Below are 72,089 nucleotides of genomic sequence, written 5' to 3' on the forward strand. Positions count from 1 at the left end.
GATGTCTGAGCGATGTTGCCTCTGAAAATTGCTTTATATGAACGTTGGCAAAGCTTCGGCGAATAAAGTGTTGACATAGCTTCAATGGCAATGTGGAGTGTTGACATGACTTTATGAATATTGGCATGACTTCTATGCAAGTGAAGTTTCAACGTGGCTTTATGAATGTTATCACGGCTTCGGTGAATGAAGTGTTGACGTAACTTCAATGGCAAAGATGCAATGTTGGCATGGCCTTGGTATAAATGAAGTGTTGACATGGTTTCATGGCAAAGATGAATATTATCACGGTTTCGACATGGATGAAGTGTAGATGTGGCCTCAATGCAAATAAAATGTCGAGGTAGCTTTATGACAAAGATGAATGTTGGCACGAATGAAGTGTTGACATTGCTTCATGACAAAGTTGAATGTTGGCATGGCTTCAATACAAGGACAGATGCTGGCACGAATGAAGTGTTGACATTGCTTCATGACAAAGTTGAATGTTGGCACGACTTCAATACAAGGACAGATGCTGGCACGGCTTCGTGGTAAATACTCTTGATGCGGCTACGTTGCAAATACTCTTGAAATTGCTGCGTTGAAAAGACAAGTGTTGGTGCAGCTTAATTGCCAAGGAAAGCATGCTACATAACAAAAACAAGCAACAACAAAAAGCTTATCAGAAGAAAATCTCATGGCACGTCTAAAAAGAAAAAAAAAATCAGTACCAATAAAGCAGGTCATAAAAAAAAATATATGTAAATATATATTAAAAAAAAAGAAAAAAAGAAAGAAAGAAAGAAGGCATAATTTCTCTACACTTAGAATATTATGCTACCCATAAGAGATGCTGCTTGTACAACTTAATGCATACCCCGGTGGCTTTATATAGAAAACTTCTATGAGACAAGACAAAAAAAGGAAAAAGAAAAGTACGCAAGTCATCAAATGCTGCCACTGAACAATTGGAGCTCAAAGTCGGATTTTACAAGCTCAAATGCACTCAAAGTCTAGGAAATCTGCACCAAATTTTGAAAATAAAAGATGGCATTTAATGCAAAGAAAAAAAAATGGAGGCTCACTATCGACCTTTTGACCCTCAAGTCTAAACGCAGTCACCCTCCTGACAGAGCAGCCAGCGTAGAGTGGACTAAAAAGTCTGAAATGATAACAAGTCCAACAATGCGGTTTCCCATTCCGGATTTCTAAAATTTCTGACAAGATTTCACAAAAAAATCAACCCACAGAAATCTTCTAAGGACTTTGATGCATAAAACTCAGAAAGATCTGCAGCAACGGAGCCACCACGCACTGCCACGCACGGCCACAAACTCGCGATGACCCACGGTTTAATCCTTCAAATCTGTGCAAATCGGGACACCAATTCAGAAAACAGAAACCACCACTAGATCCATCGGCTCACGATCTACAAAACCCAAAAAATTCAAGCCTAGAAACGGCCGCATCCGCCTCCATGTGTCGCCACAGACTCACGACGACCTGCGGCCTAATCCTTCAAATCTGTGAAAATCTGCCTGTGATTTTAGAAAACTGATTGCACCATGGTCTTGTACCGCCTTAGATCAACAAAACCCAAAAATTTTTGGCCCAAAAGCCCAAGCACGCGCTGCCACGCGCCGCCAAAAGATTTGGCGGCGCGGTCTTTAGTCCCACGCGCCAATTAGGACCGCCAGAGCTCGCACGTGCCACACGAGTCCTATGACGTCATGGATGACGTCATCCTCCACACGTTCCAGCACTATGACGTCATGGATGACATCATCCACTGCTGACCCGTTTGTCTAGGTTCAACCCGGACCGACCCGGAAATCTGACCCGGTCCGAACCGCCTAAAAAAAAAAAAAAAAAAAGAGAGAGAGAAAATGCTTGGACCAAGCAGACTTTTGACCTTGACCAGAAAATCAAAATTTTCAAAACGGACTTGTCCCACTCGATTTTTCGAGTACATTCCGATTTTGGGACCCGTTTCTTCATTCAAGGCTCGAAAATTGTGCAAAGGTCCAATTTCCAAAAAAGTTGACTTTTGTGCAAATGTTGACCAGAAAGTCAAAGTTTTCAAAACGGACCTGTCCCACTCAATTTTTCGAGTACATTCCGATTTTGGGACCTGTTTCTTCATTTGAAACTCAGAAATTGTGCAAACGTCCAATTTCCAAAAAAGTTGACTTTTGTGCAAATGTTGACCAAATGTCAAAATTTTTGAGATAGACCTATCTTGCTCAATTTTTCGAGTACATTCTGATTTTGAAGCCCGTTCCGTCATTTGAGACTTGAAAATTGTAAAAATGACTCAATTCCAAGCGTTCAAAACTTAGGACCTCAAGAACAAAATTTGAGATTCATCCATTTAATTGGGATCCCCGCAGGGTTATTCTCCAGATTTCATCAAGACTTGCCTTTCAAAGTACAAATGAACTCTCACAAGTGTGTCTTAAAATTACACTAGGTCATTAGTTCAATTTGCTGTTCCCGTTCGGTGCCTACCAGTCTCCAACTTACCATTCCCGTTCGGTGCCTACCATTCCACCTACCGTTCCCACCTACCATTCCCACCTACCATTCTCACCAAAAATTCTCAACTACCATTCTTAACCACCTACCTACCATTCTTCATCTCTCTACTATAAATAGGAAGGCCGGGTTCATTAAAAACTCATCCGAAAAAAAAAAAAAAAAAATACACTGAATCATGAAATGAAGAGTTGCTTCTTTCAGATTTTCAAGTCCTCCTTTTGACAGCCATTTCTCACTATGACCGCATCATTCTCAACACCTAGCAACCGATTTTGCTTCATAATCGGTTTGAGATCAACCCTCCCATAGTTCGATCGAAACCCTATTTACAACATTGCAGTTTTGAGATCCAAACAAACTTTGTTTCTCCACTTAACAACCACCTTTGTCCATAAAATTACTCGTAACAAGGTCTGCATTGCGGTTCCATGTTTCCTTGGACTTGGTTGGCCAGGAAATCCAAGTCCAGCGGAAACACCTGTTCCTAACCTCAGGGCTCCTGTAGTCTCTTTCCAATTGCTTGGTCTTCCAACAGAAGCAGTTGTTCGGAACAAACAGCAACTTGTCTGGTTTCCAAACCAGGTCCACAAGTTAACTCCATCTTTCATTTTTTCTGTGCTTTTCCAACAAGTGGCAGTAGATGAAGATGGTAAAAAGTGTTGGGGTATCCTACAAATTGTTTTCCATCCAACACTTAAAACAACCTCCAAGGCGCCAGCTCATCGGAATTCAGCCTTTGGTGCCGGTAAATGGTCATCAAAGCTTTATTCCATGTCCCTACTACTATGAGACCCAAAGGTCATCGTTGCTGGTACTTCAAAACTCATTTTCTGAAATTACTCCAACTTAAAATCAGCTTGAAGAATTTCAGAAGGCACTCTTCTGAAATTACTTCAACTTAACGTCCGTCGGCATGGTCCCATTACACAGGCACATTCAATAACTTGCCGTCGGATCTCATTCAGCATGCAGTCAGTCACATATCCAAAGTTGTACTTTCCATAAACATCTACACCAGAAGGGTCCCAGCATACAAGGCCAACACCATGGTGGTGTATGCTTTGCTCATTTGTTTTGCTCCATCTCCATCTTCTTCGTTGCCACTACCAGCATACCCAGAATACATAAGCTTCTGAAATTACTTCAATTTAACTTGAATGATACAATTACGCAGGCGCATTCAACCACTTTCCCACCTATCCTCGTTGTAATCCAAAGCGTGATCTTCTGAAATAACTTCACCAGAAGTTCTTAAGAACACGAGGCTAGCTCCATGACCCTGCATGCTGTATCCAGCTACCATTCTCTCATCTTCCCCATCTTCAACATCTTGTGATCGCCGCCAACGATCCAAAATACTCTTTTGAAAGTACTTCAACTTAATCTCTGCTAAGAAGGCTTCATCACGCAAGTACGTTCAAATACTTGCAGACCCTTTTCCGGTCTCATCAAAGCCTTTCATATGGGTGGGTCTACTCTTCGGAAATTATCTCATCCTTCTGAAAGCTCCACCACCTTCAATAGCTCCACCACCTTCAACAGCTCCACTACCTTCAACTACTTCACTTAAAGAGTCAAGTACCAAAAATCCATTTTTTTGAAACTCATTCCCACACCACACTCCGAGACTATGTGCGTGAACGAGTCTCGAGGGGGCATTTGTAGAAAGGGAAAATTCCCAACCTATCACAAGCTGACACGTCACATTATCAAGTCCACAAAATACAGCCAATTACAGAGCACCATGTATTGCTGCTAGGTTTTGCTATCACTATTCAGAAGCCAACAGAAATTTGTCAAGTGTCATGCAAGAACCAATCACGCATTAGTGCACGTGTAAGCGATGACTCAAGCAGCCTCGCACGTGTAAGCGATGACTCAAGCAGTCCAGCACGTGTAAGCAATGACACAAGCGAACCAATCAGGCTGTGACATGTGTCACCAATCAAGTTCCGCCACGTATCGCTCACCCACCCCAAAACTCCTATAAATAGAAGCCTTCCTAAGACATTTAAGGGGACCAGAATTCAGAAGTGAAAAAGCTCTGCGAAGATCAAGCCTCAAAGTCTTCAAGAACTTCAAGAACTTCAACCCCAAAATCGAAGAACATTCGAAGCAGAATCATCCAGATCATCTGCCTAGATCCTAAAGTTCACGGGAATCAAGCCTAAAGTGTTCGAAAACATCAACAAATCACAAATCATCGAAGCTCAACGGATTCAAGCCTCTAAAGCTCCGAAGAACTTCTACCACAAACCTTCGAAGACGAAGAACGCACGAAGAACACGAAGAACGCGAAGAACAAAGGATTTCTAAACAAGCTCATAGCCAGAGATTCATTGTAATTCCGTTTTAGTAATCTTCGATCCATCCCTCAACCAAATTGAAGGATATTTTGTGTTCAAGTCAAATCCACATTACCATAAATCTAATCAATAAGTTTTGCAAGGAGATCGAATCAGAGGATCACTCTTTTGTAATTCCAGAGAATTGTACCACACAATCATCAATACAAATTCGTATTTGTGAAACTATTTTACTTGTTTGATTTATTTCAAACTAGAAATTTAGTCGCTTACACCCCAATTTCAATTTCAATGTTTTTCTCATTGCATCCGCATCCGCTATCTTTTCTTTTCCTAGCTTCTTTATTATTACAGTAAAGGCTTAATTGCTTTCTACGAAGTACGAACTATGCAATTCCCATTTTGTTGGACCGTCAACATTACATGACAAAGGAACATTGGACAATGGACGGCACGGTAACATGGTTCATTTCTGCTACATAGAAGAATTTTTGAATGAAGCAGTACATCCACGTTTGCTTGTTTACGCGGTAGATACCTTTGAATATCAATGATAAACGTGGTTGTCGTGTCACACTCTCATTTCTAAGTTTCCTCTAAGGTCTATGTATATATATATATATATATGTGCCTAATTATTTCACATTCAAATGACTCATAGAGTAGCTAGCAAGCACATTACAGGTTAATAATGTGGAACATGAACAAAAAACTTGTGAATCTTTCTATTTTCCTTGATTTCATAAGCATCCAAATTATAATTACTAGCATGGAAAGTTTGTACTTCTAGCCTTAATTTTGAATGGTTTCACTTGAGATAGAACAAATTGATTTCATACACCTAATATTGTAAAGTTTACCCCTTTATTTTATTTCTTTGTTACTATTATTCTCTACTTTACATGGGCAACTTTAGTTTATTGCATCACACAACACCTACCTCTAATACTATCCACATATCATGGACTTGATCTCCCTGTCTGTCAATTCTTTAATATGTAGGTCATCCCTTATGTGCATTACAACTAAGGGATGGCCTTATTAAGTCATTGTTCTCTAATTATAAGTCATTGTTATTTATTTTATTTTTTGACTCTAAGTCATTCTTTAAAGCTACAGCAATTAAGTGTGAAACTTTCAACGCTAATTAACTCAATTTTTTTCCTCCAAAAAAAAAAAAACACTCAGATTTATACTCCCATATTTGACAATAACCTTAAAGTTCGAATAAAAGCATATTTTTTTAAACGAAGTCCTTCTTATAACTCATAGGCTAAAGAGAAGTATCCAACTTTACAAGATTGGGTTGGGTAAAAAGTGTTCAAAAGTTCTAAGAGTAAGATTACGAAGGGATAATATAATCAATATATCTACATATATACTAAATGTGAGGTTGTACTCACACTTCCTTCAAAATTATTAGGAAATTTTTTTTACTTCTCTATCTACACTCTACACTAAATTACATGATTTTCTTTACTTGAAGCCCAAGCTTTAGCACCTTCATAGCTTCTTCCGATGATTTTTTCTTCTTTTTCATTTTTTAGCTAGGCTGTGGGAAAAGTTTAGTATGGAGTGGTTGTACCAACGTTTACATGAAATGTTATTCTTATTCACCAAATAATTTTTATTTTAAAAAAATCCTAGCCAAAGCCCAAAGGGTCTAACGGACGCTTTAATATTAAATACATATATAATGGAAATCTACAAATTTTTGACCATCCAGAATCGGGCAACTAATCTTAAGAAAACATCTAAACTGAGATCAATGGGCTTGACCACAGATTGAAGGTGTTATCAACGACATTAATACAGTTATGTTGTAGGGTCACCCTTAGTTTAACTTGCAAAGTTTGGTCGGTGAATAAAGGACCTAAGTTCTAATTTCTTATACACCAAAAATTAATTGATGCCTTGACTTAATAATAATAAAGAAATTATCATATAGCAGATGCTATAGGTTTCAATCATATCGTATCTATTAAATAAATTCGAGGAGATATAATAAAGATATTGTAGATGCGAAAGCTTAAAAGAGAGTAACACAAGAACACATGAGAGATATGAGGTTCAATCTAACAACCTATGTCTATAGAGAATGATGATGTGAAAATCGTCAATAGTCATCCAGATGGAGTTGAATCCTCGTCACTATACCTGCAAATGTAGTGTAAGGCTTTGTAATACTCAGAAAAAAAAAAAAAAAAAAGATTTAAAAGGAGGGCGGGGCCAAATTTTTATAATTTATAATTATTAGGGAGTTTTTAGAAAACAAGGTTGAAACCTTAGCTATATATAAGCTTATTAAGTTTTGAGAGAGAAGACTATCCAAATTACTCAAGTAGAGAAAATTTAACAGCATAATGAGGTAAGAGCCTAAGAATCTCTTCTTGTCAAATCTAAGTTTTATTTAGAATTAAAGTATTTTTTACATGAATATTTTGGCCACTAGTGAGACTATTTAAAAAATCCAATGAATATGATGATGTAAACGAAGAAGGAATTAAATCTATTTTCCCTGTGCCGGTGTTGCGTTAACTGTAAGTGCTGCACAGGTTTACCGAATTGGGTTTTGGTGAATGGCAAAAAGTTATGGTTTAGGCCGGTAGTGTGATAAATTATAGAGGTAAAATGTATATGTCAAATAGTATTTTCCCGTAAAAGCATGTCAAGAGCTTGATTCTGGTTTGATATGGTCCTTTTCTTAGTTTTGCCCTCATGCCAAAAGAGAACTTGGGTCGGCGGCAGTGGCAGGGAAAATATATATATATATATATATATATATATATATATATATATGATAACTGGAATTATCACTTTGACAAAGCATTGCCAGCACCTTTCCTTTATTGTTATTAGTATTATTATTTGTTTATTTGGTTGGTTGAGGCGTATAAGGGAAGTTAGTAGGTTTGACATTAGAGCATTAGCATTGAAGAAGAAAGTCAAATTATTTTGTGATAAAACACAGATGAAAAATAAAACTTGGCCAATTTTCTATGCAGGTGGGATTTGTGATAAATTATAAATGAATCACAGTTGGTTCATTAACATGTGCTAGCCGGCACCTGTTAACAAAGTCCTTATCTATAAAATAACAATAGAGGGACAAGCATTTATCAAATGTTAAACCAATTTAAATTATCTAACAACAACACAGCATAATAGCGTGACTCCCAAATTTTTTTATGGTTGGCTATTTCCATTTATAACAAAATGACCTACCGCAATATAAGCTTAGTTTTTTTTTTTTAATGTATTTTATATAACATAAAACTGAGAATACTTCACCTTTTAACAAATCTAAACCTCAATTTCTTAATTGTCAAGGGCTTTGTAGTTGAATTGACACATTCTTATGCAAAAAGTGTTTGGAGAGCTAGAGTAAAGGTTCAAAGTGCGAAGTTAGCAACATATTGTAATTATGTCTAAAAAAAAACCTCATTTTCTTAATGAAAAGTTTTACTTGTAGAAAGATTTAGCGTGTGTTTGGATTGAAATTAAAATTATAGATTATTTCACTATTCAGCTTATTTTTACTACAATTCATGGGTCCTGTACGGCACCGAGATCCCAAAACCCATATAGGCCCTTCGGCCCAGGCCCAACAGGAACAGTCCCATTGCCCTAAGCCCTTCTTGGATCTGCCTTAGCGCAAAAACCAATTTTGGGCCTTGAATTCTGATGTGTGCCTGGCATAAGCTTTCCCGGACAAGCGTATTAACCGTCCCTAGGTAAATTATGATATGCTCGGTAAACTGCATTACCGAGCACTATCAACTAAGCTGGAACCAAGTTCCAAGGCCATAATTGTTGCACCGCACTCTCACCTAAAAATCCACTTAAATCAGATAATACTGGACTTTCAATAGCACTAACAGAAGCTGAAATCGTAATCTCACCACTAACCTTGGCTATAAATAGCAGAAGTTTGGAAGGAAGAGGGGGTTCAGAAAAACAGAGAGAAAACAGTCAAGTGAGAAAGTGTGAACTGAGTGTTGTTTTGAGTATCTCTGCCGAGAACGACCTAGAGGAGGAAATCCTCAAGCCCACTACAAATAAATTATGAGCCCAAGTGATTTAAGGCCCAGCAGCCTTATACTTGGTTCCTACAATTGGCGCCCACCGTGGGGCTCTCTTACGAAACTGTGGTTCGACTGAGACTCAAACGAGGGAAATGTCTGAGTAGCGTCCAAGAGGGCGTGCACCGAGTAGTTTCATAGGATCTTCTCGGGGATTGACATGGAAAGAGAGAAGGCAGAAACAGATGGAGGATAAGGAGCACCCAAGAGGAGAGGAAGGGTCCGGATTGGGAGAAAGGTCGGCCCAGACACACCGAACGGTTTCAGGCATCTCGGCGCATCGACAGTATGATGATAGAGACCGAGAGCTGGAGCGGTTGCGTAGATTGGTAATGGATTTGGAGCTGGAAGTAAGGGGTCGGAGCCAAGAAAGGAATCGCAACCCTCAACAAAGGAGAAATCGGGGCGAAGAGGGCTCCAGTCGATCTGGTACACAACGATTCCGAGACCGATCACGCTCTCAAGAGTCACACCGGCACTCCTGGGAACCACGTCATCAACGGGACCGTTCACGGTCGCATGGATATGATGACCGAAGATCAGAATCGCCTGAGGAACGGCAGCACCACAATGCTGCCATGGACGCCATAAGCCGAGCCTTGCGGATGGCAGCTCAGTCTCCATTCTTCGATGAGATTGAACGGGCCCCTATGCCGAGCAAATTCACGCGACCGCCATTCAATTCCTATGAGGGGAGGACAGACCCCGTGGAGCATGTCAGTCACTACATCCACATGATGTCTTTGCATGCACACAATGATGCATTGATGTGTAAAGTATTCCCCTCTAGTCTCGGCTCAACGGCCCTGGGATGGTTCAATGAGTTACGGAAAGGCTCCATCCATAGCTTTGCCGAGCTGATTCAAGAGTTCGGCAGTAGATTCGTGACATGCAGCCGAGTGCAACAGCCGGTTGACGTGCTACTTTCCATGAAAATGAGGGTCGGGGAAACCCTTCGGAGTTATGCCAGCCGATACTGGGAACTCTACAACGAGATTGGTGGAGGGAACGAGAAAATTGCGGCAAGCACCTTCAGGATGGGGCTCCCGAAGACTCTGAATTACAGGAGTCGTTGACGAAAAGACCCCCTGAGGATATGAGGCAACTGATGAAACGCATAGAGGAGTACAAACGCCTGGAGGACGACCGACTGCAAAGCAGGGGGAAAGCTCCATTAATTGGGAGATCTTGGCAAGGCTTTTTTCCGACAAAACCAAAAAAAGACTTCAGAATGCAGGAACCAGAGGTGCAAATCGAAGGGGTCAATGTGGCGTTTAAAGAGCCCGTGGACAAAATCTTGGAGCGGATCAAGAACGAGTCATTCTTCAGGTGGCCAAACAAAATGGGGGGCGACCCGTCCCGGAGGAACCAAAACCTATACTGCACCTATCACAGAGACAAAGGACACACCACCGAGCAGTGTCGGGTATTAAAAGATCATCTCGGGCAACTAGTAAAGGCAGGGTACCTGAAAGAGTTTGTAGTAGACTCCACTGACCGAGAAGCTGGACAGGGCGTCAAACAGAAAAGGAATCCCCTCCCGCCTCCACTAGGGGTAATCGAAGTCATCCATGCTGCACCAAGAGGAATAGCAGCAACAAAAAGGGTATTGACAGTGGCTTGTACGGGAGGAGAATTAGCCGAGAAGAAAAAGAAAGTTGGACGGCTAACCATCTCGTTCGGAGAAGACGACTTGGAAGGAACGGTCTAACCTCACGACGATGCTTTGGTGGTGACGGCCCGGATAGGCGGGTTCCTGGTGAAGAGGGTAATGATTGATCAAGGGAGCGAGGCTGACGTCATGTACCCGGACCTCTTCGAAGGTCTCAAATTAAAGACCCATGATTTGGCGAAGTATGACATGCCGCTGGTCTCATTTGACGGGAGAGTCGTAATTCCCGAGGGACAAATCTCTCTCCCGATGGACATGGAAGGCAAATGAGTTATAGTTACCTTCATAGTAGTCTGATCATTCTCACCGTACACCGCAATCCTGGGGAGGCCGTGGATTCACGGCATGAAGGCTGTTCCGTCCACCCTCCACGTGAAAGTAAAATTTTCCACTGAATATGGAGTTGCCGAGGTAAGGGGGAACCAACAAGTGGCAAGGCAGTGCCTTGTCGCCGCGGTCAGATGGAAAAATGAACAGCTTGGACAAGCTGAGCAGGCCGAGAAAGAAACTTCATAGCAATTACAGAGACCCCGAGGGGAAACAGGGGCAGACGTGGCCGAGGAGGTATTGAAGGTTAGAATTCTTCCAGATACTAATAGGTATTTCCAGATAGGCACAAGCATGAATGACCGGGAAAGGGTAGAGATGTTGTTGTTCCTTTTGCAGAACATAGATGTTTTCGCGTGGAACCCATATGAAGTGCCCGGAGTAGATCCCGAGTTCATTGTCCACAAACTCAACGTAGACCCATCATTTCCCCTGAAGAAGCAGAAACCGAGAAGAGCATCAAAAGAACACGTCGATGCAGTGAACCTGGAGGTCCAACGGCTGAAGGTGGCCGGAGTCATAAAAGAAATATTCTTCCCGAGATGGCTAGCAAACACTGTTGTAGTGAAGAAGAAGAACGGCAAATGGAGATTTTGTGTGGACTTCACAGACTTGAACAGGGCGTGTCCCAAGGACCCATTCCCAATGCCCAAGATTGATCAACTAGTAGATGCCACGTATGGGCACCCAAGGATGAGCTTCCTAAATGCCTTCCAAGGCTACCACCAGATTGCCTTGGCGCCCGAGGACCGAGAAAAGACAGCATTTATATCCCCGAATGCAAACTATCACTACGAGGTTATGCCGTTTGGATTAAAGAACGCCGGAGCCACGTACCAGCGAATGATGACGAGAATGTTCCGAGAAAAAATTGGATGCACGATTGAAGTTTATATTGACGACATGGTGGTAAAAAGCAGAAAAGAGTCACAGCATACGGAAGACCTCCGGGGAGTATTCGAGATACTGTGGCGTCACAAATTGCGCCTGAATGCCGAGAAGTGCACTTTCGGAGTAGGGGCTGGCAAGTTCCTGGGTTATCTGATCTCTACTCGAGGAATAGAGGCTAACCCCGACCAAATAGAAGCCGTGAACCGCCTCAAACCGCCAAGCAATCCTAAGGAGGTGCAAGTGCTCACTGGAATGTTAGCCGCCCTGAACTGATTCATCTCCAAGTTTGCCGATCGCTGCCGGCTGTTTTATCAACTTCTGAAGAAGTGGAAGGGGTTTCGTTGGGACGAGGGATGTGATGAGGTTTTTCGAGAACTCAAGGAATACTTGGCAAAGGCGTCGAGGTTGACGGCCCCGGAGCCCGAGGAGGATTTGTTTATGTACCTCTCAGTCACCAAGCATGCCGTAGGTGCTGTGTTACTAAGGGACCAAGGAGTACAAATGCCAGTGTATTACGTAAGCAAAACCTTGGTAGATGCCGAGACAAGGTACCTGCCCCTGGAGAAGTTAGTTTTAGCCCTGGTGTATGCCACAAGGAAGTTGCCACATTACTTCCAGGCTCATACGGTGTTCGTCCTCACCGAGTTTCCATTACAGTCACTGTTAAAGAGATCAGACTTCACAGGCCGAATTGCCAAATGGGGGACTCGGTTGGGATCGTTTGACATAAGATACCGACCTAGAAGCTCAGTGAAGGGACAGGTTCTCGCAGATTTCATCGCAGAATTCACACCCAAGAACGACGGCAAGGTAATCTGTAGTGCAGAAATTCGCCCATGGAGGGTATTTGTGGATGGCGCTTCAAATGCTATGGGGGCCGGGGCTGGTGTTGTCATAATCACCCCTGAGGGTATACGATTAGAACATTCCTTTAGATTGGGATTCAAAGCCTCAAACAATGAAGCCGAGTATGAGGCCTTATTGGCCGGTTTGAGGGCCGTATTGCATCTGGGCGCGAAAGATGTAGAGATTTACTCGGATTCTCGGCTGGTTGTTTATCAGATCACAGGAGACTTCAAGGCTCGGGACTCTCGAATGAAAGCTTATCTGAGTGCGGCCAAGCAGATTATCAGTCAATTCGGAACGGTAAAGGTATCCCAAGTAGCTCGGTCACAAAACAAGCACGCCGACTCCCTTGCCACGTTAGCCTCATCGGCTACCGAGGACACGCCACGGCTAGTCACAATAGAACTTATAAGGGAGCCAAGTATCAGTGTGAAGAGTATTCCCAACCAAGCCAGAGTAGAGGTTGCACAGGTAGCAGTGGCTAATCCGTGTTGGATGAACCCGATCATAGATTTCCTTGCCGAGGATAAAGTTCCGGAGGATGAAGACGAGGCCAACAAGATTCGTCGGGTGGCTCCCCGGTACTGGTTGTCTTCAGACCGCAAATTGTACCGAAGGTCCTTCACAGGCCCTTACCTTTTGTGCTTACATCCCGAGAAAGTCAGAGAGCTTCTGACCGAGCTGCATGAGGGAGTGTATGGCGAACATGTTGGGGGACGGTCTTTAGCACACAAAGCGATGACCCAGGGGTTTTGGTGGCCACAGATGCAGAAGGATGCTGCTGAATATGTTCGGAGCTGGGAACAGTGTCAAAAGCACGCCCCTTTGATCCATCAGCCTGCAGGACGTCTAAATCCTGTCAGCAGCCCGTGGCCATTCGCGCAATGGGGGCTTAACATCCTCAGACCATTCCCCCGAGCAATAGGGAACCGCCATTTTGTATTGGTGGCTGTAGATTACTTCACAAAATGGGCAGAAGCTGAGGCCTTGGCCAATATCCAGGATACTGACGTAAAAAAGTTTGTATGGAAAAACATTGTCAGAAGGTTTGGGGTGCTAAATTCGCTAGTAACTGACAATGGGCTACAGTTCGACAGTAAAGCTTTTCGGACCTTCTGCAGCGAACTCGGCATCAGGAACAAGTATTCAACCCCGGCTTACCCACAAAGCAACGGCCAAGCTGCGGCTGTGAACAAGGCTATTTTGAACGGGCTCAAGAGAAGGTTGGACAGGGCAAAAGGAAGATGGGTAGAAGAGCTACCTAGTGTATTGTGGGCTTACCGCACGACCCCCAGAAGATCCACGGGGGAGACCCCGTTTTCTTTGACGTACGGAGCGGAGGCAGTGATACCAACCGAGGTGAGCTTATGCAGCGCACAGGTCGTCAGGTTTGACCCCGTCCAGAACGCCGACTTGATGATGGAGCGTTTGAATTGGTTAGAAGAATGCAGGGAGGCCGCGACCATACGGCTAGCCAAATATCAGCAGAAACTAACCCAAAGATACAACCGAAATGTAAAGGGGAGGGAATTCAGTGCTGGAGAACTAGTGCTAAGACAGGTTGTGGGAAACATGCGAGACATAGCTACAGGGAAGCTTGCTCAAACTTGGAGGGACCATACAGAGTTACAGCCATCGCGGGTGCAGGGGCCTACTACTTGGAAGACCTCGACGAGAGGCCGCTTCCCCGGCCATGGAATGCCAACAACTTAAAGAAATTCTACGCATGATCATCCGTGTAAGCCTGAACTTGTATTTCGCTAAAATCAAGATTAAGATGAACTTATTTGTATATGCTGTTTCTGGTTCCGTGACTGCACACCAAAAGAATTGCAAATAATGTTTCAAAGGACAGAAACCTGGCCCTCGGCTCGATTAAAATCGCCGAGCAGGTAGAAACCTTACGACTAAAATCTCTAAGGACAGAAACCTGGTCATCGGCTCGATTAAAATTGCCGAGCAGGTGGAAACCTTACAACTAGAATCTTTAAGGACAGAAACCTGGCCCTCGGCTCGATTAAAATCGCCGAGCAGGTAGAAACTTTACGACTAAAATCTCTAAGGACAGAAACCTGGCCCTCGGCTCGATTAAAATCGCCGAGCAGGTAGAAACCTTACAACTAAAATCTCTATGGATAGAAACCTGGCCCTCGGCTCGATTAAAATCGCCGAGCAGGTAGAAACCTTATGACTAAAATCTCTAAGGACAGAAACCTGGCCCTCGGCTCGATTAAAATCGCCGAGCAGGTGGAAACCTTGCAACTAAAATCTCTAAGGACAGAAACCTGGCTCTCGGCTCGATTAAAATCGCCGAGCAGGTAGAAACCTTATGACTAAAATCTCTAAGGATAGAAACCTGGCCCTCGGCTCGATTAAAATCGCCGAACAGATGGAAACCTTGCAACTAAAATCTCTAAGGACAGAGACCTGACACTCGGCTCGATTAAAATCGCCGAGCAGGTTGAGACCTTATGACTAAAAACACAAAGGACAGAAACCTGGCTCTCAGTTAAGCTAAATGGCCAAAACATTGGCATAATCCACATGAAACATACAAATAGACAGAAATTCATTCAACGGATTAAAATGAAAGTCAAACGGAACGCATTTTACCAATTAAATAAATAAGGGTAATTGTTCATGCACCACATCCCAATGCCTTAGGCAAATAAACCATTAAAATTAGAAATATGATAAAAATAAGTAAAAGCATAAAAGGACTGTAAGAAAATTAGCTGGAGGGTCGGGCTGGGTCCGTTGCTTCTGGCTGGTCGGTCAAGGGAAAATGCGGGTCTTCACCGAGGAGCTCCTGCACAGTCGGGATGCTGGTGGCTTCCATGTCCTCTGGCTCAGCATGAGCGTCAATTTGTTCAACCAGCTCCCTCATGCTAGCCGTTTCCTCCTCGTCAATAGCAGCCGGGGTGTCCTAGACGGCAGCGACAGGGCTCAGAAAGGGAATTTGGCCGGGGTCTCTCAGGTGCGAATCCTCGGGAACACCCAGTGCTTGGAGAGTGGCGAACCACCCGGCCTCAAAACCCAAGTTCCGAGCTCGAGCCACTACCGGCTCTGCAGAATTCTCGGCATCAGCGAAGCCTTCGTTATACCATTTTTGCTCCGCGGCCGCTAGGGCTGCCCTAAGGTCGGCTAACTCCTCGGCGTTGGCAGTATTAAGGCTGATGGCTTCAGTTAACTTGACCTACGTCTCATTCTACTTGGCCAAAAGCTCCGCACACCTCTTTTCGGCCAATGCCCTGTTCTTCTCCGCGGCAGCAGCCTTCTTCTCGGCGGACTCAGCTACCTTAAGCTTTTCCTTCGCCGTTTTAGCCACTGACTCCCGCGCTCCCTTTTCACGCTCGACTTCCTCGGCAAGATCCCGTGTCCGGCTGGCTACTATGTGAGCCAGTTGGGTAGCCTAGCAAGCACAAAAGTTAATAAAGAAGCAGAAGTGAATGTATGGAAAGAAAACGAATAAACTAAGTAACTACCGCAATGGCATGCCACTCTAACCGGCGCCCCACAGACTCCTCAGATCCCTCCTCGAAGGCATGCATGTCCTCGGGAAGAAGAAGACCTTCGACCAAAGTTTAGGCAATACGGCCGCCTTCGCCCTTCTCCCACATCCAAACACAGGCGGTTGAAGGCAACGGCTTGCCGTCCAAAAGGAACTTGGGCTTCCACACTGGAGCCACCTGAGAGGAGGACGCAACCCCCGTACCAGCCTGGGTTGGCAGCTCACGGATAACGATTCCCCCTGTTGGTGGGGGAGGAGTCTGGACGGCGGCATCCCCCGGGCCCGTGGAAGGTTGATCGGTTACCTTCTGTTTCTTAAGGGCCCGTCCACCCTGTGAAGAGGGTGGAGGCTGAGGCCCCTGGCCCCGGCCCTGAGAAGGTGGGGGCTGGTTGGGTTGCCGTGCACCAGGCACGAAACGGTCAATGGTCATGACCTTCCTTGACACCATCCTTCCGCCCAGATGGATAGCTTCAACCGACAGGGCAGCTGCTTCAACCGCTGGTTGCTGAGGCTCGGTCGGGGGATCCTCGGGCTGAGGCTACTCTTGAACAAGGCCCTCTTGTTGGACAGGTTCGTGGGCTAACTCCCTAAGGCGCCGAGACACCTGTTCCGCAGACTCGTCTCGCAATGGGGCTAGCTCGTCCGAGCAGGTGAAGCGCCGTCCAAAATCTCTCGCCTCCCCGGTTGTAAGCGTTGGCGGCAGGAAATTCGCGTACCGGACGTCTATGTAGGACAGCAGGGGATTGTCAACCAAACGTGCCTGCTTAAAATTCTACCACGTGGAGTAAACTAGCTCTATCCCGGGATCAGGTGCGAAGCTCGGAGTTGTCCGTCCCAGTGCACGTATATCTCGGAACGAAGGATGAAGTTTAAATCCTTGGCGTGGACGGTTCTAATGTCCGGAACAAACACTTTGCCGTCTGCAAAAGAACAAGTGCCATATCAGTATCTGATTATAAAGATTTATTCCATTAAAAGAAAAGGAAAAGCGAAGGAAAACAGTTAGATCAAGGGATTGGTACAAACCCACTTCACACCGTGAAAGGGGGTAAGGGACGTCCCCGGAAAACCAATTGCCGCGCACCCGAACGAATTCCCCGGCGGAGTTCCTGTTCGAATCAGGCAGGCATGATATCAGCCGTACCCGATTATCTCGTGCCTTTAGGTAATAGTTTGTAGCTTTGTTCCCACAGAGTCTATACATATGGTTAATATCATGGTAATTTAACTGTAAATCGAAAGTGTGGTTCAACCTACTGACGCAGCTAACTACCCGGTAAAAGTTGGGGGGCAGCTGGTCGGGACACAGCCCGTAGTACCTAAGTGTATCGGTCAAAAGGGGATCCACAGGAAACCTAACCCCGCCTTCTAAGATTGCCATCAGAGGAAAAAAGGCTGTACCGAATCCTCGGTGGAGAGCAATATCACTCTCGTGGCAGTAAGCCACATCCACGTCATCGGGAATACTAAATTTGCTCCTAAAGGTGGCTAAGGCCTCCAGAGACTCTAGAAGATAAGAGTAACCCATCTATAACGCCTAATGCTATGAAAGGGAACTTGAAAAAATAAGCTGAAGGAATAGAAAAAGGAAGAAAAACTTACTTTGGGTTCTAAGGAGGAAGAAAACACTGGGCAGGAGAGTAAGCACACAGAGAGTTGGTTGGCAGAGAGTAGGCGCGAAATATCAGAGGTGGAGGAAAAATGAGAGAATGTTCTATGGGGAACTATTTATAGAGTCAGAAAGGGGGGGGGGGCAAAGAAGCGTTTAATCAAGTAGTAAATGGGCGCGATTTACGAACGACCCTGCGGATGCCAAACGTAACTAGTACGCGCACCGCTTCGGTTCACGAAGCGTCAAGCAATAATGACAATTGTACCTGGCGCCACGAAACGGCGCGTCTTTTGAGATGAGCATTAATTAGGAACGATTACCACGATTCCCAAGCCATGAAAGTCTCCGAGGTCAAAAGGCTCGGCCAGCTCCTTGATTCTTCCCAGCAACCGGGTATGAATCAAGGGGGGGCTAATGTACGGCACCGAGATCGCAAGACCCATATAGGCCCTTGGGCCCAGGCCCAACAGGAACAGTCCCATTTCCCTAAGCCCTTCTTGGATCTGCCTTAGCGCAAAAACCAATTTTGGGCCTTGAACTCTGATGTGTGCCCGGCATAAGCTTTCCCAGACAAGCGTATTAACCGTGCCCGGGTAAATCATGATATGCTCGGTAAACTGCATTACCGAGCACTATCAACTAAGCTGGAACCAAGTTCCAAGGTCATAATTGTTGCACTCCACTCTCACTTAAAAATCCACTTAAATCAGATAATACTGGACCTTCAATAGCACTAACAGAGGCTGAAATCGTAATCTCACCACTAACCTTGGCTATAAATAGCAAAAGTTTGGAAGGAAGAGGGGGTTCAGAAAAACGGAGAGAAAATAGTCAAGTGAGAAAGTGTGAACTGAGTGTTGCTTTGAGTCTCTCTACCGAGAACGACCCAGAGTAGGAAATCCTCAAGCCCACTACAAATAAATTGTGAGCCCAAGTGATTTAAGGCCCAGCAGCCTCATACTTGGTTCCTACAGGTCCCATCGCACTTTTTGATACTATTCATGAGCTCCACTGTACTATTTCAACTAACTTTTGCCTTTATTTACAGTACTTTCAGTAATAAGTTTTCAGTTTCAGCAAAATAAGCGGTATCCAAACAGACCCTTAATATCTTATAATTTTTACTATATCTTCAAAATTAATACATTTTTTTTTAGGATAAAATTAATACACTTAAATAAACTTCAAGTTAAAAAGTTGGATCACCCCCTCCCCCCTTCTTTATTTTATTCATTATATCTTAAAATTTTGACCTTGGTTGAGTTTATCGTATAACGTTTCTAAGTGTCCATTTGTTTCAACGTTTGAAGCCCAAAAGTTGCGTTTTCAAAAAAGTCAGCTCAAAAATAGTGTTTGGTAAGTATGAAACGCAACTTTTTGGAAAAAGTTGTGTTTTATATTTGAGAAGAAAACGTGCGTTTGAGTTATGGAGCTCTAGAGGTCCATAAACAAAAAGTTCATGCGCGTTTTGAAGCTATCCGTTGGGCTCTTCCGAAAATTACCAAATTACCCTTGATTAAATCTATAACAAATTTTTTCACAATAAATTTTAAGGCGTAGGTTATTATTAGCTAATATTGGTGAGAAAAAAAAAATTTAGAAAGAGAAAAAAAATAATTTTAATAGTATGTTAAAATTAAAATCAGTATTAATTTTTATCACAATATTTTCACAATACTTTCACAATAAATCTTAAGTGATAGGTTATTATTAGTTAATATTAGTGAGAAAAAAATAATTTTTTTAGAAAGAGAAAAATTGATTTAAGTATGATGAAGTAGTTTTTTTTTTTTTGGCTAAACAAGTATTATGAAATAGTTGATTTAAGTATGAAACAAACTCACATAAAAAAATAAAAATAAAAAGTATGAAATAAACTCCCTTATATATATTGTCCTTTTTGGTAATTTATCCCTCAAACTGCCACTTTTATAAATGCTAACCAAACACTCAGTTTTTTCAAAAAACACTTTTTAACAGTTTTTACCAAACACTCAGCTTTTTGAAAATGCACTTTTTCATTATACACTTTTTGAAAATTCAACTTTTTCATTATGGACTTTTACAAAAAGTTGAACCAAACTCACCCTAAAAAGTAAAGATTGAAAGAATACTTTCATGATTTAATACCGTACTCAAATAAATTTTTCAGGCCTTTTTTTTTGGTTAAATAATAATTTTTATACAACTAAAAAGCCTCTTTATCAAGTTATTTAATTATGTAGTATTTTTTTGAAATTTGATTTTGCTAAAATTAAGTTCAAAGTAAAACTTGATTTTGTCAAAGTCGAGTTCTACGCAAGTAACCACTGATGTGGCATGGTCGATGTGGAACTAAGAACTACTAAACTCGAGTTCCATTTGCCACATCAATGGTTATTGCATAGAATTTAACTTTGGCAAATTAAAATTGAGTTTTACTTTGAATTCAACTTTGACAAAATCTAGTTCCGAAGGAGCACATAACTAAATTAATTGGGAATGAAGATTTTTAGGGTCCGTTTAAGATCCGTTTATTTTACTAAAACTGAAAACTTTATACTGAAAGTACAGTAGATAAAGGTAAAAGTTAGCTGAAATAATACAGTGAGACTCATGAATAGTACCAAAAAGTGCAGTGAGACTCATAAATAGTAAAAAAAAAAAAATGAATACTAAAATAAGTTGGCAAAAATAATCTTTACCAAATAGACACTTAGAGCATTAGTATTAGTGGTTCTAAAAAGCTATTTTTAGCACCACCATATACAAAAAGGGTGCAACATTGGTGATGGTATAGGTAAAATTTTTACCTACACAACTACAGTGCACAGCCATGATTGTGCACTGTAGCTCAAAACTAAACTCAAAAATAATTTTTTATTCCCACCTTACATTAAATTTTTTTTTTCTATCTCTTTTTTCCTCTACCCGATTTCAGTCATTCACTTTCTCAGATCAAACTCTCACCTCTGCCACCGATTCATCATCCTCTCACCACCACCACTAAAGCTTACCATTGCCACCGAAACTATCCATTGCCGATTCATCATCCTTCTCCCTTTCCATTTTTTTTTTTTTTTTTCATTCCTTACCGGTCCAACTCCCCTACCCCACGTTGCCGACCCACGTTGGCCCATCTCGACCTCACCGCCGACCCAAGCCCTAGGCCCCAAGTCCCAAGTTGACCCACGCCAACCCATCTCGGCCTCTCTTCTGTCTGGCCCATCTCGGCCTTTCTTCTCTGTTTGGGTAACCCATTTCTTCAAAGCTTGCTTGTTGATTTACAAGTGAGTTGTCTTTGTCTTCTTCATCATTTAATGCTTAGGGTTTTTGATTTGGGTAATTGGAATGATAAATTTTTCATGTCAGTTGGGAATTGTTTTAGTAAAAAAAAAAAATTGTATATATATAATTTGGGGTTAAAAAATATTATTGTTCCACTAGAAGATTATTTGTTATCATGTGGCTTTATGAGAAATTGTTTTAGTAAAAAAAAAAAAAATTATATATAATTTGGGGTTTAAAAAATATTATTTTTAAACTAGACAATTATTTGCTATCATGTGGCTTTATGAGAAATTGTTTTAGTAAAAAAAAAAATTGTATATATATTTTGGGGTTTAAAAAAAATATTATTGTCACACTAGGCAAGAAGGAACCATACCTTCGAAAAAGGCACCCATAAGAAGGAGGAATGCAAGAAACTGCAAGAGAGAACAGCTCGGAGAAGAAAAAGCACAGAACAACAATGGTGGGGGAAAAGAAAAAGTGAAGAAGAAAGAGAAGAGAAAGGAAGTTTAAAAACTAAACACAAAAAAACTAAAAAACCAGTGGGAAACCCAAAGAGCCACATAAGTGGAGCATTAACTCCACTAGCCATAACGTGCCACGTGGCCACGATGTGTACAACACTGCCACAACGCATTAATGTGCAGCCACTTTGCATCAAGTATGGAACGAAACCCCAAGAGTCATGTCTGGGCAGAAAACCTTTCACCTTTTGATGGTCGTCATGACATGTAATGACAACAACAAAACTTGGTGGGACAGCTGACGGGACCAACGAACTCTCTTGCCCAGACAACCCTATCAAATACCTCCATCCACCTAGCCACGACATGGACAAGGAAAAGCAAACCATTAATGAGAAGCTTTAATGCCTTAGACAATTACCGATTAGCTATCAAACCGTTGGTAGCCCAACAAAACCTACATTAATAAGCCCTGAGGCATTACGAAAGGAGCAGTAAACCCACAATTAAGGCCCCAGCAGCTAGAAACTATGAAGCTATATATACACACTCAACAGAACCAGACCATGTACATATACACACACCCAAAATACACAAGCATAGGTAATTTTGATATTCTAAGCTTTCTTATTTCCTCAAAAGCTTCTGTACGCTGACTTTGGCATTGGAGGCATTGTGGCGGGCACCACACCGGTGACCACCTGAGGAAAGCTGTCACGCCCCAAACTCGACTATAAAGACAAGCACATGACAACTGCCGCACGCTTATTAAAGTAAGTACCCTACAAGTGTGCAAGGCCTTCTTAACAACTAAAATTTATCCTTAAAAATTAAATCAAATAAATCCGAAATACCTCAACAATTTCTTTATGAATAGATCTCCAATAATTTAAAAGGAACAAAATCCAAACTTCATGTACATAACGCCAATTGGCCAATAAATATAAAACTATTAGAAGACTATCCAATCCCAAAACCACTAAACTTCTTTCCTGCTCACAACACAATATCAAAACTCCTAAAACTTGCTATTCTTCACAATCTGAAACTGGAGGGGGAAAAGAAAGTGAGTTGACAACTCAATAAGTAACCAAAATCCTAATAAGTTCTATCAAGTAATAGATCTGCAAAGTAATAAGATGTAATATGAGTTTTCAAAATTTATACTATGGGTTTTCAAAAATAACAAAAGAAGTTTCATAGTCCTAAAATAATAAGTTGCAAATAGATCACATACTTTAACCTTACAAATATATATCATAGATGGTTTAGAAAGTAGTCAATTTTCCAAATATCAAAAGCTATAACTTACAATAGGTTCCAAAAATATATAACCAGTTTAAGTGACTCAAAATAGTTAAATACTCAAACATTTCCAAAATTACATATGTAGTTTTAAGGACTCAAAATGGTTCAAATATTTAAACGTAATTCATATTCTTAACAATCTTATGACTATGGTCACACTATATTCCCGTGACTGGGCATCAGAGTACCAATGAATAACCCCCATTGGCTGGGTATTAGAATACTAATTAATAACCCACATGGTTTGGGTATCGGAGTACCAATGAATAACCCCTATTGGTTTGGGTATCAGAATACCAATGAATAACCCTCACTGGTTGGGTATCCAAGTACCAATGAATAATTCTCATTGGTTTGGATATCAAAATACCAATGAATAACCCTCACTTGTTTAGGTATTAGAATACCAATGAATAACTCTCATTGGCTGGGTATCAAATTCAATTCATAGTCAGATTGTTCATAATCATATAAATCAAATCATAGTTTCTAACAAAAATATATTTTATTCAAGCATGTATATAAAAATCATATACTCAGTATTAAAAATGTATTTGTAATAATCTTTTACTTAAAATAAGTAATACAATAGAAATAAAAATTCTATGTATTAGAGTCAAAACATAATTAGATTGTCTAAAATCATATATATCAAATCATAGTTTGAACAAAAATATATATTATTCAAATACATACATATAAATATATATATATATATATATATAAAAATATATATATATATATATATATATATAACTATATACACAGTATTCAATATATTTGTGATAATTCTTTATTCTTTACTTTAAATCAATGTAGCTAAAACAATTAAATAAAATAGTAACAATTATAAACAAATTTCAGTAGTTAAAATACAATAATATAAGCAAAATAAAATCAATTAGAATAAGGTTACTTACCTCCAAAAACTATTCCAAAAGAAAATTTTCTTTAACAATTCCTCTAAAATCTTTAAATATCACCTAGAACAATCTTCAAATATTTTTACTCAATAATTAAATAATCTAAGAAAAACTTGTAATAATACCCAGCCAGATAGAGAGACTACTAAAAAATATCCAATATCTATCCACTGTTATCTCACACCAAAATTCCTCCTAATCATAATTACAATATTTTTATTCTCTTTATTTTCTGCCACTAATAGTTCTGAGGAATCAAGTCTATAGTTACACCATACCTATAGGCATAAAGGGTCAAAAGTACATCACCTAATTTCTTTTTTTTTTTTTTTTGGCTGAATACCTAATCTTCTATATATGAGCTGATATATATATCACTTAGAGCATCAGCATTGAAAAATGCTACTCTATCCTATTTTACCATCCCAAAAAACTACTTTATCAATTATACCATACCATTTTAGAGCATTTGCAGCAGTGGAGCTAAAAAGCTATAATGCTATTTTAGCTCCACCAATATAGCAAAATAAGCTCACAGCAGTGGAGCCAAAGCCATAAAATTTGGCTGATTTGCTACAGTGCACATCTATAGATAGATGTGCACTGTAGCACTCATCTAAAAAAAAAAAAAAAATTTTAATCATCAACCGATTAAAATAATCACTCCCACTCACTTTTTTTCATTCTTTTATTTTATATCTCACCGTCCCCTCACTCTCAACTCCTTCTCACTCTCAACTCCTTCTCCCTCACTCTCAACTCCCAGATCACTCCTCCCTCACTCATCACCGTCGCCGCCACAAACCAGCCCAGCCCACGCCGTCCCTCGCCGTCCCAGCCCAGCCCAACCACGCCGTCCCAGCCGCATCTCCCTCACTCATCTCTCTCACCCATCGCACTCCAGATCACTCATCTCCCTCACTCATCACCGTCGCCGCCACAGACCAGCCCAGCCCACGCCGTCCCTCGCCGTCCTAGCTCAGCCCAGCCCACGCCGTCACTGCATCTCCCTCACTCATCTCCCTCGCTCATCGCACTCCAGCTCATCTCCCTCACTCATCACCGTCGCCGTCCGTCGCCGTCGCAAGCTCTCATCTCACTCATCAAGCTCTCCACGCCGTCGCCGTCCCAGCCGATCCACTTCAGGTCAATGCTCTCTCTTTTCTTTTGTAGTGAATTTTTTCTGTTATTTGGTCTCTGTGCACATGAATTTTTCTGTTTTTTCTGTTCTGGGTTTAGTGTGATTTTGTGGTCTCTGTATTGGGAATTTTCTGTTATTTTGTTGTGTGGATTCTGTGCTCTCTGTATTGGGAATTTTCTGTGTGCAGGAATTGGTTCTGTGGATTATGTGTCTCTGTATTGGAAATTTTGTGTTTGGAAATTTTCTGTTATTTTGTTGAGTGGATTCTGTGCACTCTGTATTGGGAATTTTCTGTTTGCAGGAATTGGTTGTGTGGATTATGTGGTCTCTGTATTGGGAATTTTCTGTTTGCAGGAATTTGTTGTCTAGATTATGTGGTCTCTGTAATTTGTGCGGGAAAGCTATGTTTTGTTGTTAGTGTAAATTGTGTGCACAAAACCACGTTCCTGTGTTGCATAAAACCAAAATTGACTCATGGCTCATATAAATGTCTCTGTAATATAACCTATCAAAAAAAAAAAAATGTCTCTGTAATATAAATGTAAGTTTATTGTGTAATTTATCTATGTAATTTGTTGTGTCGATATAAATGTTAGTTTGGAAATTTTCTGTGTGCAGGGAAGTTTATATATATTTTTTCTAATTTTATGGAGTCACGTAGGGACACAGAGTTACGTAGAGACCTAACATTTATCACGGGTATCATGAACGGGATATAGAAATTGACTCTCAATTTCTGGGAACATCTCAAAATACTCCTGTGTCAGTTTCTGATTCTCCACCTCCACCACCACAAGTTGAAAGTACCTCTTCTACAAAAGGAAAACGGGGCTCTAACTTTACTGTAGAGGAAGATAAACTCTTAGTGGCAGCATGGCTCAATACTAGTGTTGATGTCATAAGCAGTAATGAACAAACACAAAATACCTTTCGTCAAAAAGTTTGGGAATATTTTATGCAGTACAATACATCCAGTACCACACGCACTGTTATCTCCTTACTAAGTCGTTGGGGTACGATTAGTGAAAAGACAAATAAGTTTGCTGGATGTATGGCTCAAATTAACGCACTTCATCAAAGTGGTATAACCGAAGAAGATAAGGTATAAATTATATTACAATAGTATTAAAATGTTCATTCACCAATAGTTTGAAGATATTAATCATGTTATATTTGTTTTAAATTTTTTTTAGATTATCAATGCGAAGACTTTGTATTTAGAGAAGCACAAGAAACCCTTTCTTCTTGATCATTGTTGACTCATGTTAAAGGACCAACCAAAGTTTGCCAATCCTAACAATGCTAGATCGAGATCATCTGTGCCTCCAACTTCAGAGGCAATATCTATTAGTGAAGGGGATTGTGGGTCCGGACTTGGTGACACTTCTAATTTTGAGAGATCTATTGGTAGGAAGGCCGAAAAGGTCATCCGAAAGAACAAAGCCGCCGGAAAAGATGTAGGGGAATATTTGAACAAAAAATTGAAATTGATTGAGGATGTAACTCGGTTGGAAGAGGAAAAACTTGCAATTGAAAGGGAAAGTAGGGAAGAAAAACTTAAGATTGAGAAGGAAAGAATGATGATTGAGAAGAAAAAATGTGAGCGAGAAGAAAGGTTAGAGGAAGAGAGAATCATGATGATAGATACAAGTGGCTTAACCGGAACACAAAAAGCTTTTTATGAACAACTCCAAGAAGAAATCATGGCAAAACGAAGATCACGTAATTAATGGGTTTAATTGTATTTTGGATGTAATTTAGACTTTTATGTATTTTGTAGTGGCTTATGTATTTTGTAGTGGTTTATGTATTTTGTAGTGGCTTATGTCACTTGATGAATTATCTTAAACTATGTGTATGTATTTCTGTTATGACTTGAAGTGCAATCTAGCAAAGACTTTGAAGTGCAATCTTTTTTATCTTTTGTTAAGTTCTATTTGATCTTGTGATAGACATTGATATAATGAATGTCTTTCATCCAATTATTTATATTCATTGAACATTCCTAGTATCATATGCTTGGTTTTGAGATGACAGGTCTTAGAATAAATCTATGAACAATGAGCATTCATAGTATTTCCAAGTTTTTTATTTTTAGATGTATGTGTTTGTGTTGTGATTTGTGCTTGAATTAGTTATATTCATTTTAATTTGGTTTATGTCACTTAATTTTAATCTTACATCTATAGTAATAATTGATTTTCAATTGTCTTGAAGGTTGCATCCATGAATCACTTTTTGTTTCGCAAGTTCCTTCTTGATGACTCAGATGAAGATGAGATCATCGAAGAACTTGTTATGGAAGCATCACAACCTAAGCGTCATCGTCGTTCTATTCAACGTAATCATTTGGTAGGGCATGAGAGGCTTTTTCTTGATTATTTTGCTCCCACACCAATATATCCATCCGCTTTATTTCGTAGGAGATTTCGGATGAAGCGTTCTCTTTTTCTTCGTATTCAATCTCAAGTTGAAGCTCATGACTCTTATTTTGTCCAAAAAAGAAATAGTGCCAACAAACTTAGTTTATCTTCATTACAAAAGATAATTGCTGCACTTAGAATGCTTGCGTATGGAGTATCGGGTGATTTGGTAGATGAATATGTGCGGATTGGAGAAACTACTGCATTAGAAAGTTTGAAAAAATTTGTTACTACGGTAATTGATGTTTTCTCTGAAGAATACTTGAGAAAGCCAAACAATGAAGACATTGCTAGACTGTTAGCTCATGGCGAATGTCGAGGTTTTCCAGGTATGTTAGGTTCAATTGATTGCATGCATTGGAAGTGGAAAAATTGTCCATCTGCATGGAAAGGTCAATATTGTGGTCATATTCGTGAGCCTACTATTATTTTGGAGGCAGTAGCATCATATGATCTTTGGATATGGCATGCATTTTTTGGATTACCTGGGTCAAATAATGATATTAACGTGTTAGAGCGATCTCATGTATTTAATGAATTTGCTGAAGGACATGCTCCTACAATACATTACTCAATTAATGGTCATGACTACACTATGAGATATTACCTTGCTGATGGTATATATCCAAAGTGGGCAACATTTGTGAAAACAATCCCAGCTCCACAAGGACATAAGTATAAATTATTTGCAGCAGCCCAAGAGGCGTATAGGAAGGATGTTGAGCGTGCATTTGGAGTGCTTCAAGCACATTTCGCAATTGTCCGTGGACCTGCACGATTTTTTCATCTTGAAACACTCAAAAAGATCATGAAAGCGTGCATAATTCTCCATAATATGATTGTTAAAGATGAGCGAGAAGATGAGCGGGATGATAATGAAGTGGTAGATTTGGATTATGAACAAAATGATGGAGTGGATAATCCTCCTCTGCAAATGTTACGTGAACAAAGTGATGAATTTTTGTCATACATTAAGAGGCATGGACGTATTAGAGACCGAGAAATTCATTTTCAACTCCAGTCGGACCTTATTGAACATTTATGGCAATTGCAAGGCGAGTCGTAGGAACTTTCTTTTTTGTATGTGGGTTTAGTAAGAGTCGGTCGAACTTGTGCGAGTGTGTGAGTTTTATTGTAATTTGGTTTGAATTATGTATGTGAGCAAATCTATGGACTACATTGTTCTTGCTATAATATGTATTTTATTTTATATGTTTTCTTATAAATCTATGGACTACATTATAAAGTTCCTTCATTTCATAGTTCACATTGTTCCAAGGTTGCTTCCGGATATTGAGACGATAATACGTTATCATGATAATTGAAAAATTGTTTTAGTAAAAAAAAAATGTACGAGTATAATCTGGGGTTAAAAAAAATATAACACTAGACAATTATTTGCTATCATGCGGCGGCGGCGGCGGAAAAAGAGTCGTCGGTGGCGGTGGCGGTGGCGACGGCGACGACGGCGGCAGCGGCGGCGGCGACGGCGGTGGCAGTGGCGGTTGAAGGTGGTTGTGGTTGTTGTTTATTGTATAAGATATATTATTTTATTGTAGTGGATATATTATTTTATTGTGATGTTTATATTATTTTATTGTGTGAAAAAATAAAATAGATCCACTGCTGCAGCATGTATGTAGGTAAAATAGATAAAATAACTTTTGGTGGAACTAAAAAGCTAAATTTTTAGTTCCACTGCTGTGGATGCTCTTACAATACACCCTACATCCAAAAACTCTATTATTTTACTTTTTCATTAAAATATTATTTTTTTAATCTTTCTTTATTATTTCTTTCATATCATCACTTTTTTTAGCTAAGGGGTGGAATAAAATATATATGTATATATATATATATATTTTTTTTTTTTTAGCATAGTGCTACAGTACAATTCTAAGTTTAGAATTGTACTGTAGCACTATTGCAAAAAATTTTGCAATAGTGAGGTATACCATTTTTTGATGCAAATGTTTTTTAGCTATGAAATGTCAAAAAGGCCTTAGATATGACATTAGCATTCTTTAATGCTAATGCTCTAATGTCAAACCTACTGACTTCCCTTATACGCCTCAACCAACCAAATAAACAAATATAATAATAATACTAATAACAATAAAGGAAAGGTGCTGGCAATGCTTTGTCAAAGTGATAATTCCAGTTATCATATAAATATATATATATATTTTCCCTGCCACTGCCGCCGACCCAAGTTCTCTTTTGGCATGAGGGCAAAACTAAGAAAAGGACCATATCAAACCAGAATCAAGCTCTTGACATGCTTTTACGGGAAAATACTATTTGACATATACATTTTACCTCTATAATTTATCACACTACCGGCCTAAACCATAACTTTTTGCCATTCACCAAAACCCAATTCGGTAAACCTGTGCAGCACTTACAGTTAACGCAACACCGGCACAGGGAAAATAGATTTAATTCCTTCTTCGTTTACATCATCATATTCATTGGATTTTTTAAATAGTCTCACTAGTGGCCAAAATATTCATGTAAAAAATACTTTAATTCTAAATAAAACTTAGATTTGACAAGAAGAGATTCTTAGGCTCTTACCTCATTATGCTGTTAAATTTTCTCTACTTGAGTAATTTGGATAGTCTTCTCTCTCAAAACTTAATAAGCTTATATATAGCTAAGGTTTCAACCTTGTTTTCTAAAAACTCCCTAATAATTATAAATTATAAAAATTTGGCCCCGCCCTCCTTTTAAATCTTTTTTTTTTTTTTTTTTCTGAGTATTACAAAGCCTTACACTACATTTGCAGGTATAGTGACGAGGATTCAACTCCATCTGGATGACTATTGACGATTTTCACATCATCATTCTCTATAGACATAGGTTGTTAGATTGAACCTCATATCTCTCATGTGTTCTTGTGTTACTCTCTTTTAAGCTTTCGCATCTACAATATCTTTATTATATCTCCTCGAATTTATTTAATAGATACGATATGATTGAAACCTATAGCATCTGCTATATGATAATTTCTTTATTATTATTAAGTCAAGGCATCAATTAATTTTTGGTGTATAAGAAATTAGAACTTAGGTCCTTTATTCACCGACCAAACTTTGCAAGTTAAACTAAGGGTGACCCTACAACATAACTGTATTAATGTCGTTGATAACACCTTCAATCTGTGGTCAAGCCCATTGATCTCAGTTTAGATGTTTTCTTAAGATTAGTTGCCCGATTCTGGATGGTCAAAAATTTGTAGATTTCCATTATATATGTATTTAATATTAAAGCGTCCGTTAGACCCTTTGGGCTTTGGCTAGGATTTTTTTAAAATAAAAATTATTTGGTGAATAAGAATAACATTTCACGTAAACGTTGGTACAACCACTCCATACTAAACTTTTCCCACAGCCTAGCTAAAAAATGAAAAAGAAGAAAAAATCAACGGAAGAAGCTATGAAGGTGCTAAGGCTTGGGCTTCAAGTAAAGAAAATCATGTAATTTAGGGTCCGTTTGGATTGAGCTTATTGTTGCTGAAACTGAAAACTGAAAACTGAAAGTACTGTAGCAAAATAATTTTTAAATGTGTGAATAGTATCGTGGGACCCATTTTTAATATTTTTAATGCGTGAACAGTAAATAAACAGTAGATGAACAGTACGTAAACAGTGAACCCATGTGAGGTTACTGTTACGTGGAATGAAAACGCAGTCCCCAAACGCTCACTTAGTGTTGAGTGTAGATAGAGAAGTAAAAAAAATTTCCTAATAATTTTGAAGGAAGTGTGAGTACAACCTCACATATATGTAGATATATTGATTATATTATCCCTTCGTAATCTTACTCTTAGAACTTTTGAACACTTTTTACCCAACCCAATCTTGTAAAGTTGGATACTTCTCTTTAGCCTATGAGTTATTGTCAAATATGGGAGTATAAATCTGAGTGTTTTTTTTTTGGAGGAAAAAAATTGAGTTAATTAGCGTTGAAAGTTTCACACTTAATTGCTGTAGCTTTAAAGAATGACTTAGAGTCAAAAAATAAAATAAATAACAATGACTTATAATTAGAGAACAATGACTTAATAAGGTCATCCCTTAGTTGTAATGCACATAAGGGATGACCTACATATTAAAGAATTGACAGACAGGGAGATCAAGTCCATGATATGTGGATGCTATTAGAGGTAGGTGTTGTGTGATGCAATAAACTAAAGTTGCCCATGTAAAATAGAGAATAATAGTAACAAAGAAATAAAATAAAGGGGTAAACTTTACAATAGTAGGTGTATGAAATCAATTTGTTCTATCTCAAGTGAAACCATTCAAAATTAAGGCTAGAAGTACAAACTTTCCATGCTAGTAATTATAATTTGGATGCTTATGAAATCAAGGAAAATAGAAAGATTCACAAGTTTTTTGTTCATGTTCCACATTATTAACCTGTAATGTGCTTGCTAGCTACTCTATGAGTCATTTGAATGTGAAATAATTAGGCATATATATATATATATATACATAGACCTTAGAGGAAACTTAGAAATGAGAGTGTGACACGACAACCACGTTTATCATTGATATTCAAAGGTATCTACCGCGTAAACAAGCAAACGTGGATGTACTGCTTCATTCAAAAATTCTTCTATGTCGCAGAAATGAACCATGTTACCGTGCCGTCCATTGTCCAATGTTCCTTTGTCATGTAATGTTGACGGTCCAACAAAATGGGAATTGCATAGTTCGTAAAAAGCAATTAAGCCTTTACTGTAATAATAAAGAAGCTAGGAAAAGAAAAGATAGCGGATGCGGATGCAATGAGAAAAACATTGAAATTGAAATTGGGGAATGCAAGATTGTGGGGTCCTTGAAGACATCACTTATTCTGTCATCAGGTTAATTGTTTGGCTTACTAGCAGATTTTTCTGAGCCACACAATATCTTGATTTGATCTTCTGATGTTAAAAATTAGCCCAGAGAAAAGGAAAATGTACGTACAACTATTATTGTTTGGCTTACCAGGTTTTTCTAGCCACACAATTTCTTGATTTGATCTTCTGTTGTTGAAGATCAAATGATTTAAATCAAGATTATCGGGAAAAATTATAAGGTTGATTAATAAATCAATATATTGATTGTTAAAGAAACCCATGCATGGAATTGGAGCAATCAATATATATATAATCACAGTGTAAATTATCATTGACTTTTGTGTATTCTGCATTATAAATATGAATTTCTTTGTAACTTAGAAAAGTGAACAAGAAAATACAATCTTTTGGTTATTGTGGAATGTCATGTAGACTACCGCATACAGGGGCGTAGCCAGGATTTTTAACTTTGGGGCCGAATTACATGCTTGTACATTAGTCATAACTCATATATTTATGTGTATGTATGTATGAGATAGATAGAGTTAAAAGAAATAAAAAAATGAAGCTTAAAGATTAAGACTGCCACCAAAAAATAAAAATCACTAGTTTAAGCAAAATAATAAACTTTTAGCGACTTTCACATTTGAACATGCACAAACATAGTGCACTTTTGTTTACTTAAAAGTAAATAAATAAATAGCATTCAAACTTTGTATTTTTTTTTTTTTGGGTTTGAGTAAACGTGTGTTTTGTTGGGTGAAGTCCACTTGAGAAACTAAAATATTGTAATTGTAAAAATAGTCAAATTTCAAAATAAATGCTATAAAGAAATTAACATTGTATGATACATAACACCTACAATAAAATAAACACATATGACAATTGCTCCAGTCAATTGCTGAACCAAAAGCTAATGACTGAAAGGTAACTCATACTTTTACTTTGTTTTAGTCATTTTATATGCCATGATTTGCTAGACAACCCCACTTAATTAATTATTTTCATTACTTTCATATACCTTCTTTAATCCTAATAGTTCCATACTCTGGATATATCCAATCGTCAACCAATAGAATTGAGACATACTTATCGTATCAAATATTTTTTATCACTCTTACTAATGTGTCATTCTATGTAGTTTTGAGAGATAATTGTCTCAGCTCTTTGATTGACCATACAACCACAACATATTTCAAAGAGGAAACCACTAAAACTAACATTAGATTAGGTATGTGAATTTTTTTAGAAGGGCCAATTGATACATTTGCAGAGGCCAACTTGTTTTTATATCGTACTATATAGGGGTTTCAAAAGCTTTTTTTTTTTTTTTTTTTTTTTTTGGGGGGGGGGGGGGGGGGATGGCCCCCCAAGCTTATGTGAGCCTCCGCCCCTAACCGCATATTTATTTATTTTTGTATATCAAGCTACCATAAATAAATAAATTTCCACAGGAGTAATGATATCAAGCTACCACAATCTAATTATGTTTTGACTCTAATACATAGAATTTTTATTTCTATTGTATTACTTATTTTAAGTAAAAGATTATTACAAATACATTTTTAATACTGAGTATATGATTTTTATATACATGCTTGAATAAAATATATTTTTGTTAGAAACTATGATTTGATTTATATGATTATGAACAATCTAACTATGAATTAATTCTGATACCCAGCCAATGAGAGTTATTCATTGGTATTCTGATACCTAAACAAGTGAGGGTTATTCATTGGTATTTTGATATTCAAACCAATGAGAATTATTCATTGGTACTTGGATACCCAGCCAATGAGGGTTATTCATTGGTATTCTGATACTCAAACCAATAGGGGTTATTCATTGGTACTCCGATACCCAAACCATGTGGGTTATTAATTAGTATTCTAATACCCAGCCAATGGGGGTTATTCATTGGTACTCTGATGCCCAGTCACGGGAATATAGTGTGACCATAGTCATAAGATTGTTAAGAATATGAATTACATTTAAATATTTGAACCATTTTGAGTCCTTAAAACTACATATGTAATTTTGGAAATGTTTGAGTATTTAACTATTTTGAGTCACTTAAACTGGTCATATATTTTTGGAACCTATTGTAAGTTATAACTTTTGATATCTGGAAAATTGACTACTTTCTAAACCATCTATGATATATATTTGTAAGGTTAAAGTATGTGATCTATTTGCATCTTATTATTTTAGGACTATGAAACTTCTTTTGTTATTTTTGAAAACCCATAGTATAAATTTTGAAAACTCATATTACATCTTATTACTTTGCAGATCTATTGCTTGATAGAACTTATTAGGATTTTGGTTACTTATTGAGTTGTCAACTCACTTCCTTTTTCCCCTCCAGTTTCAGATTGTGAAGAATAGCAAGTTTTAGGAGTTTTGATATTGTGTTGTGAGCAGGAAAGAAGTTTAGTGATTTTGGGATTGGATAGTCTTCTAATAGTTTTATATTTATTGGCCAATTGGCGTTATGTACATGAAGTTTGGATTTTGTTCCTTTTAAATTATTGGAGATCTATTCATAAAGAAATTGTTGAGGTATTTCGGATTTATTTGATTTAATTTTTAAGGATAAATTTTAGTTGCTAAGAAGGCTTTGCACACTTGTAGGGTACTTACTTTAATAAGCGTGCGGCAGTTGTCATGTGCTTGTCTTTATAGTCGAGTTTGGGGCGTGACAGCTTTCCTCAGGTGGTCACCGATATGGTGCTTGCCACAATGCCTCCAATGCCAAAGTCAGCGTACAGAAGCTTTTGAGGAAATAAGAAAGCTTAGAATATCAAAATTACGTATGCTTGTGTATTTTGGGTGTGTGTATATGTACCTGGTCTGGTTCTGTTAAGTGTGTATATATAGCTTCATAGTTTCTAGCCGTTGGGGCCTTAATTGTGGGTTTAGTGCTCCTTTCGTAATGCCTCAGGGCTTATTAATGTAGGTTTTGCTGGGCTACCAACAGTTTGATAACTAATCGGTAACTGTCTAAGGCATTAAAGCTTCTCATTAATGGTTTGCTTTTCCTTGTCCATGTCGTGGCTAGGTGGATGGAGGTATTTGATAGGGTTGTCTAGGCAAGAGAGTTCATTGGTCCCGTCAGCTGTCCCACCAAGTTTTGTTGTTGTCATTACATGTCATGACGACCTTCAAAAGGTGAAAGGTTTTCTGCCCAGACATGACTCTTGGGGTTTCGTTCCGTACTTGATGCAGAGTGGCTGCGCATTAATGCGTTGTGGCTGCGCTGTACACATCATGGCCACGTGGCACGTTATGGCTAGTGGAGTTAATGCTCCACTTATGTGGCTCTTTGGGTTTCCCACTGGTTTTTTAGTTTTTTTGTGTTTAGTTTTTAAACTTCCTTTCTCTTCTCTTTCTTCTTCACTTTTTCTTTTCCCCCACCATTGTTGTTCTGTGCTTTTTCTTCTCCGAGCTATTCTCTTTTGCAGTTTCTTGCATTCCTCCTTCTTATGGGTGCCTTTTTCGAAGGTATGGTTCCTTCTTGTCTAGTGTGACAATAATATTTTTTTAAACCCCAAAATATATATACAATTTTTTTTTTTACTAAAACAATTTCTCATAAAGCCACATGATAGCAAATAATTGTCTAGTGTAAAAATAATATTTTTTAAACCCCAAATTATATATAATTTTTTTTTTTTTACTAAAACAATTTCTCATAAAGCCACATGATAACAAATAATCTTCTAGTTTAACAATAATATTTTTTTAACCCCAAATTATATATATATATATATATAATTTTTTTTTTTTACTAAAACAATTTCCCAATCGTCATGATAGCAAATAATTGTCTAGTGTAACAATAATATTTTTTAACCCCAAATTATAAATATACAATTTTTTTTTTACTAAAACAATTCCCAACTATCATGAAAAATTTATCATTCCAATTACCCAAATCAAAAACCCTAAGCATTAAATGATGAAGAAGTCAGAGACAACTCACTTGTAAATTAACAAGCAAGCTTTGAAGAAATTGGTTACCTAAACAGAGAAGAGAGGCCGAGATGGGTCAGAGTGGCCGAGATGGGTTAGACAGAAGAGAGGGCGAGATGGGTTGGCGTGGGTCAACTTGGGACTTGGGGCTTAGGGCTTGGGTTGGCGGCGAGGGCAAGATGGGTTAGCGTGGGTCGGTGGTCTGGGGTAGGGGAGTTGGGCCGGTAAGGAGTGGAAGAAGAAAGAAAAAAAAAAGGAAAGGGAGAAGGATGATGAATCGGCGATGGTGAGCTTCGGTGGTGATGGTGCGATGGTGAGCTTTGGTGGCGGCGGTGAGAGGATGATGAATCGATGGCAAAGGTGAGAGTTTGATGATATGGGGGAGAGGTGAGAGTTTGATGATATGGGGGAGAGGTGAGAGTTCGATATGAGAAAATGAGTGACTGAAATCGGGTAGAGGAAAAAAGAGATAGAAAAAAAAAATTTAATGTAAGGTGGGAATAAAAAATTATTTTTGAGTTTAGCTTTGAGCTACAGTGCACAGTCATATATGGCTGTGCATTGTAGCTGTATAGGTCAAAATTTTACCTATACCACCACCAATGTTGCATCCTTCTTGTATATGATGGTGCTGAAAATAGCTTTTTAACACCACTAATACTAATGCTCTAAGTGTCCATTTAACAAAAATTATTTTTGCCAATTTATTTTAGTATTCAGTTTATTTTTTCTACTATTTATGAGTCTCACTACACTTTTTGGTACTATTCATAAGTCTCACTATACTATTTTAGTTAACTTTTACTTTTATCTACAGTACTTTTAGCAAAAAAATTTCAGTTTCAGTAAAATAAATGGATTTCAAACGGACCCTAAAAATCTTCATTCCCAATTAATTTAGTTATGTGTTCCTTCGGAACTAGATTTTGTCAAAGTTGAACTCAATTTTGCCAAATTCAAATTCTATGCAATAGCCATTGATGTGGCAACATGGAACTCAAGTTTAGTAGTTCTTAGTTTCACGTCGACCATGCCACATCAGTGGTTACTTGCATAGAACTCAACTTTGACAAAATCAAGTTTTACTTTGAGCTTGATTTTAGCAAAATCAAATTTCAAAAAAATACTATATAATTAAATAACTTGATAAAGGGGCTTTTTAGTTGTATAAAAATTATTATTTAACAAAAAAAAAAAGGCTGAAAAATTTATTTGAGTACTGTATTAAATCATGAAAGTATTCTTTCAATCTTTACTTTTTAGAAACGTTATACGATCAACTCAACCAAGGTCAAAATTTTAAGATATAATGAATAAAACAAAGAAGGGGGGAGGGGGTGCTCCAACTTTTTAACTTGAAGTTTATTTAAGTGTATTAATTTTATCCTATAAAAAAAATTTATTAATTTTAAAGATATAGTAAAAATTATAAGATATTAAGGGTTTATTTGAATACCGCTTATTTTGCTGAAACTGAAAAATTTATTATTGAAAGTATTGTAAATATAGGTAAAAGTTAGTTGAAATAGTACAGTAAGACCCATGAATAGTACCAAAAAGTGCAGTGAGGTCTATAAATAGTAAAAAAAATAAGCTGAATAGTGAAATAATTTATAATTTCAATTTCAATCCAAACGCATGCTAAATCTTTCTACAAGTAAAACTTTTTATTAAGAAAATAGGTTTTTTTTAGACATAATTACAATATGTTGCTATCTTCGCACTTCGAACCTTTACTCTCCAAACACTTTTTGTATGAGAATGTGTCAATTCAACTACAAAGTCCTAGCAGTTAAGAAATTGAAGTTTAGATTTGTTAAAAGGTGAAGTATTCTCAGTTTTATGTTATATAAAATACATTTTAAAACAACTAAGCTTATATTGCGGTAGGTCATTTTGTTATAAATGGAAATAGCCAACCATAAAAAAATTTGGGAGTCATACTATTATGCTGTGTTGTTGTTGTTAGATAATTTAAATTGGTTTAACATTTGATAAATGCTTGTCCCTCTACTGTTATTTTGTAGATAAATATATAATTGTTTGTATTGTCTCTTGGGCTTTGGGCATTGGGCATTGTTTTGTAGGCCTATTACTTTGTTCACCATGTCAATCTCAAGTCCGGAAAAAAAGAGAGTTGCCGTAGGTCATTTTGTTATAAATGGAAATAGCCAACCCTAAAAAATTGAAGACTCGCACTGTGTTGTTGTTGTGGGATAATTTAAATTGGTTTAACATCTACACTATCTATGGTTTGAGGGGAAGAGGACAAAAAAGAAGAAGAGCAATTAAGTAATTTTATCTGTTTGGATAGCATGAGAGAAAAGAAAATGAATTAAATTTGAAGAAAAACCTTTCACTTTGGCCAATATCTTTCCTTTCCTCTTATTCTTTTTTCTTCTCTGCAATTCTCTTCGCTCATATCCCTCTACTGTTGCTAAAATATGTAACCGTTTGTATTCTCTCTTGGATTTTGGGTATTGTTTTGTAGGCTTAAAAGTACACTTGTAGTTGTTCCTAGAAAAAATAGAGTACACCTGTACGTAGTTAGTGACCATCCCCGAGTCGGTGTGACTTGACTCCCATAAACGAACACGTGTCTGAAAAAGTCAACCATTAACGGTTGACATGTGGCCATCCGTAAAAATAGTTTTCAGAATTTTACTATTTTAGTAGATATCTTTTAGCTTGCACATATGGTCTCATTCATAACTTCACTCAGCTAGCTTTTTGCATGAAAGCTGGTCGATTAGTTCACAAGATTATAAAGATCACACCGCATCTTTATAGAACATTAATGCCCCAGACGGCAAGAAAACTTAAACATGTCATTTTCTGCTGAGCTGAGCAAAGAAACAGGATTTTGTTTGCCATTGTATACAAACTGACAATGGCTCCAAAAAATCAAACTAGCAAAGAGGTCGGTTTATTTGCTGAGACAAAAGGAGGTCATTTGGCTAATTAAGCAACCATTTGTACATACACAAATTAATAATGTCCATGCATGGTGGGTCAGGTGTATGTCTCCTCGGCCTCGGCTTGGTGAAAGTGACTATATATAAACATTGCTATTTAGTGCCCACATAAATCCAAATAATTAAAGAACATCGAGCCAACTGTCATCCCCCTCATCACCAGTTTGGCCAAAAACTGTGACCCTTTAACAGTGACATTGCACATTTCTTGCGAGCTACAATCACTAAGTTTACTACTAGAATTTCACAATAGACAATAGACTACGATACTACTACATGAGCAACACGTTATTACTTGTTAGTGCATTATCATTATACTAGTGGCATTGACTGATTGAAGTCATATACTCAGTATGTATATATTATATAAAAGTGGGAGTGGGAAATTTGGACAAGTAAATATGTACATTTTGTAGATAAACGAGCAAGAAGTGTCTATCGATCAACATCATCGCCATCGATTATGGGCTTATAGATGAGTTTGAATTTTCTGAAATCGAGTCATAGTGACGAAATAAACATGTAGCACGCTCATAAACTATACATATTATATTCCAAGCTCGAACGTGGCATTGGATGTCATGCTTAATGCGTTAACTATATATAAGATTAATATTGTGCCACTAATTAAGTCAATAATGAATGCAACATTTGCAATTGGTAATGTCATGCATGTTGCAATTTTATTATTATTATTAATTTTTTTTTTAAATAAGTCTGTTTGTTGGCATTGACTTATTTATGTTCTAAACAAACTCGTTAAGGTGAGGTTATTCTTACATCTTATACACGATTGAACTTTGAATTCACACTATATATTAAATATGATACTCATTTAAAAACATTTTGAAGACGAAAAAAACAGATGAATTCACACAAGCACTTTACCAGCCGTCAAAAGAAATATTTTAATCATCACATATTATATAAATTAACAAAATAAATATTGAAAAGGTACTTAATTATAACTTCAATTTTAGAAATTAATACATTTCCTATAGACAACTCTATAGGCTAGTTGTCCAATGTGAGACAACTTACAAATACCAATACTTTCAAAAACTTACAACACCCACACTAGTGGGGAAAAAATGGTAGTAATCAAACAGCAACAACATCTCAAACCTTATTTTCTAAGTACAATTTAGTAGGAAATAAAATAATGAGAATAAAATCTTAAAAACTAAGTTTTCCCAACGCCAATGACCTCGTAGCCAGGTGGTACTTAGGTTTCTTTATAGAGGTTTTATTTCTCGCACTTACCAAGCGAAAGGAAAAAAAAAAAGAGTTATAACATCCTTATCAGACAAATTAAGTCACAAATGACAATCTTTTCAGACAAATTAAAATATTTGTCATCTAAGTCCTTGCTTGAACAAGCGGTGAGCGAGGAGACATCATGTGTGGTGACATAACACTCTCATCGTATTTTCGAGATGTGAAGCTAAGCTTAAGATTGCTTTGGAATTTACGTTTACTTTTCACTTGCTGCTTTTCTACAAATACTCGGATCCTTTCGAGTGCAACTTCAACTGTGACATCTCCGGTTGGTGATTTTGTTTGGTCTGGATTGAGGATTTGGGTTTTTTTTTTTTTTCTCTGCTGTGGACTGGTGGTGGTGGTGGTGGTGGTGGTGGAGGAGGATGTTTGTGCTGTGTGGTGGTGGTGATATATTATTTTATTGTAGTAGAAATATTATTATTTTATTGTAGTAGAAATATTATTTTATTGTGATGAATATATTATTTTATTGTGTTGAAAGTTAAAATAGATCCACTACTGCAGCATGTATGTAGGTAAAATAGATAAAGTAACTTTTGGTGGAGCTAAATTGCTAAAAATTTAGCTCCATTGTTGTGGACTAATCGACCAGCTTTCATGCAAAAAGCTAGCTGAGTGAAGTTATGAATGAGACCATATATGCAAGCTAAAAGATATCTATTAAAATCATAGTTATCTGTATCGTACAATACATATCGTATTATGTGTAAAAAGTTTCGTATCGTATCAGTATATCGTAAGTGCTTATGAATCATACGATACAGTGTATGTATCGTATGAATCGTATCGTATCGTAAAATCGTATGTATCGTACGATACATAGACAAATGCTTTAAAATGAGATTTTTTTGTTAAAATTTGTACTTTTTATTTGAATCTAAGAAGTTGTTAGACTTATTTTAAACATAAAATCATTAGGGTACTTAATTTAACCTAATAAAGTAACATATTCATAAGTTTCTTTCCCTCTCTTTCTTTTACAAAATTTGGACCATACAGTATACATTTACACTTCACTTTAATATTTACAAATTTATTTTTTATACTATGAATAAGATATTAATTGAAAATATAATTATTTTTTATTTTTTTTCATTATTGATATAAGTCCAAGAAACTAGAATGCCAAGAAGAATATATTTTTTTTAAAATTATTAAAATAAAAAGAACAAGAAAAGATAGTAAATGTCCAAAGCCCTAGAGACAATACAAACAATTATAAATGAATCACTGGTTCATTAACTGGTGACAGACACCTGTGAACAAAGTCATTTAAATTAAAGTTTCCTAACAATTAGGAAGAATTCAGGTAAGAGTGGTCCATGAGAGGGGCACCCTGGCCGCCGCCCCTGCTTTTCAGACAAATTAAAATATTTGCATCTAAGTCCTTCCTCGAACAAGCGGTGAGCGAGGAGACATCATGTGTGGTGACATAATACTCTCATCGTATTTTCGAGATGTGAAGCTGAGCTTAAGATTGCTTTGGAATTTACGTTTATTTTTCACTTGATGAGAGGGGGACCCTGGCCGCTACCCCTGCTTTTCAGACAAATTAAAATATTTATCATCTAAGTCCTTGCTCGAACAAGCGGTGAGCGAGGAGACATCATGTGTGGTGACATAACACTCTCATCATATCTTCGAGATGTGAAGCTGAGCTTAAGATTGCTTTGGAATTTACGTTTACTTTTCACTTGCTGCTTTTCTACAAATACTCGGATCCTTTCGAGTGCAACTTCAACTGTGACATCATCCATATTTGCAAAGCAAACCCTAAACCAACCTGGCTCGGAGCAATGAAACGAAGACCCTGGTGAAACATTGAGCTTCACCTCATTGATGATTACTCGCCAAAGCGTCATTTCAGACTCGAGTGTTTGTTCTTTTAGAAGCCTACGCAAATCCATCCAAACAAAAAGTCCAGCATTGCTTTTCAAACAAGTAATTCCCACTTTTTCAAGTCCCTTGGTGAACAAGCTGTGCCTCTTGGCTAGCCTTTCCGAGTTCTCCTTGAGAAAGTTGTCGACAAACTCATCGTCTGAAAGCATTGAAGCCAGTAGATGTTGAGTTTGTGAGGAAACTAACCCAAAGCTTGACATTTTGCGCCCACAATTCACGACTGCATCATTGTAAGAGTAAACTATGCCGATCCTAAAGCCAGGTAGTCCCATATCTTTGGACAAACTATAAACAATGTGAATGAGATCACGGTCACATTCCATTTCCTCTATTATTTCGGAAACGCTAACGAAACTTGGAGTGCTGAACACACTGGCTGCATATATTTCGTCACTGACTAAATGGATTTTCTTTTCATTGATGAAGCTCACTAGGCTTCTCAATGTGTCTCTGTCTAAAACCGTGCCCAAAGGGTTTGACGGGTTTGCTAGGATCAAGCCCTTCACATTGATATTGTCTTGTTGGGCTCTTTCGTATGCTGCTTCCAATGCTGCTTTTGTGATAAGAAAATTGTTCGAGCTATCACAGTTGACAGGAATTAGCTGCACCCCTGTTCGCCACCCACAGTCACGGTCAAATCTGCATTCAAACACGAAATTTATCAAACAACTTTCTTTTAACTTCGCCTTTAAGTTTTAGCAAAAAAGTCAAGTTATTAGCTATTAAATTTTCTGCATGTGCTTGCGGTAAAGAATGAGCATGTGAGTTCTTTTGACCCGTTGGCTTGCTGACCACACGATCTGTGGTCCAAATGCAGGGAGACTAAAAAAATAAAGACTGACTGGAGGAATCGATTACATCTAGATCAGTATAAGTTTGAGACTTTTTTGTTTTAGACAACTTGGAATATTGAGGACGAGTATGGAAATTGCCCAAAGTATCCAGCTGTACGCATACGCATACGCATGCACTCTGCTTTTGATTTGAATTAGGTGATGACCAGCAGGTTGTTTCAATTACAGGGCTTATAGGTCAATAGCAAGGGTCCACTAGCTAAGTTTACGCAAATTAATATATGGAAGTATTAAAAAAAACTCTATGTGCTTTTTGACTTAATAATAATCTAGTTTATTACTTTGTGTGTATTAATAACCAATATGGCAATATCTGACTTGGTATGTACTTTGACCTAACTTATAGAATCAAACCATGTTGATTTTTATGACTTCCAAAACTAGTAAATTATTTAATTGACCTTTGCTAGCTATAATTGGGATTGGAATATTTGACATTATAACAATATCATATATATATATTGACCTGTAATTTCGGGGAAATTGCTAGTGTTAAGGATGAAACCAATTTTGAACACAATACCTGTCTGTTCAAAATTCCCTATTTGTTTATATGTTCAGAACCACGAGGTCATGACCATGACTTGGATTCTTTTGAATTCATTTTCTTCTTTTTTTTGCTAACCTCTGGTGAAGTACTTTACACTACTCTAAACTCTTACAGTTGTATATAAGGAATAAAGTGAGCCCAACAAACTAAGATTAAGCAAAAGTCTGGTTTAGAAACACAGAAAACAGAGTCGCATAATTAAATTGGGATATTAACTTATTTTTCAACCTTTTTTTTTTTTTAAATAATTTACACACGGGGAGAAGTACGATATTGACACGTGTTTTCGAATTGACATATGTCAATATTCCCGTGCTTTTACTGGAGGAAAGCTTTTTATGCTTTCATCTATATATAGTACTCAAAATAACAGTGATCGAACACCTTTAATTTTCTTGTGTTTTAATTAGTAAAGAAAACAAAAATGAAAGAAGTGCAGAGAGAGAGAGAGAGAGAGAGAGAGAGTTACGCTGGATAACATGGTGAGGGTACAAGGAAAGCATCGCCAGGATTGGCCAGGCAAAACATAACTGTCTCGTTTGCTCCAGTAGCTCCACCACTCATGACTATGCGGTCTGGATCAAATGTAACCCTACCACCTCTTGCTTTACCCATGAAGTTTGCTACAGCCTGCAAATAATTCACACATTTTCTTCTAATTGTCAATAATATATCAAATATGTGTATATATATATATATATATATATATATATGCCAGCTCTACGTCTACATTTCTCTATTTTATCTAATTTTCCTAACCCCAATACTTTAATCATTCTACAAACAATAAATTCATACTTGTCTAAACTCCTTGAAGCCATGATAGTCCTGGAAGATAGCAATATTCTTGAATTCGTGAACTCCTTCGGCGGTGCAAATGGAAGCTTTAGGATTTCCCCTAATCCACTTTTGAATCAAATCAAAGCAAAGCTGAAATACATACATATATAACTCTGGATGTTAATTAATGTGCATTTTTAGTGAGGAAGAATAAAATTCCTCTATCCCAACGTGTGCTCCACTCTCATGCTCTACCAGTCACACGGTTCGACTCTTTTTTTTTTTTCCTATATGACATACTGTAGTTGGTAGAGTATAACGTGGAACACTCGTATAAAGAGGCTTATGTGAGATAAAAGCAAAATTAAGTATAAAATTATCCATCAAACCTGATTTTCTGCGAGACCCATCTGGATGACTCCTTCACGATTATCAATAGGGTGATATGGGTTTTTATCATATGCCTTCCACCCATCAAAGTAAGGAGAATTCTCACCATGACGATCATTGGTTGCAATCTTAGACAAAAGTTGTTGATTCTTATTCAAAGCCATATCTTCAATAATATTGTCTCTTTTGAGATCACAATATTATTGTTTCTTAAAGCTCAGTGGCTATAGCTCTATGAATAATATGGATATTGTCTAACAATGTAGTAGTAGTGAGTTGAAACTAAGATGACACATCATTATTTATAGGTGAGGTAGGTAGAAAAGTCCAATTAACCTTCAAATGCTTGAAAAAATGATACTAAGAAAATTAAAAGAAAGAAGGTAAGAGTCGGAGACCCTTAAATGTTCGTATTGGTCAAACAAGCGTAATTGCTTGCGTGTTACTCATGATATCAACCGTTCACGTGGAAAGAGAATTTTACTTCATTCTTGATCTTTGAATATATTTTTTCCCATGTATATGAATCCTCTTTACTTGTCCAGGTTGCCGGGTTATATGAATCCTCTTTGTTGTTCAGAACGAGAATTTAACTAGTTTAACACTCCATGGAAAAATAAAATGCAGGGCAATATCTGAAGTTTCCACGAAGTACACCAGATGCTTCACGAGGTTTGAAAGAATGAGAGAGAGAGAGATTTTGGTGCTGACTCGAAGTGCCTTATTCTGGGCCATTTTTTGGACCAAATTACACAGGATATTCACAAACTTCAGGATTGATATCCCTTTATTCTAGTTTACATATCAATATCTAATGCGAAAATATCAACATTTTAAAACATAATAGCGAATATAAGAAAGAGAGAAAGAGAGTGTAAAAATATCATTACTCCTGTGGAAATTTGTGGTAGCTTGATATACAAAAATAAATAAATATGCGGTTAGGGGCAGAGGCACACATAAGCTTGGGGCCATCCCCCTGAAAGCTTTTGAAATCCCTATATAGGGTTCATTTGAATATAACTTATTTTTGCTGAAAATTGAAAATATTGTAGTAAAATAATTTCTAAATGTGTGAATAATATCGTGAAACCCATTTTTAATGAAAAAGTGACTGAAAAGTGAAGTTTGTGGGACCCGTGAACAATGCACAGATGCACTGTTCACGGTAGTCAAAAGTTGCAGCTGGGAAAAAAAAAAAGAGAGAGAGAAAACGTGCAAGGATGAAATGCAGACACCATAAGTCGGATCCAAACAAATACATAATACGATATAAAAACAAGCTGGCCCTGCAAATGTATCAATTGGCCCCTCCAAAAAAATTCACATACCTAGTCTAATGTTAGTTTTAGTGGTTTCCCCTTTGATCAATCAAAGAGCTGAGACAATTATCTCTCAAAACTACATAGAATGACACACTAGCAGGAGTGATAAAAAATATTTAATACGATAAGTATGTCTCAATTTTATTGGCTGACGATTGGATGTATCCCGAGCGTGGAACTATTAGGATTAAAGAAAGTATATGGAAGTAATGAAAATAATTAGCTAAGTAGGGTTGTCTAGCAAATTATGGCATATAAAATGACTAAAACAAAGTACAAGTATGAGTTACCTTTCAGTCATTAGCCTTTGGTTCAGCAATTGCTGGAGCAATTGTCATATGTGTTTATTTTGTTGTGAGTCTTATGCATCATACAATGTTAATTTCTTTATAGCATTCATTTTGAAATTTGACTATTTTTAAAATTACAATATTTTAGTTTCTCAAGTGGACTTCACCCAACAAAACACATGTTTACTCAAATCCAAAAAAAAAAAAAAAAAAAAATACAAAGTTGTTCGGATGCTATATATTTATTTATTTTTAAGTAAACAAAAGTGCATTATGTTTGTGCATGTTCAAATGTGAAAGTCGCTAAAAGTTTATTGTTTTGCTTAAACTAGTGATTTTTATTTTATTTTTTATTTTTTGGTGGCAGTCTTAATCTTTAAGCTTCATTTCTTTATTTCTTTTAACTCTATCTATCTCACACATACATACACATAAATATATGAGTTATGACTAATGTACAAGCATGTAATTTGGCCCCCAAGTTAAAAATCCTGGCAACGCCCCAAGTTAAAAATCCTGGCAACGCCCCTGTATGTGGTAGTGTACATGACATTCCACAATAACCAAAAGATTGTATTTTCTTATTCACATTTCTAAGTTACAATGAAATCCATATTTATAATGCAGAATACACAAAAGTCAATGATAATTTACATTGTGATTATGTATATATTGATTGCTTCAATTCCATGAGTTTCTTTAACAATCAATATATTGATTTATTAATCAACCTTATAATTTTTCCCGATAATCTTGATTTAAATCATTTGATCTTCAACAGCAGAAGATCAAATCAAGAAATTGTGTGGCTAGAAAAACCTGGTAAGCCAAACAATAATAGTTGTACGTACATTTTCATTTTCTCTGGGCTAATTTTTAACATCAGAAGATCAAATCAAGATATTGTGTGGCTCAGAAAAATCTGCTATTAAGCCAAACAATTAACCTGATGACAGAATAAGTGATGTGTTCAAGGACCCCACAATCTTGCATTCCCCAATTTCAATTTCAATGTTTTTCTCATTGCATCCGCTATCTTTTCTTTTCCTAGCTTCTTTATTATTACAGCAAAGGCTTAATTGCTTTTTACGAACTATGCAATTCCCATTTTGTTGGACCGTCAACATTACATGACATAGGAACATTGGACAATGGACGGCACGGTAACATGGTTCATTTCTGCGACATAGAAGAATTTTTGAATGAAGCAGTACGTCCGCGTTTGCTTGTTTACGCGGTAGATATCTTTGAATACCAATGATAAACGTGGTTGTCGTGTCACACTCTCATTTCTAAATTTCCTCTAAGGTCTATGTATATATGTTTATGTGCCTAATTATTTCACATTCAAATGACTCAAAAAGTAGCAAGCAAGCACATTACAGGTTAATAATGTGGAACATGAACAAAAAACTTGTGAATCTTCCTATTTTCCTTGATTTCATAAGCATCCAAATTATAATTACTAGCATGGAAAGTTTGTACTTCTAGACTTAATTTTGAATGGTTTCACTTGAGATAGAACAAATTGATTTTATACACCTACTATTGTAAAGTTTACCCCTTTATTTTATTTCTTTGTTACTATTATTCTCTACTTTACATGGGCAACTTTAGTTTATTGCATCACACAACAACTACCTCTAATACTATCCACATGTCATGGACTTGATCTCCCTGCCTGTCAATTCTTTAATATGTAGGTCATCCCTTATGTGCATTACAACTAAGGGATGACCCAATTAAGTCATTGTTCTCTGATTATAAGTCATTGTTATTTATTTCATTTTTATTTTTTGACTCTAAGTCATTCTTTAAAGCTACAACAATTAATTGAAACTTTTAATTAACTTAATTTTTTTTGTGAAACTTTCAACGCTAATTAACTTAATTTTTTTCCCCCAAAAAAAAAAAAAAAAAAAAAACTCAGATTTATACTCCCATATTTGACAATAACCTAAAGTTCGAATAAAAGCATATTTTTTTAAACGAAGTCCTTCATACAACTCATAGGCTAAAGAGAAGTGTCCAACTTTACAAGATTGGGTTTGGTAAAAAGTGTTCAAAAGTTCTAAGAGTAAGATTACATACGAAGGGATAATATAATTTATATATCTACATATATACTTCCTTCAAAATTATTAGGAAATTTTTTTTACTTCTCTATCTACACTCTACACTACATTACATGATTTTCTTTACTTGAAGCCCAAGCTTTAGCACCTTCATAGCTTCTTCCGTTGATTTTTTTCTTCTTTTTCATTTTTTAGCTAGGCTGAGGGAAAAGTTTAGTATGGGTGGTTGTACCAACGTTTGCATGAAATGTTATTCTTATTCACCAAATAATTTTTATTTTTAAAAAATCCTAGCCAAAGCCCAAAGAGTCTAACGGACACTTTAATATTAAATACATATATAATGCAAATCTACAAATTTTTGACCATCCAGAATCGGGCAACTAATCTTAGAAAACATCTAAACTGAGATCAATGGGCTTGACCACAGATTGAAGGTGTTATCAACGACATTAATACAGTTATGTTGTAGGGTCACCGTTAGTTTAACTTGCAAAGTTTTGTAGGTGAATAAGGGACCTAAGTTCTAATTTCTTATACACCAAAAATTAATTGATGTCTTGACTTAATAATAATAAAGAAATTATCATATAGCAGATGCTATAGGTTTCAATCATATCGTATCTATTAAATAAATTCGAGGAGATATAATAAAGATATTGTAGATGCGAAAGCTTAAAAGAGAGTAACACAAGAACACATGAGAGATATGAGGTTCAATCTAACGACCTATGTCTATAGAGAATGATGATGTGAAAATCGTCAGTTGTCATCCAGATGGAGTTGAATCTTCGTCACTGTACCTGCAAATGTAGTGCAAGGCTTTCCTTATGTGGTCACCGGTGTAGTGCCTGCCACAACGCCTCCGATGCCAAAGTCAGTGTACAGAAGCTTTTTAGGAAATAAGAAAGCTTGGAATATCAAATTACCTATGCTTATGTATTTTGCGTGTGTGTATATGTACATGGTTTGGTTCTGTTGAGTGTGTATATATAGCTTCATAGTTTCTAGCCATTGGGGCCTTAATTGTGGCTTTAATGCTCCTTTCGTAATGCCTCAGGGCTTATTAATGCAGGTTTTGATGGGCTACCAACGGTTTGACAGCTAATCGATAACTGTCGGAGGCATTGAAGCTTCTCATTAATGGTTTGCTTTTCCTTGTCCATGTCGTGGCTAGGTAGATGGAGGTATTTGATAGGGTTGTCTGGGCAAGAGAGTTCGTTGGTCCCGTCAGCTGCCCCCCAGGTTCTGTTGTCATCATTACGTGTCATGACGACCATCAGAAGATGAAAGGTTTTCTACCCAGACATGACTCTTAGGGTTTCGTTCCGTATTTGATGCAAAGTGGCAGCGCATTAATGCGTAGTGGTAGCGCTGTACACATCGTGTCCACGTGGCACGTTATGGATGGTGGAGTTAATGCTCCACTTGTGTGGCTCTTTGGGTTTCTCACTGGTTTTCAGTTTTTTGTGTTTAGTTTTTAAACTTCCTTTCTCTTCTCTTTCTTCTTCACTTTTTCTTTTCCCCCGCCATTGTTGTTCTATGCTTTTTCTTCCCCGAGTTGTTCTCTCTTGCAATTTCTTGCGTTCCTCCTTCTTGTGGGTGCCTTTTTCAAAGGTACGGTTCCTTCTCACCTTTTTATTCTTCATAATATAGGCAATTTGTAAAAATTTCTAATTTTCATTCCCATTTTGAGTTTTTAGGATTTTGTCCCCCTTTTTCATTTTTGGGTTCCATGGTTGGTAGTTCCGAAACTAGGACACTTTGCCCCTCTATTTTGTTTCTCTATGCATATTTAGGGGCCTCTCTAAGTGTTTCTCGTACTTTCTGTCCCTCAGTTGAAGGTTTTGTGTTTAAGGGTAGTAGTTTGGGTGTAGTGTTAGCCGATCTGGTCCCTTTGCTTCTTCAATCCATTAATTGGTTCGAAGATTTGGTGGGTGAGGGAAGAGGGACGTCGGAGGTGAGATCTAGTGAACTTGAGATGAGTTGTCGTCTAGCGACGACCCTGTGGAAGTGGAGGAAGATATTGCGGCTTCTAGCCCAAGGGAGGTCAAAGCTTTCTTTGCCCTTGGGGAAGAGTGTAGCTTAGACATCAAGACCCTCTCTAGGTTTAGCAATAAGTTCCAGTTTCCTGAAAGGGTTAGGGTTCGTCGTCCTTGCAAAGAGGAATGAGCCTGTCACTTTTCGCTCGGAAAGGTGTGCTTCTACGAGGCTGCTTTCTTGTGTGGGCTTAGATTTCCTATCCACCCCTTCATCATGGAGCTTTTAAATCATTTCAATATTACACCTGGGCAACTTATGCCAAACTCATGGAGAATAGTGATCAGCGTAGACGAGTTTACCTACTTGTACCATTTGAAGGAATCCAAGGAATACGGGTACAATGAGCTCGTGCCTTAGGTCAGGGAGGCTACGATCGTCAGGGGCCTACCCTTGTCGTTTCGATATTGGAAGTCTCGGTTCTTCTTTGTCTTTAGGGATAAGCGGGAGACCCTTTCCAATGAAGTTTGTGGGGACATCCCTAGGTTGCTCCGTCGATGGAGAGCCCCAAGTCTAGGTGCGTCGTTCTCTGCCAGTCCTTCATCCTTCATTCTTTTGCACATATTTTGTCACCGCTACCTTTTCTGTTTGTTGTCTTGTGCGCAGTTAAGAAGCGGCCGAAGCTCAAGAGCAAGTACAAGCTATGCGTCGAGGCAGCTATGGAGTATGCGAGGACGATTGACGATTTTGACAATCTGGTCAACCCATAAATCCTTGCTTTTCACTGCCTTGGTCCAGACCCTTCTGCTTACATCCTGCGCACTATAGAAATTGAGGAGAAGAAGAGTAAGTGTTTATTGCCTTGGTCCAAACCCTTCTGCTTAAGTCTTTTTTTTTTTTTTTTTTTTTAACAAGTGGTTTTCTTTCATAGACATGACAACGAAACTTAACCAGGGGATGTACACAAAGATGAAGGCCAAGAAGAACGAGCCCTTTTCCAATCTCAGGAAGAGGACAGTGTGCATTATGGAGAAGGGGGTTTTAGTCACTCCCCCTGCCCCTATCACTAAGCCAACGAGGACAGCTTCCCCGGCTACCTTGATGGAAGAAATTACCCCATTCTCAAAGAGGTAGCGTATGGCCGATAAATGTAAAGAGAAGGCCACCTCCCATTCGTCCAGCGTTTGGGATGACTCTGACCTCACGTTGACGAGAGCATAAGACGCCTTCACGGCTAGGGAGCTTAAGGTCTTCTCTGGCATGCCTTCCAACGAGATTGTGGGTCGCCATATTCACAAACTCGTCCAGGTAATGTACTTGTGCAAAGATTCTCTCTTTTTTTTTTCATTTTTTTGTTATGAGAGTTGGAGCTTATTTTCAGGTACTAGGGGAGACCATCCATATCACCTCGGACTACCTGAGCAACGAGGCGAAGGCCACATCAACAGGGTCCCAGGTGGTGGCTTTGGAGGCAGAAAACTCAAAACTGAGGAAGGATCTTATTGCTGCCATGGACAAGGCCAATACCAGCAAGGAGAAAGCTAAGATCTTGTTTGACGATTTGAGGGTAGAGAGGCAACTGACTCTGGAGAAGGAGAGCTGCTTCTGGTTGCAAAAGAGAAGATCAAGGTGGTTGCTGCCAAGTTCGTTGAGGCCTTTTAGCAGACGAAGGAGTACAACACTATGCTCTTCAGCTGGTATTATAAAGGCTTTGAGCTCCTAAGACAGTACCTCGTCAAGTACCCCATCGGAGTGGACCTGGAGAACTTGGATCTCGAGGTGGATAAGGGAATGTCAACTGACGAGGCCTCCCAGTCTACAGCTCTTGAGGGTGATGCTCAAGAGAATACTCCTTTGCCTCCTCCTGCTGGTGATGACACAACCGCTGGTGATGACGTAGCCATCGCTTGAACCTACTCGTACTCCTGCTTCACGTTTGCCCTTTTTTTTTGGGTGCCTAGTATATTTTTTGGGCTTTTTGTTTCTACTTTAGAACAATATTTTTATTCTAATTTAAGGATAATGTCTTTTGCCCTAGTGTTTTTGGGCTTCTAATTCTAATGTTGGAACAATGTTGGTTGCCCAATGTTTATGGGCTTTCAACTCCATTGACTATTTTATGCTTATTTGTTTACTTTCATGCATTGTTGTGTATGATACTTTTTGTCTGTATGTGATTTCTGTCTACCTTGTTGCTTGTCTACCCTCAGCTTGGGGGTTTGTTTAATTAAGAATGACCTACATTCATCAGTAGTTTATATCTGCCTAGGCGGATTTTTCCTTAACCAATTTTTTGCAACTTACACCCATTGAAGGGGTCTTGTCATTTAGCTTCGTTAATAACTTACATCCGTCTAAGCGGGATCTTGTTACTTAGCCAATTTTTTGTGACTTACACCCATTGAAAGGATCTTGTCATTTGGATTCGTCAGTAACTTACATCCGTCTAGGCAGAATCGTGTTACTTAGCCAATTTTTTGTGACTTACACCCATTGAAGGGATCTTGTCATTTGGCTTCGTCAGTAACTTACATCTGTTTAGGCAGAATCTTGTTACTTAGCCAATTTTTTTGTTTTTTGTTTTTTTGTTTTGGCTACTAGCTTTACAGTCATCACGTTGGCTGAATAATTCTTTTATTACTTTATTTCAAACATGAATACGATCGTCCATTACATTTACTGATGGTATTGTTTCAAATGCTCGATATTCCATGGTTGCGACAGTCTTGGGAATCTAACGTTTCCGAGTGATAGCTGCCTTGCCTGGAATAATGTGTTACTTTGTAGGGTCCTTCCTAAGTTGGGCCAAGCTTCCCCTGAATGGGTCCTTGGTAGTAGGTGTAACTTTACGCAGGACGAGATCTCTTATGTTAAGTTGTCTGAGCTTCACTCTCTTGTTGTAGTACTCGGCCATCTTTTGCTTGTACTTCACCATCTTACGGGATGCTCCGTCTCTAGATTTGTCCAGGAAATCCAAGTTGATTCTTAATTGATTGTCACTGCTGCCTTCGTGGAAGATTTCTCGTCTCATGCTGGTGATTCCCACTTCGACTAGGATTACTGCTTCGATGCCATAGGTGAGACTGAAGGAGGTCTCCCCTGTCGGGGTTCTTAGTCCTATACACCTATAGAACGTTGGGCAACTTTTCTGGCCATGTGCCCTTTGCCTCGTTTAACCGAGCCTTGATGATCTTGAGCAAAGTCCGGCTCGTCACTTCTATTTGGCCATTAGCTTGGGGGTGACCAAGTGATGAGAATTGGTTCTTGATTCCTAACCCCGAGCAAAAGTCCCTGAAACTTCGATTGTCAAACTGCTACCCGTTGTCTGATATAAACGCTCGTGGTATCCGGAATCAACAAACTATATTCCTCCACACGAAGTTCTGGATCTTCGCCTCCGTTATGGTTGATAGTACTTCTGTTTCAACCCATTTTGTGAAATAATCAATAGCAACTAGTAAAAATTTTACCTGTCTTTTACCTTAGGGTAACGGGCCGACGATGTCAAGTCCCCACTGGGCAAACGGCCCCAAGGAGGCTATTGTCGTCAGTTTCTTTGATGGGATGCGTTGGACGTTCCCAAACCTTTGGCATTTGTCGCATCTCTTGACGAACTCCTTTGCATCCTTCTGCAAGGTAGGCCAAAAGTAACCTGTTCGGATGACTTTGCTAACCAAGGATCTCAGGCCTGTATGGTCTTTACAAATTCCTTCGTGACCTCCTCCAGAATATATTTGGCTTCCTCCTTGTTGTCGCACTTCAGGTAAGGCATGGAGAAGCCTTTTTTGTTCAAGGTGTCATTCAAGATCGGGAACCTTGCTAACCTTTTTCTGACCTTCTTGGCTTCTTCAACGTCCTGTAGAAGCCATCTGTCTTGAAGGAAGGACTGGATTGGGATCATCCAGCTGCTTTTGCTCTGGATTGCGAAGGTGAATACCTCTTCGATGCTAGTACATTTTTGGACTTCAATCTTCAGGTTTGTATTCGTTGGTCCTGCTCCTAACGACGCCTGCTTCGCTAGCTCATCTGCCCCCATATTCTGGCTTCTGGGAATCTGTGTGAACTCCACTTATTCAAACTCTTGTGTCAAAAGTTGCGTCAACTTTAGGTATTTTTCCATCCTTTCCTCCTTTGCTTTGAATTCCCCCTTTATATGACCTACGGCGAGCTTTGAATCGCTCTGGAGGAGCAAGTTTTTGACTTTTAACACTTTCCCGACCCTTAATCCCATTCGTACTCCTTTGTATTTAGCTTCATTGTTGGTGGCCGGAAATGTTAGCTGAACTCCATATTTGAGTGTCTTTCCCTCTAGGGTGATGATGACGACCCTTACTCTGCCCCTCTTTCGGGCTGACAAACCATCAGTTTAAATCTTCCATCTTTCTACTTCGTCTGTTGCTCCCTCCTCGTCTAGGATTGTAAATTCAGTGATGAAGTCTGCCAATGCCTACACTTTAATAGTTGTCTTGGAGTGGTACTCAATGTCGAATTGGCTGAGCTCAATAGCCCACTGGATCATCCGTCTTGCAGCCTCGGGTTTGTTCATCGACTTCTTTATAGGTTGGTTCGTCATCACCAAGATAGGGTTCACCTGGAAGTAGCAGTGCAACTTGCATGAAGCCATAATCAAAGTGAATGCAATCTTCTCGTTGCGTGGGTATTTGGCTTATGCCCCTTGGAAGGCCTAACTGACATAGTAAACTGGGAGCTATCTTCTGTTCTCTTCTTGAATCAAAGCTACGCTCACAGCTATAGCTAACACCATTAAGTATAAATACAGGTTTTCTCCCTCCTTGGATGGGCTCAAGAAGGGTGAATTACTCATGAAGTGCTTGAGTTCTTGGCAATCCTTCTCACACTCGTCCTAGAGCCATAACTTTTGGTCCGACTATTGGATTTTCAAGTTCCATACCTTTTTAGAAACAGGAAGTCAAGATCTTTCCAAGAGTGCCAAGATCAACCCCATTTGAAGAGCTTCACAGGTGGTAGCCCTAAAGGGTGCGCCACCTCGTAAAGCGTGCCATGGCTATAAAAGGCCCCAAGCACCTCCAAACCAAAAAAAGAGACTTTCCTGGGTCCTACTCTCTGCCTGGAAATTTTCTACACATTTCCCCTCTCTTCCAAACAAATTTTTACACACAAAAACACTCACAAAACAAATCAAAGCCTCTTGATTCTTCTCTTCACCAAAAATAGAAGGTATTGTCCTTATACCCAATCTTCTTTTCCTTGGTTCTATACCTTGGATTTGGGTTTTAGGGGTGTGGATGTAGCTTTTTGGCTACTATCCACACCCCTAACTTTCTAAATCTTTTTATAGTATTTATCTTGCTCTTTTTACCTTAATAACATAATTTATTGCTTTAGCTAGCATGATTCTTGCTTTATCTTACTTTTAGCATGCTTTTTAGCTTATTTCCATATGCTTCCATGTTTGTTCATGTGTTAGTTGCCTCTTCTATATGTCTTATGCATTATGCCATGCTTTAGATGCTTAGATCTTTTCTTTCCCATGTACTGATATTTGGGTCTACGTACTCACATGCTTGATATTTTATCTCTGGCTATGCCTTGCTTAGATCTACATGTTTGTATGCATGTTTTATGCTCCTATGCCTATGTCCATGTCGGTCACATGCTTGTATGCTTGGGTTTGCGTTCTCCCGTGCCTTTATATTTATATCTACATGCTTAGATGTATATCCACATGCTTACATGCGCATTTCCATGCTTATATGTGTAGATCGGTGTGTTTACATGCTTAGAACGATGTTCTCTACATGCTTTATGCCATCATCTATGTGCTTGCGTGCTTCACGCCATGTTTATGTGCTTAGGCGTAGACCTTATTTGTCATGCCATGTGCTATTGTAGCTTTTGTTCCTTTTATCGCATTTTCTTGTATTTTGGCCTAATGATTCGGACCTAATCTAGACCCTATGGTCTTTGTCATCGTCCATGTACCATGGCCCATATCAAAAGGGTTTGGATCATTTCTATTTACATGTCTATGCTTGCTTACTTCTATGCTTTACACTTGTGTTAGCCTCTCTAGTTATAGGCTTTGCCATGTTTGGCGCCTTCTGTGGGCTTGACCTTGTGTGGTTACATCCAATGCCCATGAGGACTTGTTTGGATGTAACCATTTGGGAGGCATCTCCAGATGTCGGGTTGCTCCGTGCTTACCCTTTCTTTTTCCACTCCGCACAATGCTATGCTTACCATGCTTGTTTGTGCCACTCGTTGGCTTTCTATGCATCTTTACATGCTTACTTACATGTTCATGCATGAGTTTTGCTTGCTAATGTGTCGTCCATACTTTAGCACAATGAAGTCCTGGACATCCGATCCAAACCTACATTTGTCCCCCCGCAGACACCATCTCTTGTTTGCCTTCTTTCTTATTTGCTTGTTTGCTTGATTCCTTGTTTTTTTGCCTTCAAGTTCGCTTGCTTATCTTATTTCTTGTCATGTCTCCTGCCACATGTTATTGCTTCGCTTGTATGCTTGTTTGCTTTATACCCATTGCGCATTATCTAGGCATCTCTTTCTTTCCATTGCTTGTCTGTTGGTTTCTTGTCTTTGCCTTTGCATGTACACACATGGAGCAAGGACACATAAAGCTAGGGCATGGTCTCCTAGGCACAAGCAAAAAGGGCGCAGATGCAAGCATGTAGATATTAGCCAAGCGGCTATGTTCAGTAGAATTAGGGGTCTAGCCTCTCCCATTTGGTTATGAACTCTTTTAAACCTCTTCCTTCTTCCCTCCTTTCTCTCTTAGATGAGTTGTATTAGGTATATCATGCCATGTACCATTCGTCCTCATCTCTAGAGTATGGTGACCCCTATTTACTTTCCTGCACCTATATTTTGGGCCATGCTCTAGGGATGTAGGCATTTACTTTCCTACTCTGTGTGCTAGCATTTTGCATGATGTATGTGTATATATACCTACTCACCCCTCTTAGTGTGATTGTCACAGTCCATGTCATGTAAGGCAAAGTGATTCCTAATTTCCACCACGAAAGTAAGGTGACATGTCACCGGATTTTCGCCGTGGAAATCTGGTATTTGCTTATATGCCTTAGGAAAGCATAGATTGTGACCACACCCATTCAAAAGCCAAACCTCAAAGCCCCATGCATGCAAAGCCTCGAAAGCCAATGTTAAAATCATGTTTTTCACTGCCAATATCTGAAAATTAAGGTTTTATTAAAACAAAAGACTGTCCTTGGACAGGCGTTGTGGAGTGCCTAACACCTTCCTCACACGTAACCAAACTTCCGGATTCAAGAATCAAGATTTTTTGCCATCCACATTATATTAGGAAAAATGACATTTTTCTTAGCCTAGGATCAATAATAAAATCAACTAGAAACAAGTGACCAATCACACCTTAGAAAAACCCAATGATTGGTGACGACTTCACTTACCTTTGGTAATCACCTAAAATTTGGCCAAGATTCCCGCCATACCTCCAAAGGTAGAACAACCTTCCTTCACTGAGAGAGGGAGAGAGAGAGAGCACTCGAAGCTCTATGCGAGACTCCCAGAGTCAAACCACACAATTATCGAGAGGGGCCTCTAACAGGCCCTACGCATGAGGGAGCAATGCCATGGCGAGTGGTCAAACGATGGCCCGGCGGTTTTCCAACTGTTTGTGGCCCAACATCGACACTAACTGGATTAACATCCACACAATTGGGACCATTAGTGGTATCAGATCAATGTGTTCTACTAGGATTGGATTGATATTTACTCATTAATCCCACCGCATGACAAATATATGGTCTTGTACTTGTTATAGGGCGATGAGGCTGCCCTTAACCTAGGCATAGGGGACACTTAATTTCTTCCTCATCCTTAGGAAACAACTTCTTGCTCAAGATAATTCCTTTGTTCATAAGCTTGCTCAAAGACTTTGTTTTGGCCCATATTAAACTTTTTAAGCACATTCTCCAAACAATCCAATTGACATAGATATAATTTTCATCATATCATGATAGTTTCTAGTTAACAAAATGTCATTCATATGTAATGACAATATTGTTATCTTACCATTACACCTCTATAACGCAGTGATATAGTGGGTGCACTGTAAACACAAAATCTCAAGTTTGGAAATCAAACAACTGGAAATGTTTATGGATTTGTATCAAAGAATGTATAGGTGCAATCCTCTGTAATTATATTCTAATACAATAGTTTAATCCTCTGATTCAATCTCCTTGAAAAAGTTTTGATTCAAGAATTATCTTGATTCGAACATAAATTGTCTTCACTTTGATTGGAAAGTGGATTGAGCAATCTTTGGAATGGAATTGCAATGAATCTTTGGCTATGAGCTTGTTAGAAATTCTTCGTTCCTCGTATTCTCTGAATGTTCTTGATTTATGAAAATTTGTGTTAGAAGTTCTTTGGGACTTTGGAAGCTTGAATCCAATTAAGCTTCTATGAACTAGAGTTCTTCAAGTTTCTAGAGGCTTTGTAGCTTGATTCCAATAGAACTTTCAGATTTCGGATGAATGTTCTTCTAATGTTCTTCATATTCAAAGATTTTGATGTAGAAGTTCTTTGGGGCTTTGGAGGCTTAGAGGTTTTTGAGCTTGATTCTAGTGAACTTTGAGATCTACAAATGATTATTTGAATGATTTCTCTTCGATTGTTCTTCATATTCAAAGGTTAAAATATTATAAGTTATTTGGATGTTTTGGATCTTGATTCCAACAAAGCTTCGAGACTTCTAATGTGCTTGAATGTGCTCCAAGGGACACATGGCATCATTTGATTAACCGATGTGTCTTAATTTAAAATAACACATGGCAATATTTAATTAACCTGCTTATGTCATTAAAAGTAAAATATCAACACGTGTCGATGTGTGATTGGCTCTTGAGACCCATTAAGTAGCATGTAACATTTTATAATTGGCCACTCTAAATTTACTACGTGGATTTGGTGGCAATTTGTGATTGGTCAGAAATTTTTACTCTCTACACTCACTTCAAAACCAATCTCTAAGATTTCTTGGAAGGGTTCAAATTCAATTGCCTGGAGGATTGCTTGAGTCCATATAGGTATCTTTTCAACTTGTAGACTTCTCTCCAATATCCTATAACTTGAAAATCTTCTAGTTTTGAAATACAAATGTCTTTCTCCAATTCACAATTGAGGAAAATAGTCTTGACATCTAAATTGGTGCAATTCCAAGTCTATCATTGCCATAATGGATAAGATTATTTTAACCGAATCAAACTCAGCTACTAGCAAATATGTACCAACAAAGTCTACACCTGGTTGTTGAGTAAACCCTTCAACAACCAACCTTACTTTATACTTGTCCATGCTACCGTTAACCTTGTTCTTTTTCCTAAGTACCCACTTGTACCCAATGGTTTTCCACTTGTCGTGAAATTTTATCAATTAATAATCATCATTTTTCTTGATAGATTTTAGTTCTTCCCTCATTGCACTAGCCATCATTTTGAATCATTACTCACCATGGATTCTATACTATGCAAGTGAAAATCCTTGAGTATTATTGACAGTTGCTTAATTCTTTTACTTCCATTTTTCTAGGGATTGGAGGCAAGGGCGACTCCACCTTGAAGGTAGAGTGTTCAAATGAACACCTTGACTTGGGGAAAAAAATTATATATAACATTTTTATAATTATTTTATTTTGACCACCCTAAAAAAAACTTAATATTTTGTTTTGATCACCCTGTAATTATTTTGTCACTTAGCCACCAGTAAACCTTCTTCTCTACCTATTCCTGCCTATCCTATTTTATATTCCTTATCCCATTCTCACATTACCAATCCTCATAAAGCATTTACCATAGCATTACTTACGACAATTGAACCTACTTATTACAATGAAGTTGCTAAGTTCCAAGAGTGGCAAGTTGCTATGCAAAATGAGTTGACTGCACTTGCAGCCAATGACACTTAGACAGTTACCGCTTTACTTCTTGGCAAGAAAGCCATAGGGTTTTAATGGGAGTATAAGGTTAAGCTTAAGGCTGATGGTAGTCTTAAGAGTTGGTTCACTTATGGCAAAGGGTTTCACTCAACAAAATGGGCTAGACTACTTTGAGACCTTTTCCCTAGTAGCTAAATTTGTTACTGTCAAAACTCTTTTAGCTCTAGTTGTAGTTCAACAATGACACATTATTCAATTGGATATGAACAATGCATTCCGTCATGAGGATCTTTATGAAGAGGTAAACCTAAAACTTCCACTTGGTTATCATCCTGTTGTTACCAACAAGGGGGAGGTTCAAATTTGCAAGTTGAATAGATTGTTGTGTGGTTTGAAGCAAGCTAGCAAGCAATGATTTGCCAAGTTGACAAATGTCATTATTGCTCAAGGCTTTAAATAGTCTAAGGAAGAATATTCACTTTTCACAAGTGATGATGCACAAAATCGTCAGTGAGTAGATCTTCCACATGTGCAACGTCTGAAGATACTTGAAGAACAAAAAGATGAAGAACCTACAGAGAACACCAGTGGGTGCCATCCAAAGACTCTCCGAAGGCTAAATCAGTGACTGGAGAATCTCTAGTAACTTTAAAAGTATGAGAGCTAGGAAATTAACGTACCTTGGAAAAGAGGAGTGTAGACACCGCATTTTGTACCACTTACAACTTGAGCCCTCGTTCCCCAATGATGTTAGAACTCTAAGGCCTAGGGTTTGTTTAGGACCCGATCATATGAAAATTGACTTGAGAAAAGTGTTTATGGAAAATATAACTTATTTTTTGAAGCATAAATCTATTTTTGGAAAAGAAAGGCCATGGAAACCCTAGTGTGTGAGCACGCATACACACGTATGCGTATGCACACTCAAGCTATGCATACGCATGCTAAATGCATGCGCACGCATACATGTGCATGCATACACGTGCTAGGGTTCCAGAAAATATGTAAGGAAATTTTTCTACATTTAAACTTGGTTTGGAATGAATCCCACATCTAGGAGCCGCCTCAAACCCCTATTTTTCGACTATATAAAGCCATAAAAAGGTACTTTTTTGAGGAGGAAAAAATTCAGTGGTAAAACACATAAGATTCACTAGGAAATAGAAAATCAAAAAGGGAGTTTTTCACAAAACATCCTTAAGTCAAATTTTGTTTCATTGGGACCATTTTGATCTTGATCTTTGGGTTCCATGTTTATTAACTCATTTTTGAATTGGTTGCGACTAGATTAATTGAGGGGAACGGTCAAAATCAAGATCTAAAGAGTTTTAGTGTTGAGATAAAGTTTCTAACTTTGGCTCTTCACTTTTTATTGCTTTCCTTTGTTTCTTTGTGTTTATATATATGCTTAAGTGCTTATAGCTTGTTTGCTTAGTCTAGGTTTATTTTGTGTTTGTGTTTATTGTATTTTAGGTTGTGAGATTTCCTATTTTCTGAGTTTTTGTTCTTCATTTTCTTTGTTAGGGTTCTCTGGTGTGTATGCGTACTTATACAATTGGGATGCACATGTATACCCTATGTATGTGCAAGCATACTCTTGCTAGAAACCCTAATTCATTCCTATTGTTTTTCCCTTTGTTTTATTTGCTTGTTGTAGCCATTGTTCAAACCTAGTTTACTTATACTCAAGCCTCTGTCTCTCTATTTTGTGTTTTTTTGTTTTATTTTATCTCTTTGATGTTTATTAGGGCCTTATATGGTTTGTATGCCATGAATATGGATATGAATATGATCATGTATTAATGCATAGATGTTGTGATGCAGTGAGGTAAGAAAATCATGCATAATCACACGAACATGCATTCTTTTGCTTGATGAGTATGATATGGGTGATGAACACGATATGTTTGATTGAATCCCATGCTTTCAATGTTTAGATACTATAACATGTTTGTTTGGATCTGTCTTGTGATGTTTCTGCCTTTGATGATATATGCTTAAATGCCATGATAAATGAATGCTAGGCTTGGGGATGATTATGCCATTTTGTTTACTTTAGATGCATGATAGAGTGCGTATGAGTTGGAATAACATGTTAAATATACCTTTAATGAGATTAAGACTTGGAACACAATGAGTGAAAGCCAACCCACGGATCGAGTGGGGTTGGGTGCCTAACACCTTCCCATCCCCATACCTAAACCCTGGGTAAGTGCTCTAGTAAACATCAGTCCTTCCACGAAGGGTACTATATTCATAGTTCTTAGACCTAAACTAGCTGGCGATTCCATTTACTCCCTCTGCATAGTCCACCATAGGCCAAGGCATACTCTCCCATATAGGATCATCACGGGCGCTTACGCCCACAGTGGCGACTCCGCTGGGGATAGAGAGTTTGATTCCAATGTGTTCCATTTCTTAATCTTGATAAAGACTTGTTTAATATTGTTTGCACACACTTTCACTTGGTTCTTTTGTCCCTTTTCCATGGTTGGTGATGAGTGGGAAAGTGGAGGCTCCATTCGGGCCAAGACTTTCTGAAGTTCATCCTACCAACTCACAATCCGTGCCATTGCCTATTGTGGACACAATGGATGGGAGTCACTCCTTTTGGTTTCCCTCGCATCTTTCTTATACCATCAAGTCAAAGTGGGTGAATCTTTTCTCTCAATCCCTAATTTTTGCCTAGGTCTTCGACCTAGCGGGATTCCTCTAACTTTTGCATGGATTGCCTTTCGGTTTTCACCCCATCGAGGCTCCTTGTATCGTCTCTGAACTTATTTTTTATTTTTTTTTATTTTTACTCTCTCTTTCTTTTTCTTTCACTCACGCCTTCTCTCCTTCTCTCTTACCTCTCCCAAATTTGCTCCAATTGTTTCACCCATATTTAGGATATAAGAAATGACTTAAGGCTGTCATGAAGTAGGTTCATATAGCTAAGGAAGCTTACAAAAGTCCAAAAGAAAGAAAGACTGATTGAACACCTTGATATGCCCTGAATTTTACTTTTCTGCACTTTAGGATTCTCATGTCTTTTCTTATGAATTAATAAAGGATTGGAATGTCCTAAATCCCCTATAGAAACAGTTTATCATCTTTTAATTTAAGCAATGAAAGAACCACCCATTTATTATCTTTGCTTATTGTCATCTTTTTTCTTTTCTTTTTCTTTTCTTTTTTCCATGCCATGTAATTTTTTCCCATGATGTCTTTAAGGAATTTTCTCCATGCTCATAGTCTTTACCCTTATCTTTTGCCTAGATCTCCCCTTCAGGTTTTCAACGTAGAGGGGTCCCTTTGCCTTAATTTTTGTCTAGGCCTTCCTTTCGGATTTTCAACCTAGCATGCTTTTTTTTCTTTTTTCAAATGTGGTATCTTCAGAGTCTATCCACGTTGATTGGGCGAAGCATCTCCTCCCCATCCAAACCTATAATTCTCATAGCACCTCCTAACATGATCTTCTTGATAATAAAAGGACCAGACCATCTTAGCTTTATATTTCCTCTTGGATCAAAAGTTTCATCTCTAAGCACTTTTAGGACCAAGTCCCATTCTTTAAGGTTTCCAGATCTCATCTTTTGTTAAATGTTCTAGCAATCCTCTTTTGGTATCCTTGTGCATGGTATTGTGCCTTAGCTCTCTTCTCATCTATCAAAACTAGTTGCTCATATCTTTGTTTCATCCAATCTCCCTCTAGGACCTTGGTTTCTGCTAGCACTCTCAAAGATTGTATCTCTACCTCAATGGAAAGTACTGCTTCACTACCATAGACCAAAGAGTAAGGGGTTGCCCTAGTTGATGCACGAATAGAAGTTATGTAACCTCATAAGGCAAATGGGAGCTTCTCAACCCAATCCTTGTATATTACTAGCAAATGGCTGCTTCTACAACCCCATTGGTCTGCGATCAATACAGCAAAGACTTGTGGTGCTCAATGTTGTACAGTTCCATGATTGTTCTAACCTCTCCCTCAAAGTGGGAACCATTATTGAAGATAATCTCTTGGGGCACCCCATACCGACAAATGATGTTATTCTCTATGAATCGAGCCACACGCTTAGCTTTTAACACAGGGTAAAAGGCCGCTTCCACCCACTTGGTGAAGTAGTCAATTGCCACTAGGATGTATTCATGTCCATTCGAGGCCTTAAAGGCTATTCTTCCAATCACATATATGCCCCAAACTGAGAAAGGCCATGGAAAGGTCATGTTGTATAGCTCACTAGGTGGCACGTGATTCAAATTCGCATGTGTTTGGCAGTCGTGGCAACTCTTCACAAAGTCTACATAATCGGTCTCCATCGTGTTCCAATAGTGCCCTATCCTCAAGATCTTCTTGGCTAACATTCTCCCATTCATGTGAGGACTATAAATCTCTTGATGGATTTCTTCCATGACTTTCTTGGCTTCTTCCTTCTTTAGACAACAAAGATGTATACCATCATAGGATCTCTTATAAAGCTGACCTCCGCATAAGATGTATTGCATTGCCATCATCCTAATCGAACAACGCTTTCTTGTCAACACCATCTAGATATACCCCAAACTCCAAGAATTTCATGATGTCATAATACCAAGGAACCCCTTCCTCTTCTACAACCAAGACTGAAACTTCGGCCCTCTCTTTGTGTACCATCCCATAACTTTGTTCAATCTCTAAGGGTCATGTCCATACTCCTTTGGGTATTTCAACCATGGAAGCTAAAGTAGCCAAAGCATCTACAAACTGATTTTGAGCTCTAGAAATGATAGTATATTCAATCTTGTCAAAGGTTTTGGTCAAATCCTCTAAGTATTGTTTATAGGGCTTTTAGTGCTCCTCCTTCACTTTCCACAACCTTTGTGCTTGAGCTATGATCAAAGTTGAATCTCCAAAGACCTCAACCTCTTTCAACCTCAATTCTCAGAGAGCTTCCATTCCGACGATACAAGCCTCATATTCTACCATGTTATTGGTTGCCTCAAAGTTCAACTTAACTGCTAAAGGTATGTGAGATCCTTCGGGAGTGATCAAAAGAACTCCTATCCCATTTCCATATTGGTTCATAACTCCATCAAAATACATCTTTCATGCCCCTAGCTCAATGTCCAAAACATCCTCATCTGAAAAAATCTTCTCTACCATCCTTCTCTTCCATAGGGTTCTCGGCACAAAAATCTGATACGATGCTCCCTTTGATAGTCTTCCTTGCCACGTACTTCAAATCAAATTCTGCTAATGGGATCAACCATATCGACAATCTTCCACTCAAAGCTGGCTTCTCGAACAAGTACTTCAATGGATCCATCTTGGCTACTACCCATATTAGGAAGGGTAGGATAATGTGTTTCAACTTTTGTACGGCCCATATGAGAGCAAAGCAGGATTTTTCTATGGGTTGCTATCTAGTCTCATAATCATGGAACCGTTTGCTTAAATAGTACACTGCTCTCTCATTCTTGTCATCGTCTTCTTATGCAAGCATACTTTTAACCGCATCTTCTATGATAGAGAGATAGAAGAGTAATGGTTTTCCGTGTATCGAAGGTACCAAGATAGGTGGATGGAGAAGATATTCCTTAATGAGCTCAAAAGCTTTCTAACATTCATCATTCCATTCATGAGGTTCATTCTTTCTTAGGAGCTTGAAGATGGGCTCACAAGTGGAAGTGAGTTTGGCAATGAATCGGTTGATGTATTGTATTCGGCCCAAAAATCCCCTTATCTCTTCCTCGCTCTTAGGTGGAGGCATTTCTAATATGGCTTTAATCTGCTTTAATCTTTGATGGGTCAACTTCTATCCCTTTATCACTTACCAAGAAGCCCAACAACTTCCCTGCAGTTACCCCAAAAGTGCATTTTTATGAGGTCAATCTCAGTCTATACTCCTTGATTCTCTCGAATTACTTCCTCAAGTTAACGATGTAACCCTCTCTCTCCTTGGAGTTCACAATCATATCATCAACATACACTTCTACCTCATTGTGCATCATATCATGTAACAAGACTGTGGCCATTCTTTGATACGTTGCACCCGCATTCTTGAGCCCAAATGGCATCACGATGTAACAATAAATTCCCTATTCTGTGGTGAAGGTAGTCTTGGTCATGTCCCCAAGAGCCATCTTGATTTGGTTATATCTCAAGAAACCATCAATGAAAGACATCAAGGCACTACCGACAATGTTATCCACTAAAACATCTATGTGAGGAAGAGGGAAGTCATCCTTAGGGCAAGCCTTGTTCAAATCCCTAAAATCCACGCACATTTATACCTTCCCATCTTTCTTGGGTATGAGTACAACATTGGCTATCCACTTGGCTTGGTGCACAAGTTTGATGAACCCTGCCTTCAATTGCTTGGTGACCTATTCTTTGATATTTAAAAGTCATTCGGTTTTCATACGTTTCAACTTTTGCTTGACGGGTACCATGTGAGCATGGGTATCATTATGGTGCTGGACTATCTTGGGATCAATACCAAGTATATCTTCATAAGACCATGCAAATACTTCTTGAAATTTTGTGAGCAACTCTTTGAGTTCTTTTCTTTCCTTTTCATTTATGGTTGAGCCAATTTTAATTAAGCGTGGATTCTTATTATTGTCCAAATTAAGAGTTTCAAAATTTGGTTCCATAGGTTCAATTTTCTTTTTCAGTTGTTTATTAATTTCATTTTCAAATTCATTAGAATCATTTAAATGCAGAATTTCAATATTATGGGACACATTAAAATAAGCCAAACCGGAATTCATCTTATTAGAAATCTAAAAAATACATTGGGACTTGCATTACAAACTTTCTTTCCCCCATTTTCACAAAACCTAACCTAAGTCCAATTATTAAGTTGCCTAACGATGGTGCGATGAAGGCAGAAGAATCACTCAGTTCCTCGTTGGTGATGGTGAACACGTCCCCCTCCATTTTCAGTATAGTCTCCATTGCTTCAGCATCCATGTAATCCATCCAGTCAACTTCCTCTTGAACTTCCTTAATCACTATAATAGGCTTCTCCTTAAAGGTAAACTTCTCATTGAAGAAGATCTCCCAACCAGGATATACTTTTCCATCCTTACCTACCCAAAGTTCAAGAAAGCCACAAAAAAGGTAAGTCTCCCCCTTCTTTCACAAAGTTTCCATTAAGGGTGCCAAGGTTCTTCTTGATTCTGTCGCAGCCTTCAAAGAATCCTAAACCTTCCTTCTTCAATTGAGTCTTGAAATTGGGGAATTCAGCTACCCCTTTTCCTTCCTTCCCAAGACCCATACCAAGCATATGCCCCATGTTCTTCATCATTGCAATTACCTCATGGCTACAATATGGGACTAAATCCGAAGTATACTTTTCATCCTTCAATCCATAATCAGCCATGTTCACAAATTTAAAGTCATTCATTTGGAGCTCACTTCCTTCTTCCTTAAGTCCACAAACCGGTCCTAGGATCTCACCATCACCAAGCACTACAATAATCCCTCCCTTCCATGGATCTTCATCTTTTGGTGTAGAGAATAGGGAATAGCCCCAATAGGATGAAGTCATGCCCTTCCTAAGAGAAGATAGTAGTTAGGAGTGATGTCCATGACATGAAATTCCACAATTGTCTCCATTGGACCAATCTTGCAAGGAACTTTGAAGGTTCCCATAACCTTCCTTAAAGTATTTTCATATGCCCTAATGGTCAAAGGAGAGGGTATGATAGTCTCCACATGTAGTCCAATGGTAAGAGCGGTCCTAAAATGGCATACATTCAATGCGGATCCATTATCAATCAAAACCATAGGAACCTTGGCACCCATGCATTCAATGGTAATTTACAAAGGCCTAGTGTGAATGGCCTAGTGTGAATGGCCCCATCGGAAGGAAGCTCCTTGTCGAAAAAAGTAAGAAGAGGATGAGATGGGCCCCATGAGAGATAGTGCTTCTTGTGGTGTAATTTCTATTGGCACCTCCTTCTCATTCAAAGCATTCAAGAGAGTACTACGATGTTTATGAGAAGCCATAAGCAAGCCCCATACCGATACATGAGCTTGAGTTTTCTTCAATTGAGTCAAAACTCAATCTTCTTCCTCTTTCTCTTCTTTCCCTTTAAGTTCCATGGGCTTAGACCCTTTTCCTATGTCCCTACCAAGATGATCCTTCTCCAAAAAAGATGGTTTGTAGTGTTTCTCACTCCTAGTAATATTGGCCACATTGTCCTTTAGCTCGGTCATTCCTTTGGGAAGTATCCTCCACACAACCACCACATTCTTTAGAATCTCATCTTCCTCATCCCATATTCCTTAGATGTCCACGGCATTAACCTCCACGGTTTCTATCAACTTTGAACAATCCCATTCAATCTTATCTATTTGCACCCAATTCCGATATGGAGGAGGAGCTCTAAGATAATCAGGCAAAGGGTTCTTCCTAATGCTAAGCTTGGTGATCATATTGGGATTTGGGAGGGTTCCATTGTCTATGAGATCTTGTATTTTATGTTTGAAGCAAAAGAAATTGTCGATTTTATGGCCGGATTTCTAGTGGTAGTGACAATACTCATGGAGGTTCCAAGTATAAGGCATAGGATTAGGCATAGGTGTGGGATCTAGAGGCTTAATGAATCCTTTGGAAGTCAAATTTTCATATGCTTGGGCAAGGGTCATTCCTAGGTTGGAAAATTCTCAACGGGCTTCCTTTGTGAAGCTTGGGTAGGCTAAGGTTTGTTGAGGTATGATGGCATTTACATTCACAGGATTGGGTGCTTTAGAGGTAGTTGCTCCTCCTCTATATGTCTTCTTGATTGGAAGTTTGCTCTCACCCTTCTTCAATTGTCCATTGTTGATGGCATCCTCTATCTTAGTCCCACAATCACATAACTCTCCAAAGGAACTAATAGGCAATGACAAGAGCCTACTATTATATGCCCGAAGCCAATTCATGATAATCATGTCGATTTGATCTTTCTCATTTGGCCTATTAACCATCTTAGATGCCTTTCCCTTCCACCTTGTCATATACTTGGAGAATGTTTCTCCTACTCCTTGCTTAGTGGTCTCCAAATCTCTTAAAGTCACATCAATCATAGTATTGAAGATGAATTAATCCACAAGCAACTTTTCTAGCTCATTCCATACATTAGTCTTGCTAGGATCCAAACTATAGTACCATCTAGATGCACCTCCAGAGTGAGAGAGGAAATGCGTGCAAAGTTTGCTTCTCATCCAACCCCTTCATTTCAGCACTGCTTAGGTACCTCCTAACATGTTGCTTTGGATCTCCAATTCCATCAAACTTTTCCGCATCGAAAATCTTGAACTTTGGAGGTAGTGCAATGGGAGTTTTGGCTTATGCCCCCCATGTTGTAGAGACAATCATCCATCCCTTGGGTCTTGCAAAAGGCTAGTTGCATTTTTTCCATCTTCTCTCTCATAGCTATGGTTTCTGTCATAAGGTTTTCAAATTACTTGTCCTTTCATAATTAGTTTTGTCCCTTTCATCCCAATCTTCCCTTCTTCCTCATTGAGAACCTCTACACGTCGGGGCTTCTTTAACTTGGCTTCTTCTAGCTTGGTGAGGTGACTTCCCATCTTTTTGAGAACGTCACTTTGTTCTTCCATTGCCTAGAAAATCTTTTGTGCAACCTCATCGCTAATTGGAGTGGCCATTGTTTCTTGAGATGATTCCCATACTTGGAACACTTCTTCTTAATTTGTGTCCTTAATCTTGACCAAATGTCTTCCATGCTTTTCTCGAATTCAAATTGGAGTGGGGACATGTTTTCTTGACCTTGGTGGTGCAACGGTGCCTAAAAAGAAGTCCCATTTTTCATTAAGTCCATGTCCCAATTAAAATGTTCCTTTTAAACTTTAAATGTTCTTAGAAAGTCTTTAAGTCCATTTTAATGAAGGCCCAATTACAAAGTCACTCCATTTCCTCTCATGGACCTTGCCCCTTGTTTCAATAGGTTTTAGTCCATTTACAACAATGCTCTCATCTTACTCTCATGGGCTTTCATTAGAATGTGCTTAGAGATTTTCAACCATTTGTCTCAAACATGGGCATACAATATAGTCATCACCTTTGGGCCCTTCTCCTTTCATTTTATTATTATTGTTCTTCTTTTTTTTGAAGTAACCCTTTAGCTAGAATATATTGTAACCTTCCTCTCAAGGTCCATGAAGTTCTCATCATTTTGGGCCTAGGCATACAACAAATAGACCCAAGATTAGGGATATTCATATTGACTTTGTAGGATTTTGGATGCTAAGTTCATAGCATACTTGTTATCTTAGGCCCAAAGTCCTCCTTTTCAAAAGGGCTTTTTGATTTGGGCTTATGATAGCAATTAGGCTATGATCTTATGAACCTTTCATACCTTTGTATTTAGGCATAAGCCTCTTACATGTGACAACTTCTTTTCTTTTATCCCATTTGTCTTAGGGTATGCCATAACTTTAGGGTCACCCTTTCATTTTTCTATCTTTTATTTGTCCTTTAGAATTAGGTGATCACAAGATATATGGTTGAACAAACAAAAGATAGAAAAAGGTATCCTCTTTTGATAGGATCTAGGATCTCTCTAAGTGTGGATAAGCTCTTTAAGGCTAAAGAGATAGATAAATAGGTTAGTCACAACTAGGTGGGCCATGATTCCAACCGAGGGCCTAAGTGGACCTTTGTGGATTGGTGGCAAACCTTTAACGTACTCAAAGCCCATCATAGGCAATGGCAACAATTGTGAGTTGGTGGGATGAATTTCGAAAGACTTAGGCCCGAATGGAGTCTTCCATCTTCCCACTCATCACCAACCGAGGTAAAAAGGACAAACGAACCAAGTGATGTGTGTGCAAATAAGTATTGAATAAGCCTTAATTAAGGTTAAGACATAGGACACATAGGAATTAAACTCATCATCCCCAGTGGAGTCGCCACTGTGGACACAATAGAACGGAATCGCCACCTAGTTTTTACAATGGTCTAGGAACCATATATATAGCGTCCTCTTGAGGAAGGACATTTTTTATCTTACTACCAGAGATATGTGTTCAAAGTTAAGGTATGGTCTTAGGAAGGTGTTAGGCACCCAAAACCGCCCAACCTTAAGGTTGGCTTCCTCTCATTGTGTCTTATGTCTTAACCCTACTAAAGGCACACTCAACATTGTATTCTAACTCACACACACACTAGCATTCATCTAATAATCAACATGGCATCAATCATCCCAAGAAGACCTAATCATTCATCTATCATGGCATACCTTAACATACATCTATCATGGCATCTCTTAACATTCATCTAGCACACATGTCAAACCAACCTTGCATTCATCTAGCATGGCATAACATAAACCCTAGCATGTTACTATCATACATGTCATCATATCTCATCCAAGGTAGAAGCATGTATCAAAGTAGAAACAAAACGAACAAATCATGTTACCACCCAAAGCAATAATAACGCAATTATATCATCAAACATAAACAAGATCATATCACAAACAAACGCATGTACATTGTGAATGCATGACTTACCTCACTTACCTTGCAGCGACTCAGAACCTATGGCATTTATGCATGAACATGTGAATGCGTGTTCATGGCATCAGAATAAGAAAATACAAGATAAACCCTATTCTAACATATGAAAGGCAAATAAAAAATTAAACATGTGAAAAGCTTGAAACCA

General features: G+C 38.4%; 3 protein-coding genes across 5 annotated transcripts; 2 read left to right on the forward strand and 1 right to left on the reverse strand.

Annotated features, from left to right (window-relative positions):
* Positions 1–12,668: 12,668 nt before the first annotated feature.
* LOC115985475 lies at positions 12,669–14,357 on the forward strand. The gene is made up of 3 exons (XM_031108417.1): positions 12,669–13,452; positions 13,600–13,786; positions 13,868–14,357. Exons 1-3 carry the CDS (start codon positions 12,669–12,671, stop codon positions 14,355–14,357), a joined length of 1,461 nt encoding a protein of 486 aa, XP_030964277.1.
* Positions 14,358–26,135: 11,778 nt separating this feature from the next.
* On the forward strand, positions 26,136–28,362 carry LOC115985476. The gene is made up of 2 exons (XM_031108418.1): positions 26,136–26,372; positions 27,091–28,362. The coding sequence occupies exons 1-2, from the start codon at positions 26,136–26,138 to the stop codon at positions 28,360–28,362; spliced, it is 1,509 nt and encodes a 502-aa protein (XP_030964278.1).
* A 12,095-nt stretch (positions 28,363–40,457) lies between these two features.
* LOC115983881 (1-aminocyclopropane-1-carboxylate synthase 1) lies at positions 40,458–45,105 on the reverse strand. Of its 3 annotated transcripts, none has more exons than XM_031106734.1 (5): positions 44,852–45,105; positions 44,481–44,612; positions 44,152–44,312; positions 42,067–42,917; positions 40,458–40,639 (listed from the first exon to the last, which is right to left on the reverse strand). In XM_031106734.1, exons 1-5 carry the CDS (start codon positions 45,014–45,016, stop codon positions 40,458–40,460), a joined length of 1,491 nt encoding a protein of 496 aa, XP_030962594.1. In that variant the 5' UTR covers positions 45,017–45,105. The 3 variants fall into 3 exon arrangements, with proteins under 3 accessions (XP_030962594.1, XP_030962593.1, XP_030962592.1); XM_031106733.1 differs by having other exon boundaries at positions 40,458–40,603; positions 42,061–42,917; XM_031106732.1 differs by lacking the exon at positions 40,458–40,639 and having other exon boundaries at positions 41,582–42,917.
* Positions 45,106–72,089: the final 26,984 nt, after the last annotated feature.

The sequence above is a fragment of the Quercus lobata genome, chromosome 4 (assembly GCF_001633185.2).
Source record: "Quercus lobata isolate SW786 chromosome 4, ValleyOak3.0 Primary Assembly, whole genome shotgun sequence".
NCBI lineage: Eukaryota > Viridiplantae > Streptophyta > Magnoliopsida > Fagales > Fagaceae > Quercus > Quercus lobata.

Excerpts from the sequence above, each read along its gene's own strand:
- LOC115985475 (XM_031108417.1), top strand. The coding sequence starts at position 12,669 with ATGGGGGCCGGGGCTGGTGTTGTCATAATCACCCCTGAGGGTATACGA. Across the intron at positions 13,453-13,599 it reads TGTTCGGAGCTGGGAACAGT|ATTACTTCACAAAATGGGCA; the intron begins GTCAAAAGCACG and ends TGGTGGCTGTAG. Across the intron at positions 13,787-13,867 it reads GAACTCGGCATCAGGAACAA|GTTGGACAGGGCAAAAGGAA; the intron begins GTATTCAACCCC and ends GCTCAAGAGAAG.
- LOC115985476 (XM_031108418.1), top strand. The coding sequence starts at position 26,136 with ATGTTAAAGGACCAACCAAAGTTTGCCAATCCTAACAATGCTAGATCG. Across the intron at positions 26,373-27,090 it reads AATTGAAATTGATTGAGGAT|GTTGCATCCATGAATCACTT; the intron begins GTAACTCGGTTG and ends ATTGTCTTGAAG.
- LOC115983881 (XM_031106734.1), bottom strand. The coding sequence starts at position 45,016 with ATGGCTTTGAATAAGAATCAACAACTTTTGTCTAAGATTGCAACCAAT. Across the intron at positions 44,613-44,851 it reads TGGGTCTCGCAGAAAATCAG|CTTTGCTTTGATTTGATTCA; the intron begins GTTTGATGGATA and ends TATGTATTTCAG. Across the intron at positions 44,313-44,480 it reads GCTTCAAGGAGTTTAGACAA|GCTGTAGCAAACTTCATGGG; the intron begins GTATGAATTTAT and ends AATTATTTGCAG.